Source organism: Sceloporus occidentalis, unplaced genomic scaffold, assembly GCF_023333645.1.
Source record: "Sceloporus occidentalis isolate IW3139 unplaced genomic scaffold, rSceOcc1.0.p SCAF_1, whole genome shotgun sequence".
Lineage (NCBI taxonomy): Eukaryota > Metazoa > Chordata > Lepidosauria > Squamata > Phrynosomatidae > Sceloporus > Sceloporus occidentalis.
In genome coordinates this window covers 26435245-26500055 of record NW_028316981.1, presented here as the reverse complement: position 1 = coordinate 26500055, position 64811 = coordinate 26435245, and the positions used below count along the sequence as shown (strand labels likewise).

At 40.2% G+C, this 64811-nt stretch overlaps 2 protein-coding genes across 2 annotated transcripts; both read left to right on the top strand.

Moving 5' to 3' along the window:
* The first annotated feature begins 17299 nt into the window (after nt 1-17299).
* LOC149321264 (monoacylglycerol lipase ABHD6-like) lies at nt 17300-35680 on the top strand. Its single transcript, XM_089493531.1, has 8 exons — nt 17300-17421; nt 22120-22276; nt 23071-23184; nt 24864-24996; nt 26186-26343; nt 30218-30272; nt 31096-31196; nt 35393-35680. Exons 1-8 carry the CDS (start codon nt 17300-17302, stop codon nt 35567-35569), a joined length of 1017 nt encoding a protein of 338 aa, XP_089349657.1. The 3' UTR covers nt 35570-35680.
* Nucleotides 35681-49518: 13838 nt separating this feature from the next.
* LOC149321263 (monoacylglycerol lipase ABHD6-like) lies at nt 49519-64608 on the top strand. Its single transcript, XM_089493416.1, has 8 exons — nt 49519-49631; nt 50483-50639; nt 52971-53084; nt 53698-53830; nt 55321-55478; nt 58549-58603; nt 59060-59160; nt 64373-64608. Exons 1-8 carry the CDS (start codon nt 49519-49521, stop codon nt 64562-64564), a joined length of 1023 nt encoding a protein of 340 aa, XP_089349542.1. The 3' UTR covers nt 64565-64608.
* Nucleotides 64609-64811: the final 203 nt, after the last annotated feature.

Genomic DNA, 64811 nt, shown 5'->3' with positions numbered 1-64811 from the left:
CTAGTTCCCAACAGCAATGACCTTCTGGAGATGAAATGCCTCTGAATCCAAACACGTAACTATAAAATAAACAAACAAATAAACAAACAAAATATTTTATAAAAATAAAAATATGTTGCATAGACAATTTCATGTAACTTCCTTTCCCCTCCAAATGAACTATCTGGAAGCTCTGGTCTTGCTTATGTTCTCATAAAAGTTTTGCACTGGAGAAAGAGCCTGTTCAAAATTTCTTCTCATGAAGAGGAAGAAGAGGAGAAGGACCTGTATTTCATGTCCTTCGTACTTTTGCATACCTGCAATTAGATTTAACTAGAACTTCATTTTAAGACTGCAGCTAAGGGGGGTAACTATTGGAGGTTGAGGGGAGGAACTGGGGCTATTGCCTTCCCAAGTAAGGATGCTCCTCTGCAACATGAAATTTTCTTTCAGTCCTCACATTTCTAGCATTGCAGAAAGTGAGACAGTGAAAATTCTTCACATCTAGAACATATACTGTGTTCACATTCCTTTGATCATTTTTGTTTGTCCCCATTTTTTTTGGACACCTGACTGAACTGTTAAATGATCAACTGACAGATTAAGTTACTACAATGCTAGAAATTTGGGGACGCAAGGAAAATTTCATTTAGAATTCTTATATACCCTCATTTTGTTGCCCCTCTGCCCCTTTAGTTAATCCTAATCCACTGTGGTGGTGGCAAAGAAACTTTCCCACCATATCCAACCCAGATTTCAGCATCAGTGGGCACTTTACTTACCTTCTTGAAACACACACAACCTTTTAGGAAATAGTTATCACACTGTGCATCCTCGCACTGTATATGATGCTCTTTGTATTTTCATATTTTCCATATCTAGATCGAGGTATGTTTTAAGAGAGCCTTTGAAATACTGGGTAATTTGATCAGATGAAGTATGGATGCCACAATTGTCTTGAAGCACCAGTTTTACCAAAATTAATGAAATGAAGCCAAAAATTCAAGGAGAAATGTTTCAAAAATACATTGGACCTACTTTTATGTGTGTAAATGTATGTGTGTATGTACGTAAATACACACACAGAGACATGCTGAATAAATACATGCACATATGCTGAATAAATTTCTATTTCAACCTAACGGAAACAAACAGAAACTAGCACCTGGGGCCACAAACTCAGGCGAGGTAACAAATTGCTGAGAAGCAGCGGTCTGGCTCTGCCTCTGCTTGCAGTGTCGGGGAACCGCAGCCTTTAAATGGCATGGCTCCCGGACGCTGCAGAGAAGGAGCATGGAAATCGTGCTCCTTCTCAGGCCCCGGAAGAGGCGCCACGAGTGCCAAAGGGCGCACTCGAGGCGTCACTTCTGGTGCGCCACGTGCGGACGCAGAACGTCCGCTACGTCAAAATGGTGGTGCCCGTATGAATAGGGCGCCACCATTTTGTATGGACTGAGTCCGTGATAGGGTAAGGGGCATCTAGAAGAGACGCCCCTTTTTCAAACTGGGACGTCCTCAGGACATCCCTAATGGCGGTTTGTAACCCGCCTAACACACTATCTTAACTGAGAAAAACAACAACACCAACTTCACAAAATGTAGGCCTGTGACTCTGACATCATCATATTTCATCTCCATATGTCTCTATCATCATTGTATTTTTCTTTCTTATATTTTTCTTTTCTAACACCTTTGCTTGATGAAGAAGCTGGTGGAGGTTCAAAAACTTGCAATATATATTCTGTGCATTTTGGTTGGTGTAATAAAGGTACTGCTATCTTGTGGATTTTGAATGTTGTTGTACTTTGCTGTATGGCCAACATGGCTACCTCTGGATATGCTAACAGAAAATGTACCTGGCTGGGTGGGTAGCAAAATATAGGAAAAGATTCTTTCTTTGTGACCTGTTCCCAATGCAATTGCTTTTATCAGCATAAGATTAAAAGAGGCAACTATTTTGTATGCTGAAGATGAAATAGCCTGCAGCTATTCCAAATTACCCTTTATACTTGACAGTTGGATATTTTTTTTCTGAGTGAACAGAAAATAAGATCCTGGATGAATGCTCTATCCAGTCAATAAAATCAAGTACAGTGGTACCTCGGGATACGAAATACCCAGGTTACGAAATTTTCGGGATACGAAAAAATCCCATAGGGAATTATTGTTCCGGGTTACGAATGTTTTTTCGGGTTACGAAAAAACTTTTGGTGCTTTTTTCGGCTTTTTCGCACGGAATCGCGGCTTTTCCCCATTAGCGCCTATGGCAATTCGGCTTACGAAGGCTTTTCGGGTTACGAAAGCGGCCGCGGAACGAATTAATTTCGTAACCCGAGGCACCACTGTACCGGTAAGTGTGTGTGTGTGTGTGTGTGTTTCATTCCTGGATATGTAAATGCTATCATGCCCACAAGGAATAACAAAAAGGCAGCAATTGTTACTGTTGTTATTGTTGTTGTTGTTGTGTGACTTCAAGTCATTTTCGACTTATGGCGACCCTAAGGCGAACCTATCACAGGGTTTTTTTTGGCAAGTTTCTTCAGAGGGAGTTTGCCATTGCCATCCTCTGAGGCTGAGAGTGTGTGACTTGACTAGGGTCACCCAACTGGCTTCATGGCTGAGCAGGGATTTGAACCCCATTGTCCAGTGCTCAAACCACTAGTCCACATATTGTTACTCTACCTACCAGCTATATATTCATGCATCAAAACAAAATGGCAACTACCGTCCTGTTTGAACTGTTTCTCCCATGTCTGAGATGCATCATGGCACAAACAATTAGAAAAAGAAGAATGCCAAATGCACATTTTGAGGCTAGTGAAGTGTGTATGTGTGTTTCTGACTCATTTTGGTCAGCCTTATTTGAACTAAATGCATATTAGATTTTTGTGTATTTTCACCTCTGTGTGTGTTAATAATGTATATATTTGAACTATCTACTTAATTAAATCAGTACCCTGCCTTTCTACTAAGAATTAGGGCTCAAGGCATTTAACAACATCACTAAAACAAACTGAACAACAAAACGGGGAAGTCCCAGGAATGGTTTGTTGTTGGAGCATTCCTGGATCTTCATGGGTTAAGTCCTGGATAAGAGCGATGTGTTGGAAAATTTTCAGTGCAGTCACACAAGTTTGCCAGGAGTATGACTTCTTCTTCCCCGATTTTCCCCCATCTGATAATCTCCAGTGTTAGAAACACACAGGATCCGTACAGTCTATAAACAAAGCATAAGCTTAAAAACTAGTGTATATATTTTCCCATCCATTGTCCACATGTCCCACATCATGATTATAATATTATAACAGTATTAAAGATGAACCTTCCGCAAATCATACCATGACATTTTTCTGTACAATACACATCATTTTATGTTGAATTAAATACATAGTGATCTACCTTATGCAAATACCATGTACAAATTCTTATGCTAAGGTAAGGTATATGAGATCATGATAAGTGGTAACCCATGGTCAAGATGTTTCTGTTCAGGAGGATATACAACCGTTACCACTGTTTGGTGATTACTGGTCGGTTATTTGGATTCAAGACAGAATTACAAGCTGAAGGTGACCAAATATTAGAACTAGCCACCTGTCTGGGTTACAAAAGATATTATCATCCCACCCTGTCTCCCACCTCACCCTTTATTTATTTATTTATATTTAATTTATATCTCACCTTTCTTCCAAATATGGGATTCAAGGCAGCTTAAAATAATCCAACAAAGATGCCGCTAAACCATTAATTTACTACAATAGAAAGGGAATTGAATACCAGTATAAATTTAAAAATGCTTAAAAACATATTTAAAACATAATTTTTATAGAAATGTGTATTAAATATAAAAAATATCATTACACATACATACAGACATACACACACTACATATCACGTTACAAAACAAATAATATAAAATATCATCATACACATCACTACATATAATTACATATAATTATATATATGCAACCCTATACTCTCAATACTTAATCATACCCTCATTTTAATTTACTTCCTTCTTCCTATTTCCTTTTTCTTTCCTATTCCCTCAACACCTCGTCCATTCCATTTTCATCCCTTGTTCTCCTTCCTTCCTTCCTCCATCTCCTTCCACACACTTCCTCATACTTCCTACTCACAATTCCACTTCAACTTCCTACTTTCACTACCCCTCTTTTTATCCCTTCTTCCTCATCTTTAACCAAGCTTCTTTCCTCTTTTCCATTACTCCTTTCCTCTTATCATCTACTCAAGCCCTCTTACACTTACACATACCTTCTCTAATTTATTACCTCTTTCATATCTCCTTTCTCTCATACCTCCTTCCTCCTACCAATATGTATATTTCTTATTTTCTATTTGACTTTCAATTACAGTCTATATCTTTATCGAACACCGTCTGCTTTCTCTAATGTTTTCATCTCTAATTCATCTCTTATATTTTTCCTACACAGTCTATTCCTACCAAAAAAAAATTCTATATTTACAATTGGGTCTTTAATTGCTCTGTAAACTCAATACTGCCATCTTTCCCCATCTATCTTTCAAAAACTTTATTACCATGCACCATTCCTTATTTAATTGTTCTAATGAACTACATTTTAATAGTTGAGCTAACCTATCTATCTCTATCATGCCATGCAGTTTAAATAACCATCTTGATTTGGGATTCCTCCACTTTTCCATTTCTGAACAAAAACTAGCCTTGCTATTCTTACCATATAAAAAATATTTTTTCCAAACCTTCTTTCAAATTTATCTTCCAACATTCCTAAAAGATAGAATCATAGAATCATAGAGTTGGAAGAGACCACAAGGGCCATCCAGTCCAACCCCCTACCATGCAGGAAATCCAAATCAAAGCGTTCCCGACAGATGGCCACCCAGCCTCTGCTTAAAGACCTCCAAGGAAGGAGACTCCACTACACTCCGAGGAAAGAATGTGTACCACTGTCGAACAACCCTTAATGTCAGGAAGTTCTTCCTAATGTTGAGGTGGAATCTCTTTTCCTGTAGCTTGCATCCATTGTTCTGGGTCCTGTTCTCTGGAGCAGCAGAAAACAAGCTTGTTCCCTCCTCAATATGACATCCTTTCAAATAATTAAACAGGGCTATCATATCACCTCTTAACCTTCTCTTCTCCAGGCTAAACATGTCCAGCTCCCTGAGTCGTTCCTCATAGGGCAAGGTTTCCAGACCTTTCACCATTTTAGTCACCCTCCTCTGGACACGCTCCAGTTTCTCAATGTCCTTTTTGAATTGTGGCGCCCAGAATTGGACACAATATTCCAGGTGTGGCCTGACCAGAGCAGAATAGAGTGGCACAATTACTTCTCTTGATCTTGACACTATACTTTTATTGATGCAGCCTAAAATTGCATTGGCCTTTTTAGCTGCCACATCACACTGTTGACTCATGTTCAACTTATGGTCTACTTGGACTCCTAGATCCCTTTCACATGTACTTTCATTCAGCAATGTGTCTCCCATCCTATATCTGTGCATTTCATTTTTCTGCCCTAAGTGCAGTACCTTACATTTCTTTGCGTTGAATTTCATTTTGTTAGCTTTGGCCCAGCTTTCTAGGCTATTCGGATCATTTTGAATGTTGATCCTGTCCTCTGGAGTATTAGCTATTCCTCCTAATTTGGTGTCATCTGCAAATTTGATAAGTATGCTCCCAATTCTGTCATCCAGGTCATTGATAAAGATGTTGAATAGCACTGGGCCCAGGACAGAGCCCTGTGGGACCCCACTGGTCACTTCTCTCCAGGATGAAAAGGAGCCATTGTTGAGCACCCTTTGGGTTCGGCCAGTCAACCAATTACAGATCCATTTAACAGTTACTTTGTCTAGCCCACATTTTACAAGCTTGTTTGCAAGAATATCATGGGAAACCTTGTCAAAGGCCTTACTGAAATCAAGATATACTATATCCACAGCATCTACCAAGCTGGTAATTTTATCAAAGAAAGAGATAAGGTTTGTCTGGCATGACTTGTTTCTCTGAAACCCGTGTTGACTTTTTGTGATTATGGCATTGCCTTCTAGATGTTCACAGACTCTCTGTTTAATGATCTGCTCCAGAAACTTTCCTGGTATTGATGTCAGACTAACTGGACGATAACTGTTGGGATCCTCTTTTTTCCCCTTTTTGAAGATGGGGACAACGTTTGCCCTCCTCCAGTCTGCTGGGATCTCTCCTGTTCTCCAGGAGTTTTCAAAGATTACTGCCAATGGCTCCGATATTACATTTGCCAGTTCTTTTAGTACCCTTGGATGTAGTTCATCTGGTCCTGGAGACTTAAATTCATTTAGATTAACAAGGTATTCTTCTACTATCTCTTTACTTATTCTGTGCTGAAATTCCCCTATTCTGTCCTCTGCTCCATTATCCTCAGGTTGAGTACCCTTTGCCTTTTCTGAGAAGACTGAGGCAAAGAAGGTGTTGAGTAATTCTGCCTTTTCTCTATCTCCTGTTAGCATTTTGCCATCTTTTCCCTGCAGTGGCCCTACCATTTCCTTCTTCTTCCTTTTGCTATGGAACCCTGGTTTCATTTGTAAACCTATTTTCAAAATATTACTAATTGTCTCATTTATCATTTGCCAATATTATTTGCACATCTACATAGCCACCAACAGTGATAGAAAGTTCCTGGCCCCTTTTCACATTTCCAGCATTTATTCTCTTTTAGCTTATAATATTTTTGCCAGTTTATCAGGTGTTAAGTACCATTAAAAACATTTTATAATAATTCTCCCTTAGATGTTGGGAAACTATGGCCTGAAGCAGACCGGCAGATTGGAATGGCCTCTGGCCGCTCCAGCCCTGATCAGACCCTAATCGACCAGGGACTGTGGCAACTGCACAGCCCACTCTGAAAATGGGCTGCCAGCCACCACAGCCCCAAATGTGCCGCGGGCAAGGAGTGATTTTTCTGCCCTCCTTTTACCGGCAGCTTCAGGCTGCCTCAGGCAGCTCCAGAGCGGCTTCTGGATGATCTGGGGGCATGTCTTGTCTGCACACCCCATCCCTGAATCAGCCAGAAGCCACTCTTTTTGGCCCCACGTGTTTCAGACCAGTGTATCTGATTCCTTTTCATCATGTTTTTTCCCCACTGATCTAATGGTATGGGATGTCCCACATTTCTAGCCCATTTAATCGTGGAATCTTCCATCTCAATTCTCAATAATGTTTTATATAATATTTATATAATATTCCAATACTTTTATTTTGCTCCTCAACTAATATTTTACCTATTTCTTTCTTTTGTTCTTCCAATTCAAATCCATAATTTTTTTTCATCCGTTACATATTTTTCATACATTTACCTGTATGAAAACAAATTCTAACCAAATCATCTCTTCTTAATTCTTCTTGTTTCCTCATCTTTCTCTCACCATTGTGTGCTTTTAGAATATCCCTATATTTGCACCATTTCTCTTTCATGTACATCTCTTTCCTATAAAATCATCCCTGGAGTCATATCAGAATGGGTATTTTAGAAATAATACACAGCTTATATCTGTTCCATATGCGAATTAGGTCGTTCCTTAAACAGTGATTTGCAGAAACTTTATTTTGCTTTCCTTTCTCATATACCAAGTAAGCATGCCAACCATATCTTATCCCTTCTCCTTCTAGTTTTAATAATCTTCCATCTTTCAAAGTTATCCTTTCCCTTAACCACATGAGGTAACTTGCCTCAAAGTACAGCTTAAGGTTTGGGAGACCCAGTTCACCTTGAGCATTCGGAATCATCTTCAATCTGACCCTTGTTTTTTTTACCTCCCCAAACAAAATGAGAGATGTCTCTGTGCCATTCTTTAAATGGTCCATCCACATCTGAAACAGAAAAAATCAACAGTAGCAGAACACATTATAAACCATCCTGGGCATAAAATGCTTTTTGAAAACACTGAAATTCTGGACCATGCCAACAACTATCAGGTCAGAATGCACAAGGAAGCCATTGAAATCCACAAACACCAAGACAACTTCAACAAGAAAGAAGAAACCCTTAAAGTGAACAAAATTTGGCTACCAGTCCTGAAAAACACCAAATTCAGGACTCAGCAAATGCAAATGGGAAAGCAACCAGAGTCAGGGGCTTTCCCAGCAGACAATGATCACTAATTAAGCAGACACTAATCCTCTTTGCATATCCTCCCACCCTGAGGCCTGGCCATCAACAACAGAGCAATACACAGATAGACATGGAAATCACCCCTCCCTATACAGGATCATACACACACGCACACATATATATAGAGATACACCCAACTCTCTTCCATGCATTTTCTGAAGATGTCAGCCACAGATGCTGGCGAAACATCAGGAATAAACTCTTCTAGAATATGGCCACACAGCCCGAAAAACCCACAAAAAACTATGGATACCAGTCTTCGACTTCATATTGTTTCAGTATATTTGCAAGAATTATTGAAAATAATTTGTAGTCCATATTTAGAAGTGGAATAGTTTGCTGGATCTTGCAGGTCTTTATTCTCTTTAGGGATCAAGACTATCTCTACTAAGTTTGGGAATATTTTCTTTTAATGCTGCATTCATAACTATTAGTAGAGGGTATGTAGTTCTTTGCTAAATGACTTATAATATAGAGCTGTCAATCCCTCTGGCCCCATGGTTTTACCTTCTTTACACTGTTTTATCATTTCCAATACTTCTGTTTTATCTATTAAAGCATCTGATTATCTGGATTAAGTTTCAATTTGTTTACCCTCATCCAGTCCATTACTGATGAAAGACACTGGTTTAGGACCAAGAAAGCCTCCTTCAATTGGGATGGAAAGGAGTAATAGAGTTGGGTTAATATTAATATTATTATTGTGACATATTAATGTCACTGCACCCCCAAAATTCTAGACAACCTCTCCCAGTAGTTTCATGTATATGTTAAATAGCATCGGGGACAACCCTGAGGGACCCCACAGGCCAATGGCCAGGGGATGGAGTAGAAGTCCCCAGCACCACCTTCTGGGTTCACCCCTTCAGGAAGGAATGGAGCCACTGTAAAACAGTACCTCCAAGTCCCATCCCAGAGAGGCAGCCCAGAAGGATGCTATGGTTGATGAGATCAAAAGCTGCTGAGAGGTCCAGCAAAACTAACAGGGACACACTCCCCCTGTCTAGTTCCCTGTGTAGGTCATCCACCAAGGCGACCAAGGCTGTCTCTGTTTCATATCCAGGCCTGAAACCAGATTGAAATGTATCTAGATAATCTGTTTCCTCCAGAAACCCCTGGAGTTGGGAAGCCACCACATGTTCCAATACCTTGTCCTAAAATGGTAGGTTGGACACTAGCCAATAATTATTCCTTATAGAGATTCAGGGATGGCTTTTTCAACAAAGGTCTCACAACTGACTTCTTTAAGCAACATGGAACTCTGCCTTGTTGTAGGGAGGCACTGACTTCCCCTGAGCTGAGAGCATGTGACTTGGCCAAGGTCACCCAGCTGGTAACATGAGCTTTCATAGACATGACTCTACTTCCTCAGATGTGAGGAGAAAAGCTCATGCTATCAACCTCTCTATCAGTTGCAAAGGTGCTAAAAGATCCCTTTGCCTAACTGATTTCCAGACTAACGTGGCTATGTCTTTGAATTCTCACACCAAGCAGTAACACGTGGTGGCTTCCACTTCAATGCAGAGGTGAATCTGCTTTGGGTTTTAGTTCAGATTTTATAAGAGGCTAAATGCTGTCCCCAAAATATACACTCAGCACTTTAGTTTATTTAACCTTTGGACTAAGACTCATAGTGGATTCACTATCCTATGGATATAGAGGCCACTAGCCTCCAGGCATCAAATGAAGATGTTCTTGGAATCCATAAGACACCTTGCAAAACTAGATTGCTACTCCCTACAGCTTTGTTGTCAAAGCTCTGTCAGTGAGAATGTTTTTAGGACTGTGCACATAGTTCTTCTGGTAAAACTACATAACGGACACAAGACATAGAAGAGCATTTGTATGTATAATGTGTGCTTCCAGAACATAGCCACCTTTGACCTTTTCAGTAAAATAAAGTTAGATATCTATTCACAACTGGAGGTGAGCATGATAGAGGAAAAACAATCCTGGTATTTTCAGGGGTGTAATAATATTTGTGGCCATTGTGTTTTCAGGGTGGCAGTAGCAACGGAAAAGGAATTTGTACTAACCAAGCTCTGGAATGCTTCTGTCTGAACACTTCACGTGGGAGGCAAAATGTTATCTTCCTAAATACCTGAAGAACTAGTTTACAGAATCCTCCACCCAGCTTCAAAAACCAGGTCCCAACAACAGTTGTGGAATTTTAGAGTGGCGGCAACTTTACAGCAACCCATCTCAGGTAAGACACAATAAAATAGATGCACATACACACATATTAATTAAATCTTTACTAGTTCACAACACTGATATCCTGCATTATCTCCGAAGAGCTCTAGGTGCTTCACAACAAGTAAACCATTTCACCATTGCAAACACTGAGAGGGAGCCAAGGTACGGAAGCAAGGAACAGCAAGTACAAGGAAGTACAAGCAAATAGGTGTAACAAGCACCCAGGGGAGGAGGAGGTAAGCACTGCTGATTTATTATCTACCTATCTATTGGTTGGTATAGGTAATCAATTAACTTATAAGTCACCACCTGAAGCAAAAACAAGAGCACAGCAAGGAGATCTAAATCCCAAGATGATAACCATTTAAAACGTCCCAGTTCAGTAGCTAAATTCCACCAGACAAAAACCTGCAGATATTTATAGGTCTGGCAGTATGTTTATAACAGAAAACCTTAGGTGGCTGTCAAAACAGCATGAAGGTAAGAGGCTATAAAAAGAAGTCTTAGATTTATGCCAACAAGGGCCACAGGGCAGATCTAGAGGTCTGTTTACTGTCAACAACAACAACAACATATAAGCTTGGTTGTACTTTCAGCTCAGTGTAGACTCAGTCTTTAACTCTTTAACTACAGTTCATGAACTAAAATTTGGATAAAGACCTCAAATCAAGAGTTTTGTGCCACTGAAAACTGTTGTGCAGTTTTGAATGCCACATTGTGGAGCCAGCATAGTGTAGTGCTTTGAGCTCTGCTCAGCCATGGAAACCCACTGGGTGACTTTGGGCAAGTCCCTCAGAGGGTGGTAGAGTCGCCTTTGGAAGTTTTTAAACAGAAGCTGGATGGCCATCTGTCCAGAGTATTTTGGTTGTGTCTTCCTGCAAGGCAGAGCGGTAGACTGGATGACCATTGAGGTCTCTTCCAACTCTATGATTCTTTGAGTGAGACAGAGACTTGAGTGATGGAGGAAGAAGTGAGTCTGTATGATCAAGCCTACTGAAAGGCCTATTCCATGGCAGCGTGGGCAGCCAAGAAACTTTTTCCCCCTGCCACCATTGCACTTCCAAGGAAGTTTTCTCTGAAATGCTATCTCTTACCTAGAATGCCAGCTAGATTAGTAGCATTTAAGAGATTAAATACATGGATGACACCATAAAGTAGAGAGCAGATCTGAAGGTCTATTGGACACTGGCGGATGTTTTGAAACAAGTCAGCCTGTACAAACAGGACAGGCTCCACTTTAACCAGGATGGAACTAGGCTATGTATGCTTAACAGAAACAGGGGGACAGTTCTGCTTCTCAACTGAATTCTGGGGGGAAACTGATGAGCTGCTAATGGGAGAAAATGTATTTTAAATAAATACAGAGTGCCGTATATACTTAACTGTAAGCTGACCTCATGTATATGTCAAGGGCAGGTTTTAGGGCCAAAATTATGGATTTTGATATGACCTGTGGATAAGTCAAGAGTAAAACTTACAGGGCATGTAACAAAGGATGTAAAGGATGAAGCAAAGGAAAACGTTGTCAAAGAATTTACAAAATTCTGTCAGACATAAATGTTTGTGTGCACCTTGTTAGGAAGGATCGAATTAGGGGAATTTAGTTAGCTCAAATTTATGAGAGGCGTGTCCTAACAACGCACGCAGTGGATCGTGTCCCTATGTGTATACCAGAGGTAATCTAGTCCAACCCCAAGAAACAGAGACTCCAATGCCAAAGGAGGTGCAATTAAAATATAAACATTTATTAAAGCCACACAACAAAAGGGATCACACACGCACACACATATTCAATGCTAAAGCAAGGGAGGGGGAGAGTTTGGAAGTAAAGGAGAAAGGATAGAGGCACCGTTGGAATAATTACCTTAGGAGTCTTCTCCAAGCAACGGATGTGAGGGATGGTGGATGGTGAAGCACGGCCGCGGGGAATGGGGAAAGCAAGCGGTGACCGCGGTGGCTGGGAGCTGAGTTCTGGCGGGCAAAGCTAACAAGAGGCCTGGTGACAGTGAGCTTGGCTTTGCTCAAGTGATTTCAGTGGAGCGAGCCCAGGGCTCGGGGGAACTCCAAGCTTGGAGCAGCAGCTCGACAAGCAAGGTTTGAGGTTTGGAACTTCAGCTCGACAAGCCCAAAGAGGGCTGGAATCGGGGTCCTTTTATACCCCTGAACATATCCTCAGGCTATGGCTACCTGGTGAACAAAGGTCTTGATGGCTATCTTTTGTCTAAGCTGAAACTTACACAATGGATACACAAAGAAGAGGTCTGACACTTTTCAGGGGAAGACAAATATCTAGATGGCAGAGCTGTTTAAGACAATCACTTGCTCATTAGGAGAGAGGCTGCTTCTTTTGTCCTCTTCTCTTTGGGCTGCCTGTAGGGCAACTCCCAAAACTGCCTGCTGAAAGGTTTGCATTTTACCTTTTATTCCTGTGAGCAAGCCCAGCAGCTTGCTGGCTACATGGTCGGCTTGCTTTTAGGGTAATGGCGGCTTGCGATGGGGTCAGTCAGGGGTCATGATTTTTTATCGCTTGGCACCCAAAATTTATATAAAACCAAACTCGGTAACAACCCTAAAGTCTGGATGGATAAGGAGGAAACTACCACCACCATTTTCCTGCCAGAAGCAATGCCACAATGGAGAGAGTATATGGAGTTAGTGCTTCTTTTAAGTTCTTCCAGGATGGACTCAGCTCTCGCCTTTCGCTGCTCTACTCAGGGAAGGGGATGGCTATATATGAGTTAAAGTACAGCACTTACATTGACCCTTGGATAAGTTGACCCAGTTTTTTTGGTCAATTTTTTTATTTAAAATTCTAGGTTTATACATGAGTAAATACAGTAAATAAGAAAGTTAATAAAAAGTGAAACAGGAGGCAGTGCCATCTTATGAAGTAATAGCTCTTTTGTCAGATCCATTTTGAATCGATTTATTTGTGAATGTGAACCACAAGTGGGTTATTTTTCAAGGAAAAAATGCGATTGAGGCAAATGTAGTGTGTACCATGCTCCACTGTTGAATCAATCCAGCGATTCAGATCGCAAAGCAATTTATTTGTAAGTGGGAATGAGGCCTTGATCTGTATAGTCATACTAAGCTAATTATATCAGACAGTACTAAAGTGAATATTGTGAAACTTTTCATAGAAAAAGTTAGTTGCCGGTGGAATTTATACTTTGGATCAATTGATAGGCTTAAATCAAGAATCCCTGCCATTTTCAATATCCCAATGGTGCTGTTTGCTCCTTAATGGTGGGACAATCTTGCTGCTTTAGCAACACATGAATATTTTATGTAGGTTACTTCCATGAACACATATTTTAGAAACTGTAGCCCATTTATTTTAATCAAAATGCCTAGGGTACATTCATATGCTACATATTTCTCTGTGCATGTGTCAGCATGTATGTGTATGTTTGTTGTGTATCTTCAAGTCATTTCTGACTTATGGTGACCCTAAGGTGAGCCTTTCACTGGGTTTTCTTGGCACATTTCTTCAGAGAGAGTTTACCCTCTGAGAAAATGTGACTTGCCCAAGGTTTGGGGAGTTTGCCTTGCCTAGTGTTTTTCATTTTCTGTCCCACCTTTTTTCTTGTTTTTCTCTTTTCTCTCCCAGTTCTTTGTAATTATACTGTTAAACTACTGTATTTTTTTAAAAAAAATAGTCTGATTCTCCTATTAACATTACATTATTTAGATCCCCTTGTTGCTCCAAATTTTAACTTGTTATGGGTAGTAACATTACTCATAATGTGTTACTTTCAAGCTCTGTTACAAGTCTGTAGTAACCTGCTATAAACAATTCACCCAAAATATGAGAATTCAGAGGACAATTTGATCCTTAAGGCTGACGCAGCTGCCAAAGGCACAATCTCGTTACCAGTTATAAAATGGGTGCTCCATCTGCCAAAGATTATATACTGTGCTTTATTTTCTTACTGACACCGAACTGATGAAGGGAAGGAGCTCTCGTGGTTCCATCCATGGGAACAGTATTTAATACCTGATAATTATAACATTAACATGTAACTGTATATCACAGTTATGTGAATCATTATAATCATAATAAATATAATTATAATATGATATGCCAGAACAAAACAAACCCTATAACTGATTGGGTTGTAGTGACTCCATGGGAATTTCAGCGTATTGAGGTTTATGAGCCCATTAGAGCACTAAGGTCATCACAAGAGGCCCTTCTTTCTGTCCCACCACCTTCTCAGGATCATTTGGTGGAAAGAAGGCAGAGGGCCTTCTCGGTGGCTGCTCCCAGACTTTGGCGCTCCCTCCCTAGAGAAGCCAGGGTAGCCTCGTCCTTGCTGTCCTTCCAGCGGCAGGTAAAAGCATTCCTGTGCCATCAGGCTTTTTCACACTGATGAGGGCTGAGTTTTTAAATGCTGTGGAATTCCGATTGTAAGGTTTGGATAGAGTTTTCAATATATTTTAATTTTTAATGTGTTAACATTTTTCACTTGTCAAAATTGTTTCATTGTTTTTTAAACTTTAGTTCTACATTGTAATGCTTTTGTATTGTTTTTAACTTGTACTGTTTAAATATGTTGTGAATTTCCTTGAGTCCCTATACTGGGATGAAAAAAAGGGTCAGGGTTAGGGTTTGGTTATACAGTAAATGTATAGTGACAATTCCAGTATTCCACACAAAGAGGGTCAACCTACTGATGACCAAAGCAGCAATTCTGCTGTGCTATATTACGCCGCCCCCCCCCGCCCCCCGCAAATGGCCTAAAACAATCCCTTGTTTTTAATGGATGGTTTCATTAAAGAAACCTCTGTGAAAGGCAAGCACCTCAAGTTTGGGTACAGTGTTTACAACTGTTTAGGCATATGAGCTGTTCCACAAAAAGTAGAAGTGGTGGGGTTTCCTTCTCTTGACAGCTACCTCCTGTGGCTGTTTTAGCTAGATTTCATGTGGTGGCTGGATTAGATGGCCTATGGGATCCCTTCCAACTCTATGATTGCATGATTCTATGACAATGCCGAAGAATAGTGAATATAAATATTCATAATAATTATACACATCATTTATACAGCACTTGCAAGTGTTTTACACAAAGAGCAGCATCCTGTTAGTGGCATATGCAAGTGGGAGTCCACCTTATGTTTGTGTATGCATTTCTTGGTCGTTGTAGAGATTGGCATTCTCTTCCTCTCTCTGCGTCATCCAAATCCCTATCCCTGAACTCACCATTGCACTGCAATACCCTGCTCGCTATTCTGTTACTGGCAGAGAGCGGAGGGAATTGAATCATAGAATCTTAGGGGCTATTCACAGTGTGAAAATATTGCAGGAAGAATCCCAGTTGAATCTCCGTTGTTCACATGCATCCCAAATGCACCCAATTAAGTTGGGGGGGGGGCTGCCAAAAAAACCCATTTAATTTGGGATAATTGATATCAGGTTTTTCCCCATGTTTTTAAAAAAAGATCCCCATCATCAATAGTGTGGCTAACCAATGTGAACAAACCTGAATAGACCCGGGGTAAAACTCTGCATGCCTTGTAACATGTTCTGAATGCTTTCACATAGCCAACTCCATCTTTATTCATATGTCAGCAACAGAACTTTCAGAGATGCGCATCAATGCAGTTCCATACTGTGAATAACAAACCCAGAATTCATGAGTGAAATTATTCACATTGTTGCGCTAAAAAAATGATGTCTGAATGACTCCTTAGAGCTGGAAAGACCACAAGGGCCACCCACCTAACTCCCTGCCATGCAGGAATGCACAGTCAAAGCACCTCTGACATATGGCCATCCAGCCTCTGTTTAAAGACCTTCAAAGAAGGAGACTCCACCACTCTCTGAGTGTCTTCCATTGTCAAACAGCTCTTACAGTCAGAATGTTCTTTTTAATTTTGAGGTGGAATCTCTTTTCCTGTAATTTGAATCTGTTACTCTGGGTCCTATCCTCTGGAGCTGCAGAAAACAAACCTGTTCAATCAATATGACATCCTTTCAAATATTTAAACATAGCTATCATGTCACCTCTTAACCTTCCCTTCTCCAAGCTAAGCATACCCAGAATTGGAGAAGTATCTGACTGGGTTCCAACAACTAGACATAAACCAATGACATCACCTGTTGAGATGTTTAGAGGACCTATTGGATCTTGGTAGAAGATGTCCTGGGACTCCATCTGGCTATGGGAATATAACCACACTCCTCTAATCCCTGCCCTGCCTCTCCACCAGCAATGGCTATGGAGGAACTATCACAACTCAATGCTGAATCCTGGGGTTGGCCTGTAAAATCTTTACACTATGCTTGACCAGGTAGTATCTCAGCCATAGTATCCAGTCACAATCCTTGTAATTCCAAGTAGAACAGATTAGGGGACTGAGACTGAAAACCGGGGTTGTCAAAGGTGGGTTCATTGTACAGATGAGACCTGAACCAGAGAGTTCCTGTCCTGACTTGTAACTCAGCCACCATACCAGCTTTTACTCGTGTTTCTTGTTCCTGTGATGCTCAATTCAAGCTAAATAGGGTTTTTTAAAAATGAATAAGACAAAATGTGGAGAGGAGCATATTTCCAAAGAACTTCATTTCGGCTGCATCCACACTGCAGAAATAATCAAGTTTGACACCACTTTAACTGCCATAGCTCACTGCTATGAAATTTGGGGAACTGTTGTTTTGTGAGACATTTAATTGTCTCTGTCAGAGAGGTCTGGTGCCACAATAAGCTCCAGGATTCCATACGATGGAACCATGGCAGTTAAAGTGGAATCAAGCTAGATTATTTCTGCAGTGCGAATGCAGCCTTTGTAAGAGAAATAAAGATCCAACAGTAGATTCTCTTTCCTCGCTGTCTGTATGTGTGGGTTTAACTCATTTTAAATTATATATATCCAAGTTATATCACATGCCTTCTTCATCCCTTTTCATCATCCTGTTGGATTTTAATCATTTGTTTCTTTGCAGGCAAAGAAGAAGAATCTTAAGAAGAATCATGGATCTCTCTCTGATCAAGATATTCCTGGTGATCATAGGCTCCATTGGAGGCATCTTATTGATTGCTTTTCTTGCAGTTTACTACTTGCATCCATTATTACTCATCAGGTTTGGGTTATGGTGAGTACTATATATATCTTGGTTGATATGCAGAATGATTTCCTCATCTAGTTAGTTCATCTGAACCCTACTCTTGATATGTCATGGGCTACATCTAAAGGACAGTGACAGTTTGCCCCATTAAGAAGTGCACAACTGATTAGTTTATGAGAGGGCAGTAACTCCAATAGCTTACCAAAACAATGTTTGAGAGACTTTTTAATAGGTCCTAGATGTCAAGATGACTAAATGGAGGCTGTCGTACTTTGGCCACATGATGAGCACACATGACTCACTAGAAAATATGATAATGCTTACAAAGTTAGAAGGCAGTAGGAAGAGAAGAAGACCACACAATCCAGATGGATAGATTCAATCAAGGAAGACATGGCCCTGAGTTTGTAGGATCTGAGCAGAGGTGTTCAGGATAGGGGCTCTTGGAGGTCTCTCATTCACAGGATCACCATAAACCAAGGCCAAGTTGATGGCAGTTAACAACAGAAATAATGTCAAATGAGAGTTCACACAAGTCAGCTTTACAGAAGTCAGGTTTACAAAAGGAAAACTCAGTTTGTTCTGATTTTTCTTGTTCTTTTGTTTGTTTAATATCCATTTTTCCCCACTAGTGGACCCAAAGCAGCTTACAATATAAGACTGATATATCCTCCCATACTGTAAAATTCATACTAACACTCCTTTGTGGAAGAGGGAGGAGAATTTATATCTCTGGTACTTGGCTCAGCCTTCTCTGTCAAATTGCATTGCTCCAGGTTCCCTCATAGCCAAACCTGCCAGCTTTTCTCCTAGACCAGAGATGTTAGGAAGCCTCAACTCCTTTTTGTTCCCTGAAAGCCTCTGAAAAAAGAAAAGAGAGCAATAACAAAATTTAAAAAAGGAAATATAACGGCCACCCATCAGGACAATCTAAAGGAAATAACTACGACTTTTTATAAGAAATTATATAAGGCAGAAGAAGTAACACAGGAAAAGAGAGTTAATATATGAGAATATATAAGAGATAAAGTTCAAGCTGGTATTACAGAACTACAAGCTAATAAGTTAAAACGAACCAATTTCAGTAGAAGAATTAGAAAGTGCAATTAAAAAGCTTAATGAAAACAAAGCTCGAGGACTGGATGGTTTGACAGGGAAATTTTATAAGATCTTTAAAGAGGAATTAATACCTCGCTTATTAGAGACTATAAATGATATTGATTGGGGGAAATACCCAGAAACTTGGCGTCATTCTGTAACAACATTAATTCCAAAGGAAAATAAAGACCCAGAGTTAATAGAGAATTATCGCCCTATTTCTCTTCTAAACACTGACTACAAGATCTTTACATCCATTCTTGCTGAGCGATTGAAAAAAATACTTTCTCTTATGATTAAACCGGAACAAGCAGGTTTCCTCCCGAAAAGGCACCTGAAAGATAATATTAGACTAATTGTTAATGTAATAGAGTTCTTTCAAATATATAGAAGAAGGAAACTAGGGCTAGTATTTTTGGATATCAAAAAAGCATTCGATAGTGTGAATTGGGAGTTTTTAGAGATCGTAATGGATGAATGGGGTATCGGGCAGATTTAAGAATTGGATAATGAATATATATAATAAACAAAGTACTAGAATTATCGTGAATGGAGAGAAAACAGATTCAATTAATATTGAAAAAGGGACACGCCAAGGCTGTCCCTTGTCACCACTGCTCTTTCTACTTGTAATGGAAATACTCAATAATAAGATAAGAAATGATGATAAAATACAAGGGCTTAAATTTGCGCATTACAAATATAAGGTTCAAGCCCTCGCAGATGACTTTGTGGTCATTTTGGAAAATCCAAAAAAGTCAATTAAAAGATTAGAAGAAGTCTTGGGCGGATTTAGTAAACTATCTGGGCTTAGAGTGAATAAAAAGAAAACAGGTATGTTAACCAAAAATTTAACTAAGACGGAACAGGAAGAAATCGAAGCCCTTACAGAGTTTCAATTGATAAGCAAAATTAAATATTTGGGCATAACTTTGATGGAAAACAACTTAGACCTTTATAAAAACAATTATTTAACAACATGGGAAAATATAAAGGCAGATCTAAAAAGATAAGGAAAACAACGAATATCTTTATTAGGCAAAATCGCAACAATCCAGATGAATGTTCTTCCTTGAATGCTTTTTTTTTGTTTCAAACATTGCCTATTACAAATAATAAGATCCCTTTTAGGATGTGGGAAAGAGATATAGTGAACTTTCTGTGGCAAGGGAAGAAGCCCAGGATAAAACTTAAAGTCCTGCAAGATTGTAAGAATAGAGGCGGACTGGGACTACCCAATTTAGAATTATATCATAATGCATGTGCTTTAAATTGGATTAGAAATTGGATCCTCTTAGAAGATGATAAAATGATGTATATTGAAGGATGTGGTTCAAATTTAGGTTGGCATGCATATATTTGCTATGGAACAAATAAGGAAATTAAACAATTTAAACAACACTATATTAGAAATTCTTTATTGATTATTTGGAATAAATACAAGAAACAGTTATATAGACGGTTACCAAAGTGGACATCCCCGCAGGAAGCGTACCATAAGACAGAAAAAAAATTAACAAACACCTGGTTAAGATATGAGAACTTATTAAGGAAAAACGGAGAATTAGAGGATCTAAAAAGTAAAGATGAAATACTAGAACTGGACCCCCATCTCACCTGGTTTAATTACTGGCAAATTAGAGAAGACTGGAAAACGGATAGTGAGACATTTGGTATAGAAAATACAGAATCAGAATTTAATAAGATCATTAAAGGCAGCAGGATTAAATTAATTTTAAAAATCTACATATTTTTGTTAAATATGGAAATGTTAGATGAAACAGTGAAAACTAATATGATAAGATGGGCTCAGAATATTGGGAAAGAAATACCTTTGTCTAGTTGGGAGAATGTGTGGAAAAGAAACCTACGGTTTACTACATGTAACAACTTAAAAGAGAACTATTATAAACTATTTTACAGATGGTACATGACTCCAACTAGGCTTGCTAAAATAGCCAAACATGGTAATTCAATATGTTGGAAATGTAAGAAAAAAGGTGGCTCCTTCTATCATCTTTGGTGGCAGTGCAATGTTGTTAAAAAAAATTGGAAACTGATTCATAAGACTATAGTTAGTACCCTAAAGGAAAAATATACCCCTGAACCCAGAATTATTCTTGCTGAATATAACTGATGGAATACAGGACTATTTGGTTCAAGATGAATTAAGTACTTTACTATATATGATAACGGCTGCTTGGTTGATTTGGGCAAAAAATTGGAAATCTAGCAGAACTCCAACAATAAGGGAATGGTCTTTGAAGCTGAATGAGCTAGCAACTTCGGACATGATATCAATGTCAAAAAATAATAGAACCGTGCAACAATATGAAGAGAAATGGGGTAAGATTTCAACATTATGGGAAAACAATTATAATGATGTATGATAGATAGATTCAATATTTTTTTTCTTTCCCTCTCTTAGGTATATTTTGCTAAGTGATATTTGTATATGTATGCAATTCTTTGTCTTATAATAATTAATAAAGGCATAAAAAACACCCCAATTATTTTCAGAAAAGAAACAAGGATTTGTTGACTCTCAGATGGCCCAGAACCATTCAAAACTGCCCTCCGCCCCCAAACACAACAGTTTTGCTTAATATGGCCTCCACGGTTCCCTCAAAAACCCTAAATTTCCTCTCCCAGTGGCTGGAAGTAGGTTGAAAACAGATGACATGCCATCTCTTCTGCTTTGGCAGAAATGTGTACGTGTGTCCTACTGGGAGGGGGATAATAGTCAATTTTGGACCCTATCGTTGACATAGTTGCCTAGTCTGTTCTAGATAATTTGAATTTCCTATGATGGGATATTGATCCAGACTGGTGCTGCCATCTCAACCCTTGGGTCTATATTGTTCACCTTGTCCTTTTATCTTTAAGATCCCTCCCTGCATCAGGTACTTAGGCCTCAAGGTGACTTTTATACTGGATGTGTAGATGTATTAGATACTGGCTCATTTTGGTAGAGGGTGACCATTTTTCCTTGTTGATTATTACTTCAAAACATCCAGTTTTGAAAATTAAACAATGAACAACACAGAAGAAGCATGCAACTACATAAAATACCTATAACATTCAAAAATATCCACAAAACAATGAAGAAGTATCTAACACAAGTGTGGGCAGTTTTGTTGGCTTGGGGTACAATATTGCTCCCCTGGATCCCTGTCAGTCAATGTTGATAGTCTTGAGCCACCTAGATGGACCATACATCTGAAGGCAGCTTGCAATGTTCACCCAAAACTCACTCCATCACTCCCAAAATCATTCTGCCAAAATTCAGGACCAGTTCTCTCCATTAAAAGTTGAAGACAAATTAGTAAACCCCCTTTTTTGAAATGCTCATTCTCTGGAAGGATGGGGATTCCCAGTTTGCTGTATCTCCTGCTTGTTTTAACAGGCATTTGGAACTAAGGGTCTCTGAAATTCACTGTTGTGATTTGCAGGTTTGGCAGAATAGGTATGGTTAATTTTAGAGGTGAACTCTGGATTAAGCAATAGCAAATTATATGTCCTTCGAAGCCTTTGCTTTGGTTTCTTATTTTTCTTATGTAGAATCTCTACATATTTTTCTTATGTAGAATCTCTTGGCCACTCAACTTTCTTTCCCTTTGACTATAGGTACAAATGTCAGAAAACTGGCATGAAGATAAAATATGTCAAGTGCAAAGACTACACATTCTGTTACTCTTACCGAGGGACTCCTGGGCCCCAGCCATCTATGCTGTTCCTTCATGGGTTCACAGCCAGCAAGGACATGTGGTTGGATGTCATCAAAGTATGTTTCCATTCTTTTCTCCTGATTCAGGCAGCACTATGAGTGAGGAGAAACAACTCTGCTCTTGCATAGCCCCCATTTTTCCAATGAGGATTGTGCGGGAGAACTTTCCCATGGGTTGTGTATATTGTAAATGTTAGTTCAATTGAATAATCCTTAGTCTGGCCTTTCTGTTGTAATAGCCTTAAAGATGGCATACAACTCCAAAAGAGAGCATATGTATGATAACAATAAATAAAATAACTATTTTAAATATATGTATATATTAGCCAATGTCATGTACTGGCTAACTTCAGTTCAGAAATATAGAGCCGCAGCAAAGTCAGAAAGGCAGTCACTTTGTGTTAGTGGCCATGATTCTGCTCCTCTCTCCCTCCTTATTCCCAAGCAGGCTGTTCTTTCCTTCCCTTTCCTTTCTTTTTCAATTTCTTTTCCTTTCTTCCTTTATGTTTTTACTTAATGAATTGCTATGATCATGCAATTGCACTAAAAATAAAATAAATATAAATAAATATAGTCCAAAAGGCTTGCTGGGAAAGGCTTAGGGCAGAGAAGCATGGCTATGGAGGGAGGTAGAGGCAAGGGCAGAAGCAGCAGCTTGGCGATTTGGAAGAGCTGTGTGATAATGACTGTTCCCAGCCCAGTATGTCTGCATTTCCTACAAAAACACTGTTTGGTCACCTTATAATCTTGGTGTGATCAAGTCCTAAATTCATTCCACTCTTTGATACTAGAAGGAAGCAATTGTTACTGTTTGAATCATTTATTTCATAAGCAATGTCTTCTTTCCACAGTGCCTTCCAAAGGATCTCCACATAATCTGTGTTGACATGCCTGGTCATGGAGATACCACCCGCCTGGAGGGTGACAGTTACACAGGAACTGCTCAGGTTGCAAGAATACACCAGGTAAAGTTTTTATCCAGCTGCCATCATACATATTGCAGCTGGAAGGCTGGTAGCAGGAGGAAGACTGGGAAGATGTTGCTGAGGGAGAAAGTTCAGCTGATGGACAGGGCTGAAGGTGACCAAAAAGACCAACACACTTTGGCTCAAACCTCTTATTGCTGGTAGCTGGGGACCATTTTAAAGACAATGGCTGGAGACTATTAGCACCATAGATTAATAATATGGAAGGGGCACTCAGAAGTTCATTGTAAACACCTTGTAGGAAAAGCAGAAAGGATGCTCATTAGTTATTAAAATGATGCAAAATGGGGAGAGATAACAAACAACTTGAGAACCAAAAGACAGGATTCAAGGTTTTGGCAAAATGAAGAACTGGTCCAACAATTAGTACAGGGAAGAGGAAGGAAAGAGAAGCCAGGCATACTCAGCCCACTGAGATCAGGACTCTGTCAGCTCCCAAAGTGTGCTTTTCTCTACCCTCTCCTTCCTTCACCCTTTCACCTTTCCAACTGAGAGGGTGAGCAGGGCAGGATGGAATGGTACACAAAGAGGAGTCCACCATATGCCCACAAAATACATTCCTTATCTCCAGTCAGATATTTGGAGGCGCCAAAGAGATCCCACTCTCACTCTCTCTTGTGCAGCTCCCCAACTGAAAGTATGCCATTTTTGATAGGGACCTTCTCTGGACACTCTATGGGCAGGATATGACCCTTCATAGGAGAAATCAGGCCTACAGGCCAGAGGTCTCCCCACTCTTGCCAGCTCTAGAGCGATTCATCTATGAGGGGAAAGTAACTCTACCCCAAAGACCACTTCTGTCAGATCGGGTAGGGAGGCTCATGAGCAAACTACAGAATCCCAGTCTGCTCTTTATTATTAACAATTGTGCACACTTGAAACTAGCAGATTGGCAGACAGGACACCCAAATAAGAGACATAATAGGCTTCTGCATCCTAACCCATTCACCTGACATAGCTGGTGGCAGTGGTGGTAGTGGTCAAGGGGAATAAATAGAGTTTGGACAGACTTAACGCCACCTCCCTTATCCAAACAAATATCTAATGCATATGGCAAGTCAGCATGAGCATAGCAGATGGCACTTCTGTCCAGCCTGTCACACTGACTTGAGCTCAACACAATGATATCAAAAAACATGTCAAGAAAACAGAAAATATTCAATAGTAGCAACCTTTAAACATCAGTATGGAACAGAAGGGACTGCAGCGGGTTAATAGGAGGAAAGAGCACCTTTTTCTTCCCTGACTTCCTCATTTCACTTCAGCAATGGCTTGTCATGAGATAACTCCAGGGACAACACATTGTGTTTGTGACAATCAGGTCTGTTGCAACATTGTGCCCTGACCCTTTTGTCACTACCTCTGCCATGTTGTCTAGAGCTTCCAGAAGAAGCAGTATCAGTGAGTGACTCAGAGTACCCTCCCTTTTTCCAGAGCTTGGAGAAGTTTTTTTGGACTACATTTCCCAGACATCTCCTGGTTATGGGAGTTGTAGTCCAAAAGGTCCAACTTCCCAAGTTCTGCTGCTAGTCTTCTCACATCACCTAAAAGTCTTACAGCATACCCATCAGGGACTTCTTCAAAAGTGCCCTAAATGAGTAATTAAGAGCTGAAATCTCCATCATACAATGTTTCCTTGTTTCTGCTCCTCATTTCAGTTTGTTGAATGTGTCGGTCTGAACAGAAAGCCATTTCACCTGGTTGGCATCTCCATGGGAGGAATGGTTGCTGGGGTTTATGCTGCATGCTATCCATCGGAGGTGGGCTATTTATCCCTTTTTTGCCCAAGTGGTGAGTATTGAAGGCCAAAGTCCATTACTTCTGAGTAGAAGTGCATAGGATTGTGTTACACAGCTACACATGCCAAAGTAAAGGGTTTCTGGCATCTCGTTCAGTCTAAATAAAATAAAATAAAATAAAACGCCTTTCAGCCCTCAGATAGGGCACATCCCTTATATTAAGGGACATCTGCCAGCCCTATAAGGAATAAGGAATAAGCTTTCCAGCTCTCACATAAGGGACATCCTGTATATTAAGGAACAACTGATAACCCTAGGTATTGTGCAGCTATTCTGTCAGGGAGTTCTGGTGCCACAATGAACTACAAATCCCAGGATTCCATAGCACTGAGCAATGTCAGTTAAAGTGGTGTCAAACAGCATTATTTCTGCAGTGCAAATTAGACCTAAGGGGATTCTAGCCAATGCCTTTAAACCTTCTGTATTGTGTCACCACTTTCCATATTTTTTTTCTTGACAAGAAAAAAATGCTTGTATTTAATGAGGAAAAGACATAATAGCTGCACAATACCTAGGGGTTGCCAGGTGTCCCTTACTATACAAGATGTCCCATATTTGAGAGCTGGAAAGCTTATTCCTTATAGGATTGGCAGATATCCCTTAATATAAGATGTGACCTATCTGAGGGCTGAAAGGCTTATCCTTTTATTTAGATTGAATAAGATGCCCTAATTTTTTTTTATTTTGGGATGTGGGCCTTTCATAAAGAAAGAAATCATGTAATTTATGAATCTGACAATGTGTTCATACATGGCTAAGTTAAACTGAAATCAATACGTTCATCAGGTATTTCAGCACAACCCAAATTTGTTAACAGCTGTTTCCTGATTGTCAACCCTTCAAATCATGAATTGGTCCTATTGCTATTTCAAAAACCTGTCAACACTTGTTTGTTTGATTTCCATCAGGTGGCAATTTTGGGCATGATCCCTCTCTGCATTCTCCAATTCCATTATTCCTCCTTTCTCCACAAGTTGTGACCACTTTCATACCTATTTTCTTTGCTTTCCCTGTAGACAACCTTCATTTGCCCCTCACACCCATGGCACATCCTTAACCATCAAGAACAAGCTCTAGAATGGCACTAGGCATCTTCATGGAACAGTTCTAAATCTCACTTTTTAGACTGGTTTGCCAATATGGTCTTTTTCAAAATATGTATCTTATCTCCCAAATCTTAGGTCTGCGGAGTCCGACTGTTTCTGAGTACATCAAGCATATCTGGAATCAGGACAAATTAAATGTTGAGGACAATCCTCTCATACCTTCAACTGTAAAGCAGATGATAGAGCTCATCAAATTGGGACTCTACCAGGCCCCCAAAATACTGAACACACAGGTACAGAGGGCATGCTGTTATTTGTAGTACTCTGGCCCAAATTTAGGGTCTTTCACACTAAATAAATAATAGCACTGTGATTCCATTATAATATAATAATAGCAATATTAAATATTTATTTCTTACCCACCTCTCCTTATGGATTGAGGCAGGGGGGGGAAACAATTAATAGACACACAACATCAGTTAAAGCACATCAGTTAAAATACTCATCAATTTAAAAAGTTCTATATACAGTTTAAAAGGACAAGATATACACATATTAAAACAATCCACATTTAAAATTCATCATTATAAATTCACAATTTAAGCCTGATGGAAGAGACTGGTCTTCAGTACTCTTAAATTCAGACAGTGTATTCAGCTGTCAAATCTCTTCCGGCAGGTCAGTCCACAGTCAGGGGGCAGCTGAAGAAAAAGTCCTCTGGCTGACCGAAGAAAATGTTTGCCAGAGAACCTGAGGTTATGGGGTGGGTTATATGGGAAGATGTGATTCTGTAGGTAACCTAGACCCAAACCCATGTACCATTTTAAAGGTAATAACCAACACTTTGTACCTTGCCCAGAGACTAATTGACACCCAGTGGAGTAGTTTTAATACTAGTGTAATGGGATCACTCCTGAATGTTCGGTACTAGGGTTTGCGAGGCATTAGAGTTCTCCGACAGCCAGCATGACTAGAGGTTTGAGCATTGAACTAGGACTCTGGAGACCAGGGTTCAAATCCCTGCTCAGCCATGGAAATCCACTGGGTGACCTTTGGCAAGTCACACTCTCTCAACCTCAGAGGGACACAAAGGCAAACCCCCTCTGAACAAATCCTGCCCAGAAAACCCCATGATAGCTTTGCCTTAGGGTTGCTATAAGTTGGAAATGACTTCAAGGTGCACAACATCAAAGAGCTGTCTGAGAAAGAATTCTAAATGGCCCTCCCTAAAATGCAAGGGCCAGCATGCCATAGGAGGGAACCATGGCAATGAAAGTGGAATCATAGCACTACCATTTATTTGTGTATTTATTCAAAGGCTGTGGGGTGGGAGCAAGGTGATAGCACACCATGCGGTCAAACTCAACCCCCATGCTGGCATGATGCTACATACCCCACCACACAGTGGGAGACATCATGGCCCTTCCTTGGTGCAGCAAGTACATGTGCTGCACCAAAGGAGCACCAAAAAGAAGCTGCAGCGTGCAGTTGCCGCAGCCCTGATCAGGCTAGGAAAGGGACGGCCGTTAAAATATTTATGTCCTGCCCTTTGTCATGGGATTGCAGGACAGCATTCAATATGAAGAATTTGAAAGACGTTCAGATGAAAGCTTTAAAAGTAACCAAAATGAATTTTAAAAATCATATTAAACCAGACAACAGCTAGAACAACTTTCAAAGCTACAACGATGTAAAACAATGTACATGGACATTTTGAAGTAAATTAATCCCCAAAGGTTTTAACACAAAGCCATGCTCTGGCTTGCTTCCAGAAAGGAAAAACAAAGCAAAACGCTGGCCCCAGTCACTCCTCCAAATGGAAGGCATCCCACAATTGGGATGCCACAACTGAGAGGACCCTTGTGTATTGTGAATCTAATGACTCATATCTCTGCATGCCTGCCTTTTTTTCATTCTTCTCCCTCTTGAACTGTTCTGCCAGTGTAGGCAGAAGAAGCAGAGACTGGAATCTGTGGTTATGAGGGAAACTGGGTCATAGATTGCATTTGGGCAAATTCCAACCTTTCACCTGGAACCGGGCTGGAACTCCCTGTTTCCCTGTCCCATGGGAACCGCATTGGATACAGCCTTTCTTGAGGAGGCCATTGGTTCACTCTCTGATATCTTGCATCAATCCCTGTCCTTATCTCAGCCTGTTTTTATATACCTAGTAATTAATACACCTTGCACAAAGGAAAGGGTGGGAAACTATCACTTAAGAGCAAATGAATGGACAGCTAATGCATGTGCATACAAATAAACACAGAAATATTAGAATGAACTAAAAACCAGAATTGTTGTGTTGTTGTGTGCCTTCAAGTCATTTCTGACTTATGGTGACACTAAGGCAAACCTATTGTTGTTATTGTTGTTGTTGTTATATTTATTTATATTCTGCTTTTCCCCAAAATCGAGACTCAGAGTGGCTTACAATTTAAAAGAATAGTACAATTTAAAACACATTAAAAGCATACTATCATGGAGTTTCCTTGGCAAAATTAATGCCCATTTTGCTAGCTGTTCTCAGAGGAGAGCATCCAGATGTATTTAAGCCAATTATGTTTCAGGAACATACAGTAATTGTTCCTTCTTCGGGGGGGCAAATCCAAGAAAATGACTACTACTACTACTACAATTTATATCTCACTACTATACTATATCTCACCTTTCTCCCAAGTATCAGGACAAGACCTCTAACAACAATACAAATTTAGAGCAATACAAAAGCATTAAAAGTATAACTATAGGAGTTATGAAGTTAAAAAATTAAACCTAAAAAATATTAAAATGTATAAAGTACTATATAATAACCTTAAAAACAAAACTGCATAGCATTTAAAAGCCCACACTTTGTCAGTTTGTAAAAGTCTGACTGTAGCAACATGTTTTTGCCTGTCAGTAGAAAGAGAACAAGGATGGGGCCATCTAGGCCTCTCTAGGGAGGGAGTTCCAAAGACTGGGAGCAGCCACCAAGACGGCCCTGTCCTTTCTTCCCACCAAGTAAGACCTAGAAGGTGGTGGGACAGAGAGAAAGTCTTCTCCAGATGATCTTGGACCTCTAACGGACTCGTAAAAGAGAATAAGGAGATTCCTGCATTACTTTTTTGCCCAATCCAGACACAGGACAGGATCAGGCAGGAACGGGGGGAAATGGGTGTTATCACACACAAAATTGCTACTGCGCTACCAGCTGACCACCACCTGTCCCTGAGCTGGCCAATTTTGAAGGACGGAAAGCTTCCATACTACCAAAATCGGCAAGATAAGTACAGCTCGGGGGTGGGTGGTGGTCGGCCAGCAGTGCAGCAACAACTTTGTGTGTGATAACACCCATTTCCCCCTGCTGCAGCCCAACTCCACCCTGTGCCCGGATCAGGCAAAAAATGTGTGTGTGATCTCCTAAATCTGATTTTTAGCTGGATTTTATCTCTTACATTTTAAAAAACAAACTACAATACATTTGTCCCTCCACATTTGCTGGGGATAGGGGTGCAGGGCCTCCATGAATGTGGAAAAACTGCAAATGAGAAAAACACTATGTTTTTACCTGAAAGAACACCTCTCTAGGAATGTCTAAGTCCTCCAGTGCAACTCTGTGGTCAACATCTGCCAGGCATTGACCATAGAATTGTGCTGGAGGAGCTACAAAGGCCTAGTGGAATGTTCTCTCTGGGAATCGCTAGGTCCTTCAGTGCAACTTTTGGATAAAGTTGACCATAGAGTTGTGCTGGTGGACTTAGATATTGCTAGAGAGAACATATTAATAAAATCTTTCACTAATCAAATCCACAAAAGTCAAAGCCGCAAATTTGGAGGGACAAGTGCACTTCCTACAAGGCCCCACCATCCCATTCTCTTTGCATGCCATTCCTTTTTCACTTTATCCTCCACTCACCCATTCCATCCCATGATTGTCTCTGTGCGTTCCAGCTCATTGTCAAGAAAAATGTTGTGTGCCCGTCACTAAAAACCAACACAAGCAGCCTCAAATTCAGCGCATGCCCTTGGTAGATGAAATGCATAGTCCATGAGGGAGGTAAAGTGGGGGGGGGGGGGTCAGGGGGTTATAGAAACAGTGGGACCTACTGCCTTCACATAGGAACATTTGCATCTAATGGCTTTGTGCTTGCCCTGAAACTGACTTTTCTTTCTCTTTTCCCACCTTAGTTTCTAAAAGCATATCTTGACTATCAAAAGACAAATAATGATTTCTTCAGAAAATGTAAGTGCAATACTTATAACTTTTATGTTACCTTGAATCCTGATTTGGAGGTGGAGGCAATATGTGAAGATAATTTTAAAATGAGTGAATGTGGGGTTTTTCTTTGATTACTTGGTTGGGAGGGTTTCTTTTGTTTTTGTTTTGCTTTTTGCTTCCACATGTTTCAGTATTAAATATACAATTGGGGGGGGGGTCTTCTGAAGAGTACACTGGAGAGTTCTTTGCACTCTTCAAGAAATCATAGGTCATTTTCAGGTTTCTGTATTGAATGAAAGTGTCATTACTCTGGTAATGATGGCAGCATTTATAACTCCACATTCATAATTCATAGTTCATGATATGAATTGCCGCAATTTGCAATCTTGCCTTTAACTACGGCTCTGTAAAAGAACTATGACAAGCCTCTAACTCCTTTTACTATACAACCCAAAGCAAGGGAATGAATCAATTTATAGACAGGATATAACAATCAGAAATAAACTAATTGAGCTGCTCCCATAATGGGTGATCCTATATATAACAAAGTTGTACATGTTATATCTACAATTTTATTTATATTTCAATAGTGTTAAATCAACAGGACATGAATAAATTAATGAAAAAACACATCAAAAGTCACACAGAATGGAGGAGAATTTAGTTGTGACCTTGTGGTGTTTCAGCTTGGATAGGACATGGTGGGTGATCTTCCACGGTTTCACACCACCACAGTTTGCTAAGCTGCAAAACAGATCCACATATTATCTGTGGCACATCTGTGGCATGTACCATGATGAGTACAGTGAGGGAAACAACCCTTAACTCTCCTTCTTTACTGGTGTAGGTTTTGTGGACATCACAAGTGAAGAGTCCAGGTTCATCCTTCAGGACAACTTGAACAAGATCAAAGCTCCATTGCAAGTTATTTGGGGAAAGAATGACAAGGTAAGGTACACGATATCCTCGTATCTGTTGCTCTGTTTTCTTTAGTTGTGGAGTTGTTGGGTGCTATTTAAAATTAATTATTTTACTTGATCTCACTAATAGTTTTTGTTACATTATGAATCCCTTTAAGAACTCTTAATCATCACCTGGAACTTCCACATAATCAAAAGAAGTCTTCGGAAAGTGCAGAGGTAGAGATCCCTATCAAATTACAATAAAAGAGGTCTTGCCAAAACATTTTCACCCCACAATTTTTAGCATGAATAACTTCTTTACTATAAGAAATGTTCAGCTATAGAACAAATTGACTTGGCAGAAGAATGGACTCCCCTTTCTTGGAGTTCTTTAAACAAAGGCTGGATGGACATTTTCCAGTAGTGCTCTAGTTGTGTATGCCTGCATGGCAGGGGGTTGAACTAGATGCCCCTTGTGGCCCCTTTAAGCTCTAAGATCCTATGATCCTATGATACATGGGCATCTGACCATTCAGGAGAACAGACTCCTATAATATTTCTACCTGCATTGCACCATTAACTGAATATGTGGAACCCTCAGCCAACACTTCTAAAATGGCCTGTGGCTTAAAAACAAAATATGAAATGAATTGGAATACTGAGCTTGTGAGAGACAGTATGGTGCAGTGGTTTGAGCATTGAACTCTGGAGACCAGGGTTCGAATCCTCACTCAGCCATGGAAACCCACTGGGTGATTTTGGGCACATCACCTTCTCTCAACCTCAGAGGAAGGCAAACCTCCTCTGAATAAATCTTGCCAGGAAAACCCTGAGATAGGTTCACCTTGTTGTTGCTGTTGTGTGCCTTCAAAGTCGTTTCCAACTTATGGCAAGCCTAAGGTGAACCTATCATGGAGTTTTCCTGGCAAGAGTTATTCAGAGGAGGTTTGCCATTGCCTTCCACTGAGCTGAGTGAGTGTGACTTGCCCAAGGTTAGCCAGTGGGTTTCATGGCCTTGCTGGGAATCAAATCTCAGTCTCTAACCTTTTAGTCCAACACTCAAACTGCTACTCCACACTGGCTCTCTGATTTGCCTTACGGTCACCATAAGCTGGAAATGACTTAAAGGCACACAACAGCAACAACAACAACAGAGCATGGAAATGTTTACTTTGGGGATAATAACTCCCAGGATCCCCCAGTCAACATGGCCAATGGGTAGCTTTTAAGGAGGCATTTTCATTGTTGTTGTTGTTATTCTACCTTTGCTCCAAAATTAGAACTCAAGACACCTCACAAAAATTAAAACAAATGCCGATAAAAGGACATGCAAAGAGATAAGTAAAAACATACATGTGACAGAACCGCAGTTCCAACCTGCTCATATTATCTTTTACCCTCAAGATCCCTCCTTGGATCTGGTATACTCAGACCTCAAAGTGACCACTACTGAGGACAACTGACTAGGTTGATCGGTGGATTCAGTGTGGTTGAATGCGACCGTTTCCCCCTTTCAATTCTTACATGAAAACAGTCAGACACGTGTGTGTGTGTGTGTGTGTGTGTGTGTGTGTGTGTGTGTAACTAGTCAGGATTTATTTTTAAAACAATTCAAACATGAACTCCTCACATTCTTTCCACTTTCCTAGCCACCAAAACCCTGTTCAGATCATCACCCTGCCTCTGACTGCCCTAACTTAATTTCATCTTTTTCCATCTGATTCTTTGAAAGTCAAGCTGCTAGGATATAACACTCTCATCCACCCCTTTCACAGCCTTCTGAAGGCTGTACTTGGCTAGTGCTAACTCTGTAAAACCAAGCTATAAAAAGCAGTCAAAAGTTAAACACAGATTTGCTATTTAATTAGTCTTTTTGCCCTCCTCTTGTTATTTTGTTAGCCTGGTCCTTAGAATATCTTGTTATGACAGATGTTCACATTGGTTATGTCTTGCAGTTGACAATTTTGACCAGACATCATTAACTGCTTTTCTGTTGATGAATTTATCATTTTGCATTTATCTCAAATTGTATAATTTTTGTTATGTCCGTATATAAGATTAATATTTCACCTACATTACAGTTGTCATATTTTGTTAGTGACATCCCCTTTGTAGACTTAGAAATGTACATCATTGCAGTTGTGTTTTTACCATTCTAGGGATTTAAAGAACACTCACAAAGTTTATTGTCAATAAGAAAGGGTTCTCCATGCATCAAGGCACACTTATCACACTTGAGGGGGGGGGGGAGATATCTACCACTTTGAGTTTGTTCATCCCTCTACATGTGTGTGTGTGTGTGAGAGAGAGAGAGAGAGAGAGAGAGAATAGTGACTAGAACTCACTAAAGCAGTTACAAATGTGTAACCTAGAACTACACACTGACTTGAAATCGACAAACACCTGGACAACTTCAACAGGAAACAAGAAACCCTTTTGACTGTTTCCTATTCATGCTCCCTACATATTTCCTAGTTTAGGAGATATGTAGGCACTATGAAAATTTCCTAGTCTCTTCTCACTGAGCAGCAGCAGCTGCAATTGACATGATCCTTTGTCAGGAAGCAGCTGAGTGATGTTCCCACTCCTCTTTATGTGAGCGATGCCCAGTGAGTGCTTGTCACTGTCACACTAGAGATTCCTCATGGGATGAGGGTGGGAACATTAGTGAGCTGCTTCCCAAATGACATGAGAATAGACCTCCGTCAACTACAGCAGTCGCTGCCTGATAAGTGGGGATGCGGGGGGTTGGCTCAGGAAACACTACATAGCTAAGTAACCATAGTGGTTACGTATTAATAACTGCCTTAATAAATTCAGGAGACACTAGAGAGCTAAGTAACTATGGTGGTTATGCATTCATAACTACCTTAGTGAATTCAAGAGACACTACAGAGCTAAGTAACTACAGCAGTTACATATTCGTAACTGCATTAGTGAATTCAGGAGACACTATAGAGGTAGGTAACTACAGTAGTTATGCATTCATGAATTTATGAGACACTACAGATCTAAATATCTATGTTGGTTATGCATTCATAACTGCCTTAATGAATTCAGGAGACACTACAAAGCTAAGTAACTTCAGTGATTACACATTCATGAATTCAGGAGATTCTATGTAGCTAAGTAACTATGATGCTTATGCATTCATAACTGCCTTAGTAAATTCAGGCCAGAATTTGTGTCAGCAGCAGCGATAGCAAAAATGTTGTCTATACTAAGAATATATTTTGCAGAACCCCACCCCACACCAAAATTGCATTCAGTGCAAAAATAATGTACAAAAATTGTAAAATCTCCCTCACCAGTGTGAAGTCAAAGGATTTCATGGCTGGCATCCATAGTTTTTTGTGGGTTTTTTGGGCTATGTGGCCATGTTCTAGAAGAATATGTTCCTGACATCTGTGGCATCTGGCATCTTCAGACAAATCTTCTCTGAAGATGCCAGCCACAGAAGCTGGCAAACATCAGGAGCAAACCCTTCTAGAACATGGCCACATAGCCTGAAAAACCCACACAAAAAACCTCTCACCAATCTCAAAAGGCAATAAATAAATAAATAAATAAATAAATAAATAAATGGGACTCTTTTAATGTCACCCAGTGGGAGTAAACTTTTGAAATGTGCATTTCTAACATTATATTCCTAATACAGATTTATGAGAGTGATGTTGATGTAATTGTCATTACCAGTTAAATTCTGCATCTAAACTCACTCTTGTTAATTCTCTGTTTATATTCACTCCACCCACACATAGTCAGTACAGTCGGCCTTCCATAGCCACAGATTCTTTATCCACAGATGCAAGCATCCATGGCTTGAAAACATAATAAATTCCAAAAAGCAAACCTTGATTTTGCTATTTTATATAAGGGACATCATTTTACTATGCCATTGTATTTAATGGGACCTGAGCATCCATGGATTTTGGAATCCACAGGGGGTCCTAGAACTAAACCCCAGTGGATACCAAGGGCCCATTATATGTATACCTGAACCTCCAAGACTGCATTCTATGTGTGCATCTGAGGATGTGGTCTGTGGTCCTTGACTGCTAAAATAAATCTGTTAATTTTAATGGTGTCTGTTCTACTGGAGTGGACTAGGAGATTCCCCCAGCACTGTTCTAGATCAATTGTCACTGAAAAAGTTTGCAGTTCCAGTTCTTAGCAATAGGTGCACTCAATTTTCGTTTAAAAATGTGGATTTCACACATAACTCACTAATACTTTTTGTAGGTGTTAGATCCATCTGGTGCAGAAGTTTTAGCCGCTGTCTTTCCCAGCTACCAAATCCAGATGCTTGAGAAATGTGGACACTTCGTAGTAGGTGACAGGCCTAGGAAATCTGCCAAGCTCCTCATGGAATTCTACAATTCAATTTTCAGTCCAACTGAGAGTAAGAAGTTGGCATAATCCTCACTGAAGAGTCAAGCAGTTGGAAAGTATTCAAAGTGAGATTCCACTCTGGAAAGGAGGGTGGGGGGAACAGGACTGGCGTTGTGAATGCCTACAGTGCTTCTTTACACACTGGTTTTTGAATGGTGGGCTGGCCTTGACTGCCCTGTCCCAGACTTAATCTGCGATTTTCATGTCTGACTTCTGTTCTTAAAAATTGCAGGCTTTACTAAGGCCAAACTGGTGCAAATACCTCTCTTGAGATGCTGGAATGGATGGATGGGAGTAAACAGAGCATGAAAAGTCTACTTCTCTGGGCTACTGATCCCAGAATCACCACAGAATGGGCAATTTGGGAAGTTTGAAAAATAATGGCTGGCATCCTGTTCTTGAATTATAATGGTGTAAGTTATAGTTATGCCATCACAGCTCACTTGTTTGTTATGAAGAATGGATTTCTGTTGTACCCATGCAACAACCAGAATCCCTTCAAATGCCTACATTGAAAGCAGCATAACCCTACCACTACCATGACCATTTCCCTGTTGTTGGACAGAAGGAGGATGAGCTATTTTCTTGTAACTGGATGCACTGTAAGGACGTACTCCACAGGGATGTCCTGAGGATCCCTAGAGATCTCTTCCAGATCCCCGTTGCAGCTTCTCCACCTCCCAGAAAACAGCTAAACCCTCTTGTCTCCAACAACAGGGAACTGGCTGTGTTGGGCGATTGGGGGGCGGGTGCTCTGCTTACAAGGTGAGTTTTTGGGAGTAGCACCAAGTACAAATTCATGGCCAGTATTTCCAAGTTCTGTTCTAAATCTGGAGGTGGCATATCTAACAGGCACTGATCTCCTTGCCCTGATAGACTGTGCTGAGCACTTAGAAATCCAGATTAGGGAGCAAAGATAAAACACCAGAATCCACTGCACTGTATTTATTTAATTAATAGATATTTTAATTTCCAAATTTAATTGTATCATGTTTAATCCTGTTTTAAGGGAGGGGATTTGGGATATAATGTTGAATGTGGATATTTTAATGTGTTGTGATCCGCTTTGAATTAGGTGCAATAAGGCCCTAAGGCAATGACCTCTGCTGTCCACATCCCTTCTAGCAACATCATGCTCTCTTCATTCTACTCATTGTACTCAATATTGTATTCATTCACAGTTCTGTCCATCCAGTATTTGCTCAAGTGATTATGCTAAAGCTTCTTGGATGAAGCCAATATTTACCAGTGTTCATTTGTGTGTCTGTGTGTGTTTAACTACAACAGGAGTGGGGGAGCTTTTGCTCTTTCAGATGTTTTGGAATTTCTAAGAATCCCTTACTACCACTGGTCATATTGACTTGTGCTCTTGGGAGTTCAAGTATGGAAAATTGAGGGGAAGGTTTTCCCCATTCCTGCTTTACTGGTTTATTATTTTGAGGATTGGATTAATTAGGATTAAGGATTATTAAGAAGAACAAAAAAGACTACTCAGCATCAACAAAGAAGGAAATAAGGCTGAAAGCCGATTACTCTCACCCCTTGCACAGATATCCCTGCAATGTTCATTATATTAATACAATTCTTGTTTTAATTTCCTGGAGCATATGGTTGTCATTTGGTTCATATGCCCAACTGGCTTTAAGATCAAGTATTTGCATTCTTAACAGGTACTGAAACAAAATAATATTATGTACAAAGTAGATTAGGAACAGTTTGATTAGAAATGTGATGGTAGTCAAGCATGGTTTTGAGTTATACTGAAGGAAGAAGTAAAATGCAAACAGTGGAACAGAATTAGAATGGGCACTCAACAACAACAGCAAAACTACACTTGCAGCTTTTTAATCTTGTTCCCAGTGTCACTGCCACCACCTTTGCCCCTGCTAGCATAGATCCAACAGCAGAGCAACCCAGCAGGATCACAGAGATAAACGTAAGTGTCTCTTAAACAAAAATGTTACAAAAACAGGGCATTTCTGACTCTATTCAGAGTCAGATAACTACTGGCAAACTGTACAATGTACAATATACAATAGTCAATATGTACCTTGAAATCATTTCTGATGTATGATGACCCTAAGGTAAATCTATCATGGCCTTTTCTTGGCAGAACTTGTTCAAAAGGGATTTGTCCTTGCCTTCCTCTGAGGTTGAGAGAATATGGCATGCTCAAAGTTCCCTAGTAGGTTGTCAAATCCAGCAGGATACCAAAGTTCAGAAACTCAGGTTCCGTTGTAAAAGCTCAAAGACCTGAGCCACGCTAAGATTGCCTGATACAAGGTAAGCCAGTGAGGTGTAGTAGTTTGAGCATTGGTCTATGACTGGAGAACAGAGTTCAAATCCTCGCTCAACCATGAGACCCACTGGGTGACCCTGGGCAAATCACACTCTCTCAGCCTCAAAGGATGACAATGGCAAAGCAAACCCCCTCTGAAGGAACTTGCCAACAAGACCTTGTGATTGGTTCACCTTAGGGTCACCATACGTTGGAAATGACTTGAAGACACACAACAACAACAACAACAACAACAACAAATATTTTCATATATAAATGAAGGTGATTTGGAACCTAATGCACATTCAGTTGGTTCACCTTTGGAGACATTCCCCTCGGTTCGCCTTGGCATGGGAATGGTCAGAGTACTACACTTTCCCCCTTCAGAGTACTGTTTTGCAGTTGTGAGAGGGGAGGAAAGAAGAAAGAGGGAGCTGGCTTAATACTAGAGGCCTCTAGACAGTGAAGAGGCACTCGCTGGTTATCTCTGATATCTTGTTTTTGGTGTCATACTGCTCTTATTTGTTTCCATTTCTGCTCCCCTGATGAAATAAAGATTATTTTTAAGTCAACATTTATTCACATATTAATGTACAGGTTGAGTCTCCCCTATCAAAAATGCTTGGGACCAGAAGCTTTTTGGATTTCAGGATTTCTTTTTGGATTTTGGAAGATTTGCATATACATAATGAAATATCATAGAAATGAACCCCAAATCTATGTTTTGTATATACCTGATACACATAGCCTGAACGTAATTTTATGCACAGTATTTTTAATAATTTTGTGCATGTGACAAAGTTTGTGTGCATTGAATCATCAAAAAGTAAGTGTTACTTATCTCCATTGCTGATGTAGACAATTTTTTTTGCAATATTTTGGATTTCGGAATTGCAGATAAGGGAGGCTTAACCTATAATAAAATCAAAATATGTAATGTAATTTAAAAATAAATAAACAAATAAATAAAGCAAAAAAAAAAAGCCACACAAGTCTCCAGTTTTCTTTCTTCAAAGGCAAAGGTGAGAAAAGTTACTCTTTTGGACTATAATTCCCAACATCTGGCTGGAGGACTGTAGGAGCTGTCAGGAAAGAAAACCAAATCTGACAGCAAGGGAATTTTTTTGACTAACGTCTTTCACCAGTACAGCAAGTTCTGGGTACACAAGCACAAATGCTGACTATTTGTTTACTGGTTTAATTACTTAATTGCTTGCCATAACTGGTCCCTGGGCAGTTCAAACCATTGGGTAGTTCAAACCAGCTTGGCCATGAAACCCACTGATTGACCTTGGGCAAGTCACACTTTCTCAGCCTCAGGGGAAGGCAATGGCAAACCTCCTCTGAACAAATCTTGCCAAGAAAACCCAATGATGGGGTTACCTTAGGGCTGGCCATAAGCCAGAATGACTTGAAGGCACACAACACAGCACACATAAGATGAAGACAACTTGACAACAGATAACAACACTAAGAGCTATTATTCCTCGCTTTAATCTTAACTTTAGAAGAGTTATCCAAGGTCCTCTTCATCTTTGACAAAATCGACTACAAGACTGCTTCAGGGTTCAGCCTTGGGCCTGGTGTTCTTCAACATCTTTATCAGTGACATGGATGATGGGATGGATAGCATGCAGATTAAATTTACAGATGACACCAAATTCAGAGTGGGGTGTAATACCTCCAGAGGTCAGAATCTATATTCAAAATGAATTCAATAGACTAGTCAGCTGGGCCAAAATTAACAAAATGAATTTCAACAGGGATAAATGTACAGTACTACATTTAATAATAAATAAATGTAAATAATATAAAATTAAGGTAGTAGATCTGGACAGGAAAAATGAAATGCACAAATATAGGAAATATATATAGGAAAAATATCTAGGGGCCTTAAAAGACCATAAACTAAACATGAATAAACAGTGTCATGCAGTAGCCAAAGAGCCAGTAAAATTGTAGGTAGCATGAACAGGAGTACAACATAAAGATAGAACTAAGTAGTAGTTAGTCCTAAATAATATCACTCTATTTTGCTTTGTATCCAGTTCTGGACTGCACAGTTCAAGAAGGATATTGACAAGGTGGAACATGTGCAGAGGAGGGCAACTAGGATGGTAAGAGGTATGGAAACCAAACAATATGAGGAACCCTACGTTTAGCTTGGAGAAGAGGTGGAAAAGGAGGTGAGATGGGGGGGAAATCTAACAGCACCCTTGACATTATCTGATTTATCTTATCCTGCATTTGTACAGATGTCTGCATTTGATCCAGATGCAGTGATAGAGTGATTTTATAGCCACAGCTACTTAAGCACAGTTACATTCTTGTGAGAGAAGGATAAAATGCAATAGGACAGAGAAAGATGCAAGTTGTGAACCTGGACATAAATCTTCAAAGAGCTGTATAAGATTATGAAATTCTTTCAAGAAGCTAGTCTGTTATCATTTCCCTGTGAAAGCAATAAATCTGCTTACCAACCATCAAGTCAAAACCTTCTCTGAAGAGATTTCTTTGGTTGTATGTGCAGTTGCTGAAGATTTGTATGTTCAATTCAGCACCTTGGGCAGCTCCTTTAAAGTCTGGAACGCCTGTTTGGCTGCACAGCCATCTTTTCATAAATTCAGGATCTGCCGAAAGTAAAGAGGAGCAGCTTTGTCTACTTTTCCTCCACCTTCCGTTCAGGTTAACATTCATTTAACAATGACGTCATGGGAAAATCAACCGGCTTTTGTGTTTGTTTGTTTGTTCCAATTTAAACCCCCATTGTTGCACGGGATTTCCCCAATGCGATAAACTCCTATGAAAGCTTATGCTACAACCTCTTTCACAGGTGAGTCTCAAAGCTGATACAAGATCTCTTTGCATACTGATATCCCAGACTAACACAACTCTACCTGAACTCAGGAGCCATAGTCCAACACTCAGACCTCTACACCACACTGGCTCTTTCCCAAGGTAGAACCATTGAATCAGTGGAATTCACAGAAGTGTTGACTTTCCATTCAGCAGTTGGTTCAACAGGTCAATTCATTAACAGCAATGGGGTGACTACTTACAGGACAAACCATGAGGGGGCGCCAACAGACAATTTTGTGTTTCCAATTATAATACATTTAATGAGTGTTCATGTTTTAAAGCATTTTCCCCATTGGCTAAAACCTGTGCACACTTTTAACTATATGCATTTTAGTTATGCGCATTTGCTTGTGTATATTTTAAAAAATATATAATGCTCCAGGGCTCATGGATTATGCTGAATCCATCTCATGGTTCCTAGTACAATGGCTTGGGTCAGAATGATTTAACATATGTGCTGGCTCAGCATTCAGCCATTCATTCTATAAGACATCTCCACTTGGGACTATCAGTCAGATCTAGGGCATAGTTTCTGCATGATGAGAAATTGAAAGATACACACTTTTTCCATTAACACAGACCATGAATTAGATAAATTTGGTTGTCTTTAAAAAAAAAAAAAAGCTAAGTTAATGTCAATTTCTTTTCTATTCCTTCAGTACTTCTGCATAAATTAGCAAAGTGTTAAAGACAGACAAATAGACACAATCTCATAGAATCAAAGAAATGGAAGAGACCTCAAGGGCCATCCAATCCAACCCCATTCTGCCATGCAGGAAATTTAAATCAAAGCATCCCCGAGAGATGGCCATCAAGCTTCTGTTTAAAGATCTCCAGGGAAGGAGACTCCACTACACTCCAAGGGAGTGTATTCCACTGTCAAACAGCCCTTACTGTCAGGAAGTTCCTCCTAATGTTGAGCTGGAATCTCTTTTCCTGAAGCTTGCATCTCTGGAGCAGCATCTAGTCTCTGGAACAGCAGAAAACAAGCTTGCTCCCTTCTCAATATGACATCCTTCAAGTATTTAAACAGGGCTATCATATCACCTCTTAACCTTCTTTTCTCCAGGCTAAACATCCCCAGCTCTCTAAGTCGTTCCTCATAGAGCTTGGTTTCCAGGCTCTTCACCATTTTAGTCGCCCTCCTTTGGACACGCTCCAGTTTCTCAATGTGGGACAATACTCATCATTCCCTAGGTGTTCCATTTTTAAAAAAATAAGGCATTGTAGAGAATTGAAAACAGAAGCAGCCAGCAGAAGCCTAACTAAACATAATTGACCAAGAATCAGAAGAGCTTTGGTCTGAAGCCAAGGACATAAAAAAAGAGGAATGCAGACAGACACTTTTAATAGGCAAAAATAATATGAAGAAACCATAGGTGACAGATAAAACCTTATGAGCAATAAAGGAAAGAAGAGAAGCAAAACAAAAAAGAGATAGGAACAACCTAAGAACCATGAATGCAACAGTACAACAGCTTATGTGGAAAGATAAAGAAAACTACTACAATGACCAGTGCAGAGAAATAGAAGACAACAAAAAGGGAAGAATCCACAAGATTAGGAAATCTTTTCAAAGGAAAAGTTCAAACAAAGGATTGGGATGCTCTATGACAATAAAAATAACACCGTTCAAGACCAGGAAGGAATAAAAGTACAACGGATGCAATACACAGAAGAGCTATATAAAAGTTAAAACTAAAGACACATGGAACAAAGAGCCATATGATGATGAACCCCAAATTCTAAAAAAATGAGGTGGAAACTGCTCTCACATCCATACATGGTAAAGGGGAATACAATGGCTTGTATGAGTCTAACTTTTATGCTGAGTTGTATATCTTTGCATTTTAGGATCTCTTCTAGTTCTTTCATAGCTGCCCTTCCCATTCTTAATCTTCTTCTGATTTCCTGGCTGCAGTCCCCATTTCTATCAATGTCTGACCCCAGATATGGGAATTCTTTTACTATTTCTGTTTCTTCATTGTCTAATTCAAATTTGCGTGGGTTCTCTGTGGTCATTATTTTTGTTTTCTTTATCTTCAATAATAAGCCAGCCTTTGCACTCTCTTCTTTTATCTTCCTTAGTCATTGTTCTAGGACTGTAAGGTTTTCTGCTAGTACTATGGTGCCATCTGCGTATCTCAGATTGTTGATATTCCTTCCTCCTGTTTTCACTCCTCCTTCTTCTGTGTCCAAGCCTGCTTTTCTTACAATATGTTCTGCATATAGTTTGAACAGGTAGGAGAAGATGCAGCCTTGTCTGATCGCTTTGGCAATTGGAAATCATTCTGTTTCTCCATGTTTTGTTCTAACAGTAGCTTCTTGTCCTTGGTACAGATTCCTCATCAGGATTATCAGATGTGTTGGCACTCCCATGTCTTTAAGGTCATTCCATAGCCTTTCATGATATACAGTGGACCCTTGTTATATGCTGGGGTTTGGTTCCAAGACCGCCCCCCAGTGTATAACAAAATCCGTGGATGCTCAAGTCCCATTAAATATAATGACATAGCAAAATAGTGTCCTTTATAAAAAATGGAAAATCAAGGTTTGATATTTGAAATTTATACTTTTTTGGAACATTTTCAAACCATGGATGCTTGAATCCGTGTATAAAAAATCCGTGCATTCAAAGGCCTTGCCATAGTCTATGAAATGTATAATGATTTTCTTTTGGAATTCCTTGGTGTGCTTCATTGGCCATCATATTTTTGCAATGTGATCCCTAGTTTTAAGTAATAATTTTAAATAAATACTTTTTTTCAACATAGTGATTATTGTTGAAACAGAAATATACTTGGAAACCTATAAATATGAACAGAGTGTTGTGACTAGTGAACAGAAAGTTTACACTTTATCTATACCAGCATACTTTTTTTTCTTATTCAGCTTTCAACTGAAACAACAATCTGTAAAGGAAAAGTAAAAATGCTGATGGGGGAATATATACATTTCAGTTTCTCTTGGATTCTCATTTCCCCCCTGTCTTACCTACTTTCTGTCCCATTTGTGAATACATATGTATCTTTTTAAAAAGTCTCCATGAACATCTGTATGCATGTTTGTGTCCTAACACATTTCTGTACCCAATTTTGCCTAATATAGGCATTATTTGCAAGCAATGTTTACCTCCTATAATGCAATCTGCATGAAGCTTTGACATTATTGTCCATGTTTTTGTATACCTGCTTGATAAGAGTACTGTATTGCATACTGAATTGTAACTGTGTTTAGGTTTGCATATTGGTTTGGGAAGTTATTAGTCAAACAGATCTGTACTTCAATGCAAACATTATAAACCAAAATTAATTTTCCCCTTCCTAACTGCAGAATAACAAAACTCAGAGGCTGGAAATAAAATCCCAAGCCAAAGGCCACCTGTTCAGCAAGCAGCAGGTATCTCAGAGCAATGTAGCAAAATGCAAAATCATTTAGGGTTGGGTTCATTTGTCCTTTTGTGATTTCACTGTTATAATTGTTAATTAATTGGTTGTGTTGCCTACATTTGATGTGTGATGCACAACAGAACAAAACCTCTCAGCATTGCCTCATCTGTTGTAATTCACGCCCATGTCTACATTGTAATAGGACAGATACATCACAAAGCTATCCTTCTGTGTTCAATATATATGTGCCTTCAAGTCTTCAAAACATGTGTGGAAACCACATGATTTTCTGAGCAGGGAACTACTTGAGGTGCTTTACCATTTCCATCTTCTGAAATATAGTCTAGAGCACCCAGTATTCCTTGGTGGTCTGAAAGCAAAATCCCTATCAGTTGTTTAGTAGAATCATCTAAAGCTTAGACAAAATACCTTGAATGAATACCCTAGTGTTGATTGTTAAAATTAATTCTGCATTGATACTTTTGCTTGTTGAGCTCATAGGAACACTTCTTCCATACATGTCAAAATGTAACCTGACATATCATCAGTATGCTTATTATTATTATTATTAGCAGGGAACAACAACTGACCAACAAATGCATGTTGTTGTTAGCTGCATTTGAGTCGACCTTGATTCATGGCAATCCTGTGAATGAGATGTCTCCAAGCTCCCCTATTCTCTAGCTTTCTGCTCAGGTCCTGTAGGCTCCATTATATAATCTATCCATCTGGCATGTGGTCTTCCGCTCTTTCTACTTCCTTCCACCTTCCCCAGCATCATTGCCTTTTCTAGTGAGTCCGGCCTTCTCATGATGTGGCCAAAGTACAACAGCCTCAGTTTAGTCATCTCATCAGTTAAAAACACATCATCAGTTAAAACACATAGCAATTATAATAACAGACAAGACACACGTATAGTAAAAGAATTCACATTTAAAATTCATCATTTAAAATTTACAGTTAACGTCTTGACTAATACTAATAAAATTGTTCTTGTTTGCTACTGAGACAGGTTGCAAGGCTGATCTGTTTTGGGAGAGAAGGGAAACTCTGTGGCCAGAGATAATATAGTTCCACAGATTTAGGCTTCAACTTGCAGTCCATGTTTGACTTGGGGTTGAGCCAGTGGGGCTGATATCTCAGCTAAAAGTACCAGCCAGGGCTGTTGTTTTTGTTGCTGCTGCTGTTGTTGTGTGCCTTCAAGTCATTTCCTACTTATGGTGACTCTGAAGCAACCCTATCACAGGGTTTTCTTGGCAAGATTTGTTCAAAGGAGGCTTGCCTTTGCCTTCCTCTGAGGCTGAGAGAATGCGACTTGCCCAAGGTCACCCAGTGGATTTCCATGGTTGAGCAGGGATTTGAACCCTGGTCTCCAGAATCATAGTCCAATGCTCAAACCACTATTGCTCCCAGCCAGGGCTGAGCTTTTAAAAATCAGCTTCCAAAATTATTCCATTCCATTTTGCTTTTAGATTGCAAAAGGACTGCTCTCTTGTGAGCATGTTCTCCCCCACTCTTTCTTAAATATTTATTTAAACAAACAATAAAGCCGGAAAAACATGTAGAGAAAACATTATCAGCTCCCAACAAAGCTGGCCAATCCTACTGTTGGACTATGACTTTGGAGACCAGGGTTCAATTCCTTGCTCTGCCATGAAACCCACTGGGTGACCTTGGGCAAGTCACACACTCTCAGCCTCAGGTCAAGGCAATGGCAAACCCACTCTGAACAAATCTTGTCAAGAACAGTGTGATAGGTTCACCTTATGGTCACCATAAGTCAGAAAGGACTTGAAGCCACACAGCAACAACAAACCTGGCCAGCAAATCCAGTGATTGGGGATCATGGAAGCTGCTGTAGTCTACCAACATGTAGATGACTATTGCCCAGCCCCAAAGTACTCCTTCACCTTCTACTGGTCCTACACAAGATGGTACTGTCTTATTAAATTCATTAATTCAAGGCTGCCAGAAAAGCATATAGTTTTTAAACACTAAGGGTGCCTAGTCCATTTTGTAGCACCTTTTTCCAATGACAAGAGTAATTCCTGAGGTCATTGGAGAAGATGAACTTTCCAGGACCTGCAAATGAGTCCCAGAAATATCACAATCAAGAAAACATTGTCCCAAACGCATGATTCCCACCTCTACGTAACATGCTTCTCTGGGTTATGGGGAGAAGTAATCTTCCAGGTTTTTGTCTTCAGGATTTTGTTTTGAAAGCAAGAAAATGGAAGTTGTCCGGAGAGTGAGAACAGTCCCAGAAGTTTCAGAGGCATGTGAATCTTGGGGTTTGAAAATTTCATCACCAAACCTCTGGTGGTTTCCAAGTGGGAGGAAAATGACTACTAACCAGGCCCTGGGATGCTTCTTTAGTGTCCAAGAGATTCTCAGTGTGGGAGGAAGACTTGGTTGTCTCCACACCTCCACCTCACCGAGGAGCATTTTTAAAGATTCCTCCACCCAGCTTCAAGATGCAGATACGAACAGCTGTGTCGGGAGGAAAAAGGGAGAGTGGACCGCTTCACATTGACTCAGGTAAGGCTCAGTGGAAGCAACCCAGAAATTTCCAAGAAGGCTATAGGTTTAGGGCTGTGCCTGGGTCTTTTAGGCTGGAATCCTATATCCTCTGGGAAAGATGCTTGTTTCTGTGGAAACATACCTAGCCTTGCACTGCAAGTAACTCAGATCTGGGAATAACAAAAGAGATTCAGGTTGCATCTACACAATAGAAATAATGCAGTTTGACACCACTTTAAGCACTGTATCTCCATCTTATGGGATCCTGGGATTTGTAATTTTACAAGGTCTTTCGCCTTCTCTGTCAAAGAGTGCTAGTGCCTCACAAAATGACAGATCCCAGGATTCTGTAGAATGGAGCCATGGCAGTTAAAGAAATAAAGCAGATTGCATTATTTCTGCAGTGTAGATGCACAGTTACTGAGACAACATAAATGATTTGTATTACACAGTATTTGTATCTCTATGCAGCTCTGCCTACAGTGAATGAGCATCATCATGTGTTATAACTCTGTTTTTCCTATGGTTAAAAAGGGCAAATCTCAAGACGTTATGATTTATTCAAGTTGAGGCTTTATTGTTAAAAAGCACTAAACATTTTTTTAAGTGAGAATACATACTGAAACTCCCTATTTCTTAAAGAGCTAGACTGTCTGCAAGCATCAAAGTGGAAGTCACAGTTGATGTTTCTCACAGCTGATGAACCCAAGTCCCTCTTGCTTCAGTAAAAGTCTGACTATACAATATTAGCATTTCAAGGCCTAATTCCTCCCAAATTTCTAAAACTAGTTTTTCCTGCCATTGTACTTTGCACGCTTAAAAACGCAGAGTTAAGTTTGCAAAACTATATATCAGTCTGCTTAGTTTAGTCTGATTATGCTTAAATAACATGTGTGTATCACCTCATTATTATTTTTAAGTGTCATATACAGGTTGAGTATTCCTTAAACCTTATCAGAATTCAGAAATCAGAAATATCTCAAGGTCCAAAATTGTCCACATGGGTGGCTAAAGCAATGAAACCTTTACTTTCTGATGGTTCAGAGTACACAAACTTTGTTTCATGCACAAAATTATCTAAAATGTTGGGCATAAAATTACCTTCAGGCTATGTCTATAAGGTATATATAAAACCTGATGTTTAGGCCTGGTTTTCATCTCCAAGGTATCTCATTATGTATATGCAGATATTCCAAAATCTAAAAATATCCCAAATACTTCTGGTGCTAAGCATTTTGTATAAAGGTGACTCAACCTGTATATGCTTATTCTTGTAAACTTTTTTTGGAACCTGGCTTACTTTTTAAAAAGAAATAACACATTACAAAACAAAGCTCTTCAAAAAATGAAGGCAATGTTGGCCTTGCGACAGCTTTCATAGCAACCACTCAGTACTACTTTCCCTTGTTCCCAGAGATAAAATTGTTAGAAGAAAATAAGTGACTGTGATTCCAGAGAAGCATCAATGCTAAAGCAGCTCTTCTTTGCACACAGCTATTAGACTGCATTAGTGGTTCCCAATTTTTTGTTTTTTACATCATCATGTCCCTTAGAACTCGTCTTCTGCAGAAGGAAAAAAAACTTGCTTCAACAGTATAAATCTGGCATAAACACTGAAAAGAAGCAGATCAAGACAATAAAATATCAAGGGAGTAGCCTGCATGCAATCTGCATGGTTAAGCTATCAGATTTTTTAAAAAGATATATTCGATTAAGACACCTGCAAAAGGTGGCACAGGAAAAATTGGTTCCCTCTTCTTGGGAGGTGCGGCAACTGTTTCCTGCAGAGTATTGCTACCTCTTTCCATATCTGCTTACAATCAAGTGAGAGGTTTCTGGAAACCACAAAGGTTTCACTCCAAAAATATGGAGTTAGACAACAACTCACACTGCTGCTCTGTGTCAACAGATCTGGAAGTAGCTTTTGTCCTAAAGGAACACTCATTGGATGCATGTTAGTATATCAGGAACATATGCTGTATTAATTTATACAATGAGTCCTGACAAGAGAAAGATAATGATAATTGAGGGGAATAGTGATCTGAAGGAGCATGTCCAGACCCTTGGAATTTTAAATGTTTTATTCTAATTAATTAATTTTTAAAACTAATTATAAAATTATATGTTATTATTTTGTATAAATTTTACACAAGCATTAATTTATACAATTTATATTTAATTAACATAATTCTAATTTAAAGGGATTTATAAAAAGGAATCTCATTGTTAAGTGCCTTCAAGTCTGGAGTCGAAGGCTTTCATGGCTGGCATCCATAGTTTTTTGTGGGGTTTTCAGACAAGGAGCCCTGGTGGCGCAGTGGTTAAATGCTTGTACTGCAGCCATTCACTCAAAACCACAAGGTTGCGAGTTGAAGACCAGCAAAAGGGCCCAAGCTCAACTCAGGCCTGCATCCTTCCAAGGTCACTAAAATGAGTACCCAGACTTGCTAATTAGCTTACTTGCTAATTAGCTTACTTGCTGTTCACCGCTATGATCTTTGGAATAGTGGTATATAAATAAAATAAATTATTAAATTATCACGTGGCCATGTTCTAGAGGAGTTTCTTCCTGACGTTTCACCAGCATCTGTGGCTGGCATCTTCAGAGAATGCTTGCCTTGAAAGGAGTTGGGTACATATATACTGTGTGACTTGGGGAGGAGCTTTGCATTTCTCTTCCTCTGAGGCCAAGTGTCACTCAGCGGAGTTCCATGGCTGAGTGGGGATTCGAACCCTGGTCTCCTGAGTCATAGCCCAAGGCTCAGACCACTAAATTATGCTGGATCTAGCATCAACTTTAAGACTCACCGATTTATTTTAGCATGGGTTTTTATGGATTTCAATCCATTTCTTCAGATGCACTGATGGAATAAAATATTCAGACCATATTTTGTACTCCATATTGTGAAAAATATACATAACTAACAAGCATGGATTTCATGGTGATCAAGATAATCATCCGCATTGTCCTGGATATCTTGTCAACTTCCTTCATCACAAAGTATGACAACTTGCCTTCAATAATATTCAGGTTCATGATGTGGTGAGTATATGTCTAGTAGGATATGTGAGGTATGTGAGATATGAAAACAGTGTTCATTTCAGGTTGTCTTTTGGACAACCTCCAGAGCAAGAAGTAGTACATGGTACATGATAACAATCCGGGAAGCCAGAATATTGAAAGCTAGCAAAGCAACATCACTAGAGACCCTTCCATATTACATAATTGTAGTACTATGATTCCACTTGAGCTGCCATAGTTCCATCCTGTGGGATTCTGGGATTTGCAGTCTCCACTGTATTTTTGCATTGTAAAGCTAAATGCACATTGCCTAAATTCTGCTGTTAGTCTCAACTTGAGTAAACCCATTGATTTTCCCAATATGATTTTCCTATATGTTGCCTCATCAGTCAATAGTTGGTTAAGTGGGACTGTTCTTAGCAGGACTCAATGGAATTCAGATGCGTTTAACAAATTATCTTCAGTAGGTTCACATAAAGCCTTTTGCTTTCAACTGGAAATGCAGACCATCTTGTAAAGAGGTGTCAATAATTTATACTGCTAGCATGAAATATAAATACCACTGAAGAAAAAAAGATGGTTTCTGAGGGGATCATTATTTTTCCCACTCTTTGACTTCCTACATGTTCATGTCTCACAAATAATTGCAACATTTCAAAGTCTCATGATCACCTCATTCACAGAGGGTCTGAAAAGTAAACTGCTACTCTTCTTGCTATGATAAAAATGTCCCAGACCTGCATTTCCTGGATTCCCCTTCACGCCACTGTAGATCCTACAGAAACCTACAACTTAGCTGTGATTGGAAATCTTTGGGAATGCTTCCAATGCACCCCCACATTTACTAATGTTGAATTTCTTCATACTATTAGGTGCAAGCGTCTGAATAGGCATGTAACAATGGAACACATTGACAGAGAGGGCTACAGATTCAGTTACTTCTCCAGAGGGAAGCCTGGGCCTCAGCCGTCCATTTTGATGCTTCATGGGTTCTCTGTCAACAAAGATGTATGGCTGGATACACTCAAAGTAGGTCTCCATTTTCTGTTCAGTTGACACTGTAGGCTAAGAGGAGGCGTCACATGGCCCTCCAAATACTGTTGGATTCCAAGCATCACCAGCCCTAACCAGCATTACCACAGCTGAGCAGTTCTGGGAGTTGCCGGCCAACAACATCTGGAGAGCTCTATGATCCCATCTCCTGCTGTAGCCCAAGCTAGGCTGGCCCATTTGAACTTCAGAGCAGAAAGCCTACTCTGGTTTGCACATGGCCCATTCCCAATGGAATGTGTGCTCTCTGCCTGCCACCTTCCTACCATTAGGCAGTCAGTCACCCTGTGTAAATATGAGAATGAAAGAAGAGTCTGGTGAATCATACCAAAAGGCAATCTGCTCCAGCATTCGGTGGCCTGCAGGGAGCCCAGAAGGAGGACATTGTGGCATCCTCCTGCTCATGTTCCCCAGCAATAACATTCACAGATCTCCAAGCCTGAAGCCACTTTCTTGAACACTGTGTGTGTGTGTATTTTCCTCATTTGTTTGAACTGATGTTCTTTATTTGAATGTATGCAAAGAGATCTTGCAGCACCTTTGAGACTAACGGAAAGCTAGAAGTTAGTAGCCTGAGCTTTTGTAGACTTACTATCTTCTGTCTTCTTTCTAACTTCTATCTTTCCGCTACTCTCAAGGGTGCTGCAAGATCCCTTTGCATACTGGTTTGCCAGACTAGCATGGCTATGTCTTTGAATTTATTTGGTGTAATAATGTGTCACATTTCATAACGTGACCAGGGTCAACCCCTACTGACAACATAATCAGGTCATCCCTAGTTCTCAATGTTTGGTGCTCAAATCTCCAGAAGCTGAGAAGTCCTGACCTGACAACTCTATCTAGCAAGCAAGGGGCAGTTAATACTACTTTATTTCTGATGCTGGTGATTAGACACGGTCCTCAAGATTAGTACCTATTGATAGTCATATCCGCCATGATATTTGTCTAATCCTCCTTTAAAGTCACCCACATTGTCAACCGTAACTATATCATGTGGCAATAAATTCCATAGTGGGGCTATGGCTGCATCTACATGGCATAATTAATGCAGTTTGATATAGCTTTAACTGTCATGGCTCAATGTGATGGAATTTTGAAATTTCTAGTTTTTTGAAGTACCGTATTTAGCCTTCTCTGTCAGAGAGCGCTGGTGCCACAACAAACTACAAACCCCAGGAGTCCATAAGATGGAGCCATGATAATTAAAGTGGTATAAAACTGCATTCATTCTGAAGTGTGGCAGCAGCCTGAGCATTGCGTGAAGAAGTATTTCCCTTTTATTGGAATCATTCAGAATTTTCTCCCATTTGCTGGGGATAAGGAGCTACATTCAGGTCTTGGTGGACAGAGTGTTATATGCCATGTTCCTGAAGATAGTTTATTTACAAGTGCAACTGAGGATAGTGTCCTCTTGCTAGTGTTGAAGTACAATTCAGTTGGCTTCTGCATGTGGAATTAGGAAGATGTGCCATTTTGTCCTTCAGAGATGCCAGCCACCTGGTGCCTCCGTCTATTACTGAATTTTGTTGGGGAATGATGTGCAAGTGGCTAGGGTTGCATTAACAAGACAGCATGGTAGAAAGCTGCCCATATCCACCTCATTCTTCTACCATCTGCAGACCCCCAGATGTTTTTGATTGCAACTCCCTAATTTGGAAAGAACAATCCCGATTAATCCTCTGTCATACCACTTTTTCAGATGCTTTTTAAATATTCTAGTTTCTCTCTCCCACTTTTTCTCTTTGTCCTTGACTTACTTCAATTGGGCAAACTGAGTTCAAAGTGCAAAAATTGCCCTGGTGGCACAGTGGTTAAATGCCTGTACTGCAGCCACTTACTCAAAACCATAAGGTTGTGAGTTCAATACCAGCAAAAGGGCTCAAGCTCAACTCAGGTTGCGTCTTTCCGAGGTCGTTAAAATGAGCATCCAGATTGTTGGGGGCAATTAGCTTACAGTTGTAAATTGCTTAGACACTGTTAGTTCAGTATGAAGCGGTATATAAATGAAGCTGTTTGTTTTGTTTGTTTACTTTCGGTTAACTCAGGAGGAAGGAGAGGAGAAGAGAGGGTCCTTCCCAGTAGGCTCAGGCAAAAGCAAACTGCTGCAGCTTCACCTAGCTTGTATGTCCTCCCTTGTGAATAACTTTTGCATCTGGACCACAGTCTGGTGTTGCATAGTCACATACATCCCAGTTTTTCTCTGTAAAATGTTGGAGGGCATGTTCACCACAGCACACTTTTGATAATGAAGAAGTCTGGCTAGCATCACTTTGATTCCTTAGTTTTGTAATCAACATAATCTTTCCACAGCATTTTCCAGAGGATCTCCATGTGGTCTGTGTTGACATGCCTGGTCATGGAAATACCACTCGTTTCCTGCAAGAAAGTTACACAGCAGCTGCTCAAGCTAAAAGGATACATCAAGTAATGCCTTTATTTAGCTGTCCACATTTAGCTGTCCAGTATTATCAGTGATCTACTGAGATTAATTCTTTTTAAAAATGCATACTGCTTTGAATGCCACCAGGGGCACTTTGTCCGGGACAGAACTTGTTGCTAAATCTTTATACACCTCAGTGTGAGCTAGTACAGTAAGACCAACATTTTGGAAATGTCTTATACCAGCAGTTCAAAATATAATTGTAAGTGGAATTGTGGGCATTACTCATTCAACAATAATAATTCTTCTCCACCTCCTGAAATTTTCCATCAGTCACAAAATGTTTAACATTCCAGAGAAAATTGTTCACACCTAGAACTTTTCTATTTGCTGTCTTCACATTCCCTTGGTTACTTTACTGTACCCTTTTCTATGCATGCCTGACCTGTATCTCTAAAAGCTGAAATGGAACTTTAGGTTTCTATAGTGCTAGAAATTTAGGGAAACTGAAGGAAATTTTTATTTTGTGGACCAAATTCTCCATGGGGAGAGGCAATGTTCTAATCTTCCCCCTCTTTCTCACACACAAACATGGTAGCTACACCTCTGACTATAATGTGTCTCATGATCTCTCTTAATTCATGCTTCATCTTTCAGTTTGTTGAGTGGACTGGTCTGAACAAAAACCCGTTCCACCTTGTTGGCATGTCCATGGGTGGAATGGTTGCTGGGCTTTATGCTGCTGACTATCCATCAGAGATCTGTGCCTTATCCCTCCTTTGTCCAGCTGGTAAGTATCTGAATCCAGTTCGGTCAAGCTCTTTCCTAAAGCCACTCTCAGTGCAGAGAGTGGGCTGTGTGGTCCAACTTAAAAGTTACTGAGAGATGGAAGAGCAACAGAAGGGATCGTTATGATCCAAGCTATTCCTTTATGGCACTTGACAGGATATGAATCTTAGAATCATAGGAGCATGCAAAGGTCTCCCCCATACTCCAACCCTGCATCTCCCAACCCCTTCTGCTCCTGACCTCTTGTTTCCAACACTTTACCTTTCCACTCAACACAGCACTTTCCCCCTGGTTCCTCTATGCAAACAGAAGGAATGATGAGATATATAGTCCCCCATCCATCCATCTGATGAAACTGACTCTGCCACATCTTATTCTGTAATCGAAAGCTGGAACCCTCTTGGCAACTCTGAGCTACACCAGCATAAGCATCTCCTTACACTATGATTTCGCTTCTCTGTGCTACGTTGTTACTGATGTCAACTGCTCTTGAGTCCAGCCTGACTCATGGTGAGCCCATGAATGAGACACCTCCAAGCCCACTGTCCCCAGCTACTCCGATCAGGTCCTGCAAGCTCAGGGCTGTGGCCTGCTTCATTGAGCCTATTCATCTGGCATGCCATCTTTTTCTCTTTCTATTACCCTCCACCATTCCTAGCATTATTGCTTTTTCTAGTGAATCCTCCCTTCTCAAGATGTGGACAAAGTAAGACAGCCTCAATTTTAGTCATCTTGACCTCCAGGGAGAGTTCAAGCTTGTTCTGTTCTAAGACACATTTGTTTGTTTCTCTTCTATCAGTTTTATTCACTGTCCAACTCTCACATTCATAGGAGTTTACCACACAAAGGAGATTGGGGGTTTATCCCGTGAATATCCCAGAAAAATCGCATAATTACGAGAAACGATTTCACATGACGTCACACAAAATCTGCCATTAAAGTGGCCACAAGCATTAACACACACTTTTTACTTTTGGGATTTCAGTGACAATGCATTTGTGATATCACTTTATTTGCACAATTGCACATGATAATCACTTGCACAATTACTCACCATTTTCACTTTATTTGTGGGATGTTTTAAATGTGCTTTAATCTCTCTTTAATGCTGAAATTAGCCCCAGTGTGATAAACTCCATACACAGTGATGGGAAATACTATGGCTTGGATGATCCTAACTTTAGTGTTCAGTTATATATCTTTTCATTTTAAGACGTTGTCTAGTTCCTACATAGCTGTTCTTCCCAGTACTAGTTGTATTCTGATTTCTTAGCTGCAGACTCTGTTTTGATCATTGATCAATGGTATGGTATGGGAAATCTTTCATTATTTCAATTTCTTTGTTGTCTAGTTTGAATTTATGTAAATCCTCCAGAGCTGAGCTAAGGCAGCTGAACAATTTTTTGATATCTCCCCTGTTCAAAGGGGGTTGCTTTTTAACTATGTTTGTGGCACATTGTGAACATTGTGACATTCTCTCCCAACTCTTAGGCCTGAGGTATCCTACAGAGAGTGAATTCTTTGTGCGCTTAAAAGAGCTGATGTTCTCCAAAGACCCTTCTGACAGTACTCTTGTTTCAGTAAATGAAAAAGAGGGAGAAAAGTTACTCCAGCTTTGCTTGTATGATCCCAGCTTTGTAAAGACACAGGTGAGGCAACGGCATTCCAAAGACTGTGCTGCAATCTTCTAGAAGTATCTTTTTCCACATTCCCAGCCCCAATGCCCTTGAGTGGATTTGGTGGACAAAGCAGACCACAAATTTGGCAATTTGCATTTCTGGACTACAACTCCCAGAATTCCCAATTGCCCCAGCCCTTGAGGCCCTTGAACGCATCTGGATGCCTCAAACTGGCCTTCAGACCCATTACTCTATGCTAAAAAGTATGGATAACTCTTGAAGTGATATGCATCTTTATTGTAAATTGAAAACAAAGCTTCAATATGGAAATAGTTAAATAGCACATGGAGTTTTACCCACAACAAGTACTTTGAAAAGTTATCTGTAAGCTAGAGAATTTCTTCTGAGAAGGAAGCCTCCGAGATTACAAGGTTCAATGATTAGGAGGCTTCACACACTTGGCATTCAGCCTGGCAATGGCACCTGAAACGCCCAGGCATTTGTCAGGATCCCAACAAGGCCCAGTGCTAATGCTATTTTTGCCCTTAAGGGCAACCTATCACATAGGTTTCTTAGCAAGGTTTATTATTGAGCGGGGAATTTGCCTCTGCTTTCCTCTGATGGCTTTCCCAAAGTTGCCCGGTGGGTCTCCATGGTTGAGCAGCGATTCAGATCCTGGTCTCTAGAGTCATAGTCCAACACCTAAAACAGTGTGCCATGCTGGCTCTTGCCTGCCCATGACCCTATAGAGCCGTAGAGTTGGAAGGGACCACGAGACTCCTTGGTTAAAGCATGCCTGATATGGAGCCATCCAACCTCTCTTTTAAAATCTCCAAAGGAAAATAGTCCACCACCCTCTGGGGTAGTATCTTCCACTGCCACACAGCTCTAACAGTCACATTCTTCATTATATTTAGATACAATATCTTTTTAGTTTGGATCTATTGATTTATGTTCTGGTATCTGGAGCAGCAGAAAACAAGACATTCCTTCAGCTATATAAAGACGATTATCATATCACCCCTTGATATCACCTACTCCAAACAAACAAAATGCTTTTAATGCTAACCTAGCATCAGCTGCCCTCCTCAGTTCTGGCAGGGTTGGGAGAAAAACCGGTTTTTTAAAAAGCAAAACAACAACAGCCAAAATGCCAAGCCTGTTTTTGTGTGGGGTGTGTAGGGGTGCATTTTGCTTAAACCAGGTTTTTTTTTTTTTTGTTTAAACCAGTTTTTTTCTTGTATTAATGTGTAGGTCTACACCAATATAGGACAAAATCGAAGAATTAAAGAGTACAATTATCTCCCTATCAATTCTACTTCTTTCCTCCTTTGTATTGTTGCTATGACAGCTCTCTTCCCATTCCAGCTCTATTTGAACAGGGATAGAGCCCACCACCAAATATATTGTGTTGAACCAATATAAGGAGTAACTAAGAGTTTTTCCACCTGTCAATGACAGCGTTATCTTGGAATCAAAGAAGCCTCAGCTAGCATAATAAGGAGTTGCGGGAGCTGGTCTCTGAAATATCTGGAGGATCAAGCTGTTTTTTTGTGGGGGTTTTGGGCTATGTGGTCATGTTCTGGAAGAATTTATTCCTGATGTTTCACCTGCATCTGTAGCTGCCATCTTCAGAGAATCCTGGAATGGAGGTGTGTGGGTAATATATACTGTGTGACCCTTGGCTGAGATGATGTGATTTGCATGTTAATCTGTGTGTTGGTCTGTTGGTGAATGACAAGGCCTCAGGGTGGGAGGATATTGTGAAATCCACAAACACCTGGACAACTTCAACAGGAAAGAAGAAACCTTTAAAGTAAAAGTTTGGTTACCAGTCCTGAAAAACACCAAAATCAAGATTCGGCACATGCAAATGAACATCACCCAGGATCAGGGGTTTTCCCAGCAGACAGTAGATCACTAATTAAACAGACACCTTGAGTCCTTGCCATTCAACAACAGACCAACACACAGATTATCATGTAAATCACTTCCTTCCAACCAAGGGTCATACAGTATATATATCCCATACCAGCCACAGATGAAGCCACAGATGCAGGTGAAATGTCAGGAAATAAATTCGTCCAGAACACAGCCACATAGCCCAAAAAACCCACAAATAACTATGGATGCCGATCATGAAAGCCTTTGACTTCACATTAGATCAAGCTGGGCTTATGAAATACATAGTTGGAGATTCTGGCCAAGAACCAACATTAACTCCATGTCTTCCCCGCATTTCCCCCATCTGGGAGGGCGTCTCAGCTGCTGCTGAGGCTTACCAGTGAGGAGGGGAGAGGCCATTCAGACAAAGAAGAAGCAACTGAGCTCAACTCAAAGGGGGTAAAAAATGACCATGTACTTACAGATGGAGTGCCTCTGCCTTTTCATTCATCTAGAGTTGGATGGGCAATGTGTGATCAGCAGGACATGTGTCTCCGAGGTCCTTGAAGATCAGATTTTGTTTGCAAATTGTAAAAAATAAAATTGCTCCAAAATGCCCCAAAATAGTCTATAGGGTGTGTAGAGGGCATTTCCACATGATGAGACATCCCCTGGACCCTCCAAGAAGTTAAAATGAAATTTTGCAAGTTATTTTTATTTCTATTTGGAGGCCTCACAATGTCCCAAAATGCATTCTAGGAGCCCAGGAAGGTCCAAAAACATGCCCTCATGTCCTCTAGAGGGCATTTGGGGGCAAACAATACTAACACCCCCACACACACTGGACCTTCCACATTCTAATGCACCCCTCCCCAGTCTCCCAAAATTGCCCAGCTCTACCCTCGAGCCAAAAATAACCACATCTTCATGGTCTCCCACATCTTCCCCTCTCCTTCCTAGCAGTAAGCAATAGAGGATGCCCCACCCAGAGCTTGACAGCTATGGAAGAGGGTTGCACAGAGTGAAAATGCTAAAGAATTTACCCCATCCGAAAAGAGATATGTGCATATATATGTCAAGAGTAGAATGCCACCCTCTGATATAGTCCCTTTATCTACCTTTTCAGTACTGCTCTGCATCCTGCATGCATGAAAGGGGCCTAAGTGCTTTTCCCCATCTGTATCTTTGACACATACCTTTTTTCTTCCATCTCTAGCTCCTCAAGGGACATCTTGATGACCAGAGACCATATAAGATGTTTTTTGTGAATTGTGAGTACAAGAATCCATATTGAGAAACTTTCCTAGGGCTATTTCAATATGACAAGGAGGAAAGCCCAAATTTAGCACAACAAAAGCTTTCCAACAAGGACATGTTTATTGCATTCATGCATTTTTGCTCCTAGGAGTCCAACTGAAGAACTAAAACCAACCAACCAATGTGCTAAGCAGCCTTGGGAAGGACTCATGTATAGTATATGAGAAATGTGAGAAATGTACATAGTTCGCATCATGGGCAAACAGAATGCTGGGGTGAATTTTAATCAATAAAAGCCCTCTTCCAGCAGAAGTACAGTTCCGGAACAAGTTCTCTGCAAAGGCAGTGTGGGAATAGTACCTGCAGAAAAGTGTAATTGTGACTCATTCTTTACATATTGAGTTGCACTCTATGGATGGTGGTAAAACAAGTAGTCCTCACTCTCAAACTCTTTTTCCTTACTTGGAAAGGCTTCTTAGATGTTTCCAGTGCCCAGTCCAGGTATAGCCTTCATGAAAACATGAGGAGGATACAAACACCAACACAGATCATTTGGGGAAGGCATGACAAGGTAAAAGATGTGTGTGTGCGCGTGTGTGCGTGTGCATGTGCGTGCAGTGTGTGTATCTGTACACACTTGTACACATAATTTTTAGAGTTAAAGAAATGTGACAAAAGAAGAAAACAGTGCCAGAAATGGGAATTGATCCATTTAGGTAGCATTTCATGATCCAACACTTCTTGCTGTTAAGAATGGGAAACTGCAGAAAAAGGAGTGATTAACTGGGACCTTCCAGGGGTTGCTGGACTACAAGTTCCAGCAGCCCTAGCCAGCTGAGCCAGTGGTGAGGAATCATGAGAGATAGAGGAGATTATCGCACTGCGTTCTGAGAACGTTCCTATCATCACGTGATGAGAACTTTCCTGGAACAGATATTACTGCATTAGTAAACTAGAACGTGATCAGACCGTGATCAGAACTGCATTTTACCGCACAGCGATTCCTGAAACCGTTCCGAGAACATATTCCACCAAGGCCGCCTCCGTCTCTTGATTGGCTGAAAGAATGACAGGCAGGGAGGCAGGAAAGCAAGCAGGCGAGCGACTGCAGTGAGGGAAGGGGGGTGTGTGAGAGAGAGAGGGGGGAAAGGAGGAGGGAGGGAAGGGAGGGAAGAAGGAGGGATCGGGATGAAGGCAGGGAGAAAGAGAAATGAGGAGAGATGAGCCTTGCAAGTTACATCCCAAACCTTTGCAAGGCTGGGAAGAAGGAGGAGCTCCATGCAGGTCTCTTCAAGCCGAAGAAAAGCAAGTTGCCAGGGAGGGACTGGGCCAATGGCAGAGCCCCGGCAGCCATAGCAGCTCTTTAAACCGGTTAGAAAAGAAGAGTCCTCTGCTGTCATCCCAATTCCCCATTTTGGCTGCTTGTCAGCCTTTTGCCTCCTGTGTGTGTGCGCATGTAATGTGTGCCTTCATAGAATCATAGAAACATAGAGTTGGAAGAGACCACAAGGGCCATCCAGTCCAACCCCATTCTGCCATGCAGGAAATCACAATCAAAGCATCCCCAACAGATGGCCATCCAGCCTCTGCTTAAAGACCTCCAAGGAAGGAGACTCCACTACACTCTGAGGAAAGAGCGTGTTCCACTGTCAAACAGCCCTTACTCTCAGGAAGTTCCTCCTAATATTGAAGTGGGATCTCTTTTCCTGGAGCTTGCATCCATTGCTCCGGGTCCTAGTCTCTGGAGCAGCAGAAAACAAGCTTGCTCCCTCATCAATGTGACATCCCTTCAAATATTTAAACAGGGCTATCATATCACCTCTTAGCCTTCTCTTCTCCAGGCTAAACATCCCCAGCTCCCTAAGTCGTTCCTTGTAGGGCATGGTTTCCAGACCTTTCACCATTTTAGTCGCCCTCCTTTGGACACGCTCCTTTTTGAATTGTGGTGCCCAGAACTGGACACAATATTCCAGGTGGGGCCTGTGAGCTTCCCTCCCCGCTTTAATTCTTGTCTGGCTCTTTGCTATGGAATTCTGGGAGTTGTTTGCTTGCTTTTGTGTGTTGCTCCAAACAGAGGAGCTTTTGTGGGTTCCTTCCTGGAGGGAAGGAGGAGAAGGTCCTGGGCATTCCTGCCATCCTTGCCTCCTGCAGGCTGCCAGCACAGGAGCCCCGCTGGACATGACACTAGAGGCCCCCCGCAGAAGCAGCCAGACCCTCTCCCTCTTGATCTCTGCTCTGGCCCCCCTGTTTCCCTCTCTCTTTCTCTCTCTTTCCCTTCTTTCCTCTTCTCTCACTTGTCCCAACTTTCCTCCCTTCCCTCCCTCCTTCTTTCCCCCCTCACACACACACACCTTCCCTCACTGCAGTCGCTCGCCTGCCTGCCTCCCTCCCTGCCTGTCATTCTTTCAGCCAATCAGGAGACGGAGGAATGCGAGAACGGATTTGAGAACACATAAGAATACCGCACACACCTCTGTTGGAACGTTCTCATCCCGTTCCAGCTCTCTGGGAACACATTCATATCTGTACCCTCCTGGAACACATTTGGAACGCATTTAAGCGTTCTGAGAACCCGATTGGAACACATACTGTGCGGTATACTCAAATGCGTTCCGTTCTCATCACGTGATGAGAACGGTCTCAGAACGCAGTGCGATAAACTCCAGAGTCTGAAAAGATCTGGAGGATCAAAGCTGCCCAGCCCTTTAACTGTACAACATTGTTTCTGGAAACTTTCTATAATGAGGGGAAAAAACATGGATAGGTTTTTGGAAGAGATGGTTTAAAGCAGTGATTCTCAATTTTTGGTCCTCTAGATTTCTTGAACTGCAGCTACCATCATCCCTCACCATTGGTCAAGTTTGGCTGGGGCTTCCTGGAGTTGAAGTGTAAAACACCTGGAGGAGCAAAGTTTGAAAAGTAGTGATTTAAGGGGCTGGATGTCTCGCACGGTGACAGAAAGTAGGGAGAAAATTATTCTCTTCCACTTCTGTCTGTACAGATGGAGTCCTATCACTAAATACTTGTTTAATTTTTTTTCTCTGTGATTTAGAGCAGCTTAATCCTAATTTCATAAACCATCAGATGTATGCTAGCAATGTAGGAAAGGAAGGGGGAGAGAGGGAAGGAACAGGCCCCATTCATTTTGATCGTGCCTTGACCCATTGTTGGCTCCAGACTATCCCATCACCAGTGCGTATACAGTCCCCGAATGGCTCACCCCAAAAAGAATGTGGCTTCTGACAGAAATAACCACTTTTATAAATGGTGGTTCAAGTTGTTTCCAATTTAGGGTGGCCCTAAAACAAACCTATCATAGGGTTTTCTTGGAAAGATTTGTTCAGAGGAGGTTTGCCATTGCCTTCCTGAGGCTGAGAGCTTGTGAATTGCCCAAGGTCACCCAGTGAGTTTCATGGCCAAGCTGGGAATCAAAGCCTGGTCTCCAGAGTCATAGTCCAACACTCAGCCCACTATGCCACACTGGCTGTCTACTACACCTACTAATTTGGATTGAGAGTTTATACTGCATAGCTAAATTGGATTTTATCATCATTTCATTCTGGTAAATAGAATTTGTCATGGCAAAAAAGAGCAGCTAATTGTAAGCACTTTCAGAGGGAGTGCTTTCTAACTTCAAACAGAAAAGCCAAACATTTTTGCCTCTGTACCCACTCAATTTATGGTCATGGGAGGAGTAGGCTCAATTTTTGTGTGCACACACATAGCTCATTTTTCATCTGTGTACAGTCGGCCCTCCGTATCCATGGATTCTTTATCCATGGATTCAGCCATCCACGGTTTGGATATATTTTTTCAAAATATAAATTCCAAAAACTAAAGCCTGATTTTGTCATTTTATATATAAAACACATCAATTTTCTACACCGTATTTAATGGGACCTGAGCATCCACAGATTTTGGTATCCATGGGGGAACCTGGAACCAAACCACAGTGAATACTGAGGGCCGACTATATGTTTTTTCACCATCTTTGCCTGATGAAGAAGCCTGGGAAGCCTTTAAAGCTAGCAAAATTATGCATTTTACATCTTTTGGTTGCTCCAATAAAGGTATTACCAAGGGATGGATTTGGGATCTTTTTTTAAAAATGCCACCCTATATTATATTCACCCCATTTCTCAAAAGGAGAAAAATTATCACTTTCCAGCATGGTCTAGAGCATTGGAGTAAGATATTGAGAGGCCAGGGTTCAAATCCTCACTCAGCCATGGAAACTGTGAGATATAAAAAATCCACTTTCCAATTTGTTAAGCTAAAGACAAGAAGGACTTAAGAAAACAACCAAACAAATAATCAGGTGAAAGCACAATAAGCCATATTTATTAAAAATATAATCAATTCTGCAGAATAGGGTGCAATCAATCTATCAGCAAAATTAAGCAAAGAGAGATAGCACGGGTTTACACAGATTTTGCACCTTATTTATACAGTTCTTTATATCATCATTATTATCATCATATTTTTCATTGGCCAGATAAAGACATGTGATTAGTCTTAAGACCTCCTTTGCATGTATGTAACATCACCACCCATATCATACATCTCATGATCATTTAAATTAGTCATTATAGATTCATAGGTGTGTTCTAATATTCATAACCCCTTATTACGCATGGTCAGTCAGATTTTGGTGTGAACTTTAAGTCACCCTTTTATGAAAAAAAGTATTCTTGTCAATTAGTGAGAATAAAACTCCCTTATCTGTTGATTTATTTCTCCCTATAACTTTGTCCTTGATGTGCAGGTGCAGACAACGGTTTCTTTCCTTTGAAACCCTTTTGTCTAATTTAATTGCTATATTTGTAATGCAAGTTTACTTTATTATTTATTTATTTATTTTCTAAACAAGACACTAGCCATATTAATAGTCTTGATATAGCCAAGAGTAACTTATTCAATCTATGTTTTATAAAATAAATAAACTCAACATATTCTAGAATCACAAAATCATAAAATAATAGGATTGGAAGGGATCCCTAAGGTCATCCAGTCCAACCCCATTCTTCTGTCATGCTGGAACTCTCAATCAAAAACATCCCCATTTACCTATGGCCATCCAGTCTCTGTTTAAAGACCTCTAAGAAAAGTGTATCATGTTTATTTATCAAAGATATAAACCCCTTAATTCTTACAAAACAATCTATTTAATAGATAACAGTGTGTTACATATTTAATAACTTGAAGTCCAATATATTTTTATAAAGTGAGCATAATATAAAAACTTATCTAAAAACTATTTTCTTTACCAACTTATTTTTTTTATTCCCCTTCAATAAAAGGGCCTCAGTTGAACTTTATTCAATCCCATTAGAAATATTGATTATAATTGTATACATGTATATATGTGGTTCCATACTATCTATATATGTAATCTAATTATAGCATACGATTATATAATCCTTTCTACTCTAGTCATGTATTTCTAACTCTATTGTTAAATCCTATGTGTTTGATTCAAATCTATTTCTCTCAGAAACCATTGGGTGGCCTTGGTCAAGTCATATTCTCTCAGAAGAAGGCAAAGGCCAAAATTCCTCTGAACAAATTCTGCCAAGAAAACCGCATAGGGTCAATTTAGGGTGGCCATAAGTCAGAAATGATTCAAAGGCACACAACAATAAGGCATGTAGTGAAATGAAAATAGAATGTGGAATGTTTGAGAGTGATAAAGTTGAATTGGACTCTTAATGTTGTTCTTACCTTACATCCTTTTAAAAATGTGAATGCCAGGAAAAGCAAATAACTTATTCTTTATTGCTCAGGTCTTTGATTCTTCTGGGGCAGACATCTTAGCCACCGCCATCCCCAACTCCCAAGTGCGTCTGCTGGAGAAATGTGGACATTTCTTAGCACTTGAGAGGCCCAGGAAAGCAGCTCAGCTCCTCTTGGAATTCCACAATTCATTTTGTGACAATGCAGGGAATGAACCAGATGAAGAAGTTAATGCTATGTGAAGTCAAAGAAACATCAGAAATAAACTCTTCTAGAACATGGCCACATAGCCCAAAAAAGCCACAAAAACTATTAATGCTTCCTGTTCTGTAAATAAATAGTTTGAATTGACATTGTGGACGCTTGCTACTTTCTTCAGTCATATGAGACAATTGACTGTGAATTTTTACAAATGGCTCTACCACCAACTTTTATACCCAGATGTAATGTGTAATTTTTAAAATGTTCAAGACAAACGTTGTTCTCTTG

Bases quoted from the DNA above. Each gene is read 5' to 3' on its own strand.
- LOC149321264 (XM_089493531.1), top strand. From the start codon at position 17,300: ATGGATCTCTCTCTGATCAAGATATTCCTGGTGATCATAGGCTCCATT. The intron at 22,277-23,070 runs GTATGTTTCCAT...TTCTTTCCACAG, and splicing joins TGTGGTTGGATGTCATCAAA to TGCCTTCCAAAGGATCTCCA. The intron at 31,197-35,392 runs GTAAGGTACACG...TACTTTTTGTAG, and splicing joins TTTGGGGAAAGAATGACAAG to GTGTTAGATCCATCTGGTGC.
- LOC149321263 (XM_089493416.1), top strand. From the start codon at position 49,519: ATGGATTTCATGGTGATCAAGATAATCATCCGCATTGTCCTGGATATC. The intron at 53,085-53,697 runs GTAATGCCTTTA...TTCATCTTTCAG, and splicing joins AAGCTAAAAGGATACATCAA to TTTGTTGAGTGGACTGGTCT. The intron at 58,604-59,059 runs GTGAGTACAAGA...TTACTTGGAAAG, and splicing joins TAAGATGTTTTTTGTGAATT to GCTTCTTAGATGTTTCCAGT.